At 38.5% G+C, this 72,089-nt stretch overlaps 5 protein-coding genes across 9 annotated transcripts; 3 read left to right on the top strand and 2 right to left on the bottom strand.

Moving 5' to 3' along the window:
• Positions 1 to 41,745: 41,745 nt before the first annotated feature.
• LOC107788376 (wall-associated receptor kinase-like 1) lies at positions 41,746 to 45,903 on the top strand. Of its 3 annotated transcripts, none has more exons than XM_075250082.1 (4): positions 41,746 to 42,049; positions 43,077 to 43,853; positions 44,358 to 44,432; positions 44,654 to 45,903. In XM_075250082.1, the coding sequence occupies exons 2-4, from the start codon at positions 43,409 to 43,411 to the stop codon at positions 45,829 to 45,831; spliced, it is 1,698 nt and encodes a 565-aa protein (XP_075106183.1). In that variant the 5' UTR covers positions 41,746 to 42,049; positions 43,077 to 43,408; the 3' UTR covers positions 45,832 to 45,903. The 3 variants fall into 3 exon arrangements, with proteins under 3 accessions (XP_075106183.1, XP_075106184.1, XP_016465540.1); XM_075250083.1 differs by having other exon boundaries at positions 43,074 to 43,853; XM_016610054.2 differs by lacking the exon at positions 41,746 to 42,049 and having other exon boundaries at positions 42,056 to 43,853.
• Positions 45,904 to 49,006: 3,103 nt separating this feature from the next.
• Positions 49,007 to 50,921, top strand: LOC107788378 (tRNA (guanine-N(7)-)-methyltransferase). Of its 3 annotated transcripts, XR_001648605.2 has the most exons (3): positions 49,007 to 49,158; positions 49,622 to 50,633; positions 50,749 to 50,921. XR_001648605.2 is itself a non-coding variant. In XM_016610056.2 (2 exons), the coding sequence occupies exon 2, from the start codon at positions 49,660 to 49,662 to the stop codon at positions 50,404 to 50,406; it is 747 nt and encodes a 248-aa protein (XP_016465542.1). In that variant the 5' UTR covers positions 49,007 to 49,158; positions 49,622 to 49,659; the 3' UTR covers positions 50,407 to 50,921. The 3 variants fall into 3 exon arrangements, 2 of the variants coding, with proteins under 2 accessions (XP_016465542.1, XP_016465543.1); XM_016610056.2 differs by having other exon boundaries at positions 49,622 to 50,921; XM_016610057.2 differs by having other exon boundaries at positions 49,036 to 49,158; positions 49,603 to 50,921.
• Positions 50,922 to 51,347: 426 nt separating this feature from the next.
• LOC107788377 (pyrroline-5-carboxylate reductase-like) lies at positions 51,348 to 59,619 on the bottom strand. Its single transcript, XM_016610055.2, has 8 exons — positions 59,272 to 59,619; positions 58,837 to 59,066; positions 57,203 to 57,251; positions 55,323 to 55,414; positions 53,637 to 53,709; positions 52,853 to 52,973; positions 52,539 to 52,644; positions 51,348 to 51,842 (listed from the first exon to the last, which is right to left on the bottom strand). The coding sequence occupies exons 2-8, from the start codon at positions 59,038 to 59,040 to the stop codon at positions 51,654 to 51,656; spliced, it is 834 nt and encodes a 277-aa protein (XP_016465541.2). The 5' UTR covers positions 59,041 to 59,066; positions 59,272 to 59,619; the 3' UTR covers positions 51,348 to 51,653.
• A 1,938-nt stretch (positions 59,620 to 61,557) lies between these two features.
• Positions 61,558 to 64,463, bottom strand: LOC107788375 (putative pentatricopeptide repeat-containing protein At3g47840). The gene has a single exon (XM_016610053.2). It carries the CDS (start codon positions 64,037 to 64,039, stop codon positions 61,922 to 61,924), a length of 2,118 nt encoding a protein of 705 aa, XP_016465539.2. The 5' UTR covers positions 64,040 to 64,463; the 3' UTR covers positions 61,558 to 61,921.
• Positions 64,464 to 65,288: 825 nt separating this feature from the next.
• On the top strand, positions 65,289 to 65,693 carry LOC142177554 (uncharacterized). The gene has a single exon (XM_075246656.1). The coding sequence runs from the start codon at positions 65,289 to 65,291 to the stop codon at positions 65,691 to 65,693; it is 405 nt and encodes a 134-aa protein (XP_075102757.1).
• Positions 65,694 to 72,089: the final 6,396 nt, after the last annotated feature.

The following is a 72,089-nucleotide window of genomic DNA, read 5'->3' as shown; positions in this document are numbered from 1 at the left end:
TGCTGCATCAGCACACAATCCAATCCTACGCCTGAAGCGTTATAATAGATACCATAAGTCCCTTTTGGAAGCGTTAGGACCGGTGCTGAAGTTAATCTGTCCTTTAAGGCCTGGAAAACTCTGTTCGCAAGAGTCGATCCATTGAAACCTAGTTCCCTTCTGAGTTAACTTACATGGTTATCCTAATCTTGTACAATTCAGGAAATTCCCCTCTTCGGAGGCCCAAACTCCATCTTTTATCCCTTACAATTGCGCCATTATCCCACTATTAGGGCAACATTTCATCTATTCTAAACGTTACTAGTCTTAGACTTCTTTAAGTTCTTTCAGGCCATACTGAGCCTTCTATAACTTAGAGAAATCATCAGCTCTTTTACAAACTTATTCCCAAGGACTTATCCATTCTTGTTACATTTTTACTCATCTTTTCTTATCCTTTCTCATGTCTTCCTAGAATCTTATCGCTCTACCATACTTTAGCTTGCGACCTATACATATTTATTTACTCTTATTCGCAAACTTTCTTCAACCTACTTGCACCATAGATTTCCTTATGTTATTCCAGAAAATCAAGCAAGCACCACATACCACTTTCTGTCAAAGGTGCTTAGAAGAGAAGAAAATTTCATTACAAGTTTCTTGTAATAACCTGCCAAAAGAAGTTATGGACCTTCATCGATGTTGTGGGTCTAGGCAAAGTCTTCACTGCCTCAGTCTCTTGTGTATCCACTCGGGTGTCTTTACCCAAAATAATATGCCCAAGGAAAGCTACGGAATTCAACCAGAGTTCATAGTTAGAAAATTTTGCATACAACGTCCCTTTTTGTAGAACTCTGAGCACAGTACACAGATGATGTGCATGCTAAGCCTCTGAATGAGAATATACCAATATATCATCAATAAATATAACTATGAATTGATTTTAAAAAAAAAAAGCATGAACACGTTGTTTATTAAATCCATGAATACTGCTGGGGCATTGGTCATACCGAACGACATAACCCAAAACTCAAAGTGCCCATATCTAGTGCAGTCTTCAGAATATCTTCATCCTTAGCCCTTACCTGATGGTACCCAGACCTCAAGTCTATCTTTAAAAAACACTTGGCACCTTGTAACTGATCAAATAGATTATCAATTCTCAGGAGCATGTACTTGTTCTTGATCGTCACCTTATTTTATTGTCTATAATCAATACGTATTCGTAAGGAATCATCTTTCTTTCTTACAAACAACCCAGATGTTCCCCATGGTGACGTACTAGGCCAATAAGTACAAGTCCCTTAGCTGTTCCTTTAACTTTTTTCAACTCTGCACGGGCCATTCTATAGGGAGGAATAGATATTGGGTGAGTATCTGGTAGTAGGTCAATATAAAACTCAATTTCTCGCTCTGGCAGGAGACCCGGAAGCTCATCGGGAAACTCATTCACCACAGGGAAATGGTTGGTGACTCCATTTCCACATCCTGAACCCGAACTAAGTGATAAATACAGCCCTTTCTGATCATTTCCCTTGCCTTTAGATAGGAGATAAATTTACCTCTTGGTGATGCCATATTACCTTCCCATTCTAAAACAGGCTCTCCTGGGGACTGAAATTAAACATCTTTGATCTATAATTGATATTAGCATAACAAAAGCCAACCAATCTATACCTATTATAATATCAAGTTCTACCCAACGTAACACCACGTATCTTATCCTTGTTTATTATCAAATCTATCACGGGCCATTTTGGGCCACATTCATATATATAGGTAGCCATATTAAAACATAACTTGCATAACTAATTTAGAAAAAGGCTTATATACATAGGGGTTGACCAGGCCATAGTCATATCTTACCCAAAACTATATACAGGATAATGTCTCCAAAACCACTAAGTAAGCATAACCATAATATATACAAGTCGGGACGGGGCTCCCTACATCCTCATAAACAACCAAACACATTTAAAACCCTGACTTGGTAATATTCCAAGAAGAGGTGGAACTTACCAACCAAAAATTGACATTTAGAGAAAGTCTATAGTAGAGGGTCTTTGCCTCGTCCTATATAAGAACCTCGATCGGACACACTTCGAAGCGGAATCTTCATGTCCTTATCAGTTACCTTCCTCCTCTTGGCCCGACTACTATCTTCTTCTTCTGCGTATCCCATAACATATACCGACGAACCTTGATTGACGAACTCCCAAGACTGTGGACTATCCGGAACCTCAGAAAAGCTGGTGTCCTCAAATACCTCGACATAGTTTTGAGCTTGAGGGAATCCCAGCTGTGCCAGTCCATGCACTACTCCCCTCATACCCTGATCAACGGGCTGTGAAACTAAGGGCCTTGGTGAGGTTGGAACTCTTCTTACCCTATCTATTACCGGAGTGGTCGAAATAACTCAAACGAATGAGTCATATGGATCCTCGGATGGATCCTCCTCAATAGAACCTATGATCTCCGATGGGCCTGAATCCATAGTATAACTTATCTCTTTTTCTAACACCTTCATAGCCTTCTGACCCGTGCTAGCGGCTGTAATCTTCGGAGGCATCGCTGAAAAAATAACACATCGTTAGGAACATGAATGCTTATATCACACGATCTAAGATAAGAAGAGAGGATAACATCTTATATGTCATTTAGCCTCCTGTCTATAAGTGTGGTGCACGATACACCCATAAATAAGACTCTACTAGACATGGTCTGTAGACAACCCTAGGACAGAACTGCTCCGATACCACTTTTGTCACGACCCAAACCAATGGGTCGCGACGGGTGCTTGAGTTCTATCTGTCAAACACCCCTAAGCATGCGTCTAAGATATGAACCTGAATAACATCTGCTGCATTACGAAAATAACATACGTGAAAGAAACCTGCCATCAAGGCATATGTACGTATACAGGCAGAATACAGTGGGCGAGCCGGCAAGGCTGCTATAGACAACTATACATCCAAAACTGAAAGTCGTCAAGGTCACATACAACCCAACTAGACATACTATCTACAGACCTCTAATAGAAACATAACCGTACAAAGATGGGACTAAGCCACGTCATACCCATATACATATATATACATATATAAACGTATAGTACCAAAATAAAAAGCAGATCTGAATCAAGTGGAGCATGCCAACTCTCGCTGATCAAGAATCCTAAGAAGGGAGACCGTCAGCTTGCTTACCAGCACCTGCGGGCATGAAATGCAGGCCCTGTGAAATAGGGCGCCAATACAAAAAATATACTGAGTATGTAAGGCATGAAAATAAGTACGTAAAAGACAAATGAAACATGGAATACAGAAATACCTTTAAATCTGAATAACTCTGTTAATTTTGAAACATTTATAATATCATACACATGCGTATAAATGTTGTGCCATGCATAGGTATGGGTGTACATAATATCATCAAGCCACTAAGGGCATCCCATCATATCGTCTCGGCCACTGTGGGCACATCATCAACATATACCAGCTGATCCGGTGGTGGTGCGTATATAATGCCATAACCTCTTCCCATATCCCATATACATATACATACATATATATATGCATATATAATGTCGTTTGAATCATATTTTAGCCACTGTGGGCAATATCATCACCATATACCAGCTGATCAGGTAGTGGTGCGTATATAACGCCGTAACCTTTTCCCATATCCCATATACATATATTTACATATATACGCGTATATAACGCCATCTGGTCATGGGTCAATGCACATGTATAAATGAGTGAAATGCATGAAAAATACATAATAATCTCGATATTCCTTCCGGATAAACTTTTCCAACTGCGTATTATTCTGAGACCCATGAACAGAAGATAATAATAATTCTCACGGGGAATCAAGAATATAGACACCCCTACTATTTCTATGAATAGAGTAATTTATAGAAAACTGTGTATTTGCTCTTTTTTCAGTATAATTTGGACCATTCCAAAAGAAAGGAGGGAGGGTCTTAACATACCTGGAGTAGGAATAACTCCATATAATTATCCCATTAGAAACCTTCGTGGATTGAACTTAGACCCAAAAATCGGATTAAGCTTCGAAATTTGCTTCTGCTTCAACATTTCCTTTGAGCTAAATTTGAAACGAAATTGGATTCTGAACTTGGCGTTGAAATGCTTGAACCAAGAAACTGGACCTTTTCTTTGAAGTCATCTTGAATTATAAAGAATGGGTTATATCTTGGTTTTCAATCCTAACGTTTTTTCTTGTTTTTTTTGTCCAAAATAGAATGACAAGGTTTTATGTTAAACATTACTTGGATGTTTTAATTGTCCAAGATTAAGACACCTAGACATGGAATGACTTAAGAGTCATTCCTTTACTTGTGGCCTTCTGCCACGTTACTTTTCTTGGGGTGGGATTTTAATCTTATCCACTTATTAGTTAACCGGGTAATGTTTCGTTACTCCGTAATTAATCTATTATCCGCATAATTTAAAATTATCACAAATTACTTAAAATTCTATTTATTTTCAAAATATTTCATATATACTTTATATATTACACTACCATGGTCATATGGTACCTTGCATGATACTAATTTATAATTATCGGATATTATCGCTCGACCCGTGTTTTATTCCAAATTGGCCATTTCCAACGAAACTCATTTTCGTTAATCCATGTATCGCTTTATCCTTCATAACACTTATTCATCGCTTATTATAAATAGTGTAAGTACGTTAACGTCAAGATGATCTCGCCCCTGTGTTTACGTCGGTTAACTAAAAACGAAATTTTAACATACGAAAATTGCTAGATGTAACACTTTTTATACAGACCAAAAGTAAAAAGTACGAAAAGTGCAATAAAATGATAAAATTATGTACAACCCAAAGGTAAAAAAAGCATAAAGAAAAAGTAATGTCACATATACAGTCATCCAAATAAGGCTACCCCCTCAAATTAAAGATAGTATTGTCCTTAATGCTAACTAACCAAAATAAGCACAAGAAAAGAAAGAGAGGAAAAAGAAACTCCATATTGGCCCACCATCTGCATAGGATCCTGAGTCTGGGTCCCTGGGTCCTCGGTCTGCTTGGGAACCTGTGACTAGCTCCATGTAATCTGTATCTCTACTGGGACCTGGGCCTATACTGGAATCTGGAGTTGGCTAGATGAACCTCCCTGCGGGTCCTCTAACTCTATAACAGCATCGTCAGTATGGGTAATCACCCTCTTCCTCTTGGGTGGCCTCTCTATCTCCTGCTCTGGCTGGGGCTGGGCTGCTGAACCAAGTCATGCAATAATAGATCCAGAGGCAAGTGATCAGCCTTCAACCTCTCTACCTCCACCCATAACTCATTCATCGACTCCTTTGAAGCACGAGTCTTTCTCATTTTTTTTTGCCTTCTTAGAAAGCTCATTCAATGCCTTTCCATGAGAATCAACAACATCCATAATCAATTTTTGGTTATCTAGGATCTTCTTGAGAGTGTCCTCTACCGACTGTGGGACTTGTGGCGGAGGAGGTGCTGACTGGGCTACCACCGAAGTAGATAGTACAGACAGCTTAGAAGTGGCTGCCTGCATCCAGTTGTTGATACTGGCAAGGGTCTGTCTTAGGTAGTGGGCAGTCAAAGAATATACAAAGGATGAGGGGATATCTGGAGCTATAGAAGTGGAGGGTCCTGGGGCAATGTCTGCTATGACGGAAGGAGGCTGAGTAGGGCCTTTCGCTTCAAAGTTAATGGTCCTCTTCAGAATTTTTACCCCTGCTGTCAACCATGCTAGGGTGGTACATAGGATTGCCAAGTACTCAGCTAGCCATGGATGGGCATACTCCCCCAAAGCTACATTGTCTAAGTACAGGGTCTCATCCTCCTTCGGGAAGCTCAGGTAGTTATTTATAGTTTTGCCATCAAATTTCATTTTTAAGTTCCGCACTTTAGTCACTGTGGTACCCTTTTTGATGTGGGCAACATTGGTGTAGAATTCTTTGACTAAGTGCTTATTGGCATCCTCCACGTGGCCTATGAAGTAGTCCCTGCATGTTCTCTCTCTGAACTACCTCAACACATTGGGGTTGTGAGGCATAAGGTCCCGTGTGATGAATTTTCGCTCAGGTATTAACTTTATCTCGGGCTACCATTCTCTGAACTTGCGGTAGGCCACTTCACTCACGAACCTGTCCTGCCATGCCTCCGGGTTCCTGGTTCTCTCTACCCCTTCTACTTGGGGCTCACCCCCTCCTACTTCTTCTCCTTCTACTTCTACGGGCCCCTCCCCTGATAGTGAAGCTGTAAGTGAGGTGGAAATTCATTGTCACTGCCTGCAGCTGAGCCCTCAAATGACTTAGAAGATATGCGCACTGATGCTTGGGTAGTAGGAGACCCAGAGGTGTATCCCTCAATTTGTTCCTCTCTGGCCAGTTAGGAACATATTTTGGCACGGAGTCTGAGTTAGATGCCTCCCGGAAAGGCTCATATTCACTCCCGAATTAGTCAATAGCTCTATCAGCAACCTTTATGAGCCTTCTGGTGTTTTTGATGTTTTGCTGAGCTTTTAGGATCAATCTAATCATGCCTTGTCCCCTACCCCGAGAGGACTCTCCCTTCCCTTTCTGTTTATCACCTCTGCCTCGTGATTTCACCATGATCTGCAAAGAAAATTTAGTTGAGCTTTGTTAGTATCAGTAGAATCAGTGAAGCATTGCAGAAAACTATTGTAGACAGTCAGAATTGCAGACCACGAACCGCACAAAATGAAGTGCGGCCGCAAAGAAGCTATCGTGGACCGCACAAAATGCACTGCGATTCGCACTGAGGTGGGGATCAGACTACCCACTCTCTGACTCTAGGCACCGCTGACCGCACAAAATGTGTTGCGGTCCACATTGAGGCACTGCAGACCGCACAAAATCCATCGCGGTCGCGGTCCTCAATCATCAGCTTTCAGAACTTTCACCACCACAGTCCGCACAAAATAGCATTGCGGACCGCACAAAAGCACCACGGACCGTACAAAATCCACTACGGTCCGATGTGAACACCGAACGTCAATACCAACCTAGGGTTCAAATTTTTCACGTTTTTAGTTTAATATTTCACCTATTATTGATCCCCTAGGTGTTGAATCAGTGTTTTTAACTAACTAGTCCTAATTTAAACATGATTAAACAAACCTACTATACAGGATTGGATGAAAACGGGAAGAAAAAGAAGAAAAACTAAGAAAAATAAAAGTTAAAAGAAAATAGCAAAATTAAACAACTAAGAAAGAATTAAAGTTACCAGAAGTGAGATGCAATGTTGATTAATGAGACTTAGCAGTTGAATTCATGCAATTAGATAAGATGAACAGTGATTTTATAGCCTTTGAGTGCAAAGGGTCGAAAAGTTTAAACTGAGGGTCTCAGGTCCTATTTATAGAAAAAGGAACTGGGGCCCATCTCACCTACCCGCCGCGGCCGCACAAAATAGCACCGCGAAGAAACAAGTGGCACTGGGGAAATGAACACTGCGGACCGCAAGAAATGCAATACGGTCGTAGTGGTCCACCGCGGACCGCACAAAATGCAACGCGGCTGCGGTGGAAAAATTCAGAGACTCCTCATTTTGTACCAATCAACTCTGAGGTCCGCATTGAATTTCTGCCCCCGCACTAAGGCCACTACGGTCTGCATAAAATGCAATGCAACCGTAGTGCAAACTTCAGAGAGTGTGCATTTTTCCAACTTAGTCCTGCACTGCATCAAAACAATCCTACAGTAACTCACAACTAGTTAGTCCAAAAGCAAATCCTATACTACAAAGAAAATCAAAGAAAAACAAAAAGAAAGACACATGGGTTGCCTCCCAAGAAGCGCCTGATTTAACGTCACTGCATGACGCAGGTTACCATCAAATCACTTTAGATGGAGTAGTGCCACCACGTGGCTGTCATCAATCTTGCCCAGGTAGTTCTTGACCCTATGCCCATTAACTTTGAAAACCTCTCCATTTTTGTTCTTCAAGTCAAGTGCACCAAACGGAGTCATAAACACCACTTCAAAAGGTTCACTCCATTTCGACTTAAGCTTTCCCAGAAACAGATGTAACCGAGAGTTGAACAAGAGAACAAAATCACCCACTTTGAACTCCTTGCCACGAGCATATTTATCATGAAGGTACTTCATCTTGTCCTTCTACAAGGACGAAATGGAGTAGGCATGGAATTGGAATTCATCAAGTTCATTAAGCTGCTCCACACGAAGATTTGTTGCCATATCCCATTCAAGATTCAGCTTCCTCAAAGCCCACATGGCCTTATGCTCTAACTCAATCGGTAGATGGCAAGCTTTCCCAAACACCAACCGGTATGCAGACATACCAATCAGAGTCTTGTGAGCAGTCCTATAAGCCCATACAACACCATCCAACTTCTTTGACCAATCGGTCCTATTTGCATTTTCCGTTTTTGACAATATACTCTTGATTTCCCTGTTTGAGACTTCAATTTGGCCACTCGCCTGAGGATGATAAGGAGTAGAAACTTTGTGATTGACACCATACTTTGCAAGCAAAGTGTCAAAAGCTCTATTACAAAAATGAGACCACCCATCATTTATGATTGTACGAGGAGTGCCAAACCTTGTAAAAATGCTCTTCTTGAGAAACACAACAATACTCTAGGCCTCGTTGTTGGGTAAAGCCACGGCTTCAACCCACTTTGAAACATAGTCAACCGCCACAAGAATGTATGTGTTCCCACACGAGCTAACAAATGGGCCCATAAAATCAGTGCCTCATACATCAAAAATATCAACTTCAAGAATGGTATTGAGAGGCATCGTATCTTTCTTCAAAATTCCACCCACTCTTTGACATTCGTCACATCTCTTCACAAGTTCACTTGCATCTTTGTACAAAGTTGACCAATAAAACCTAGAACTAAGAACTTTGGAAGTCGTCCTCGCCCCACCATGATGGCCACCTTAAGGAGAGGAATGACAAGCCTCTAAAATACTCAATTGCTCCTCCTCCAGGACACACCTTCGGATCACACCGTCCGTGCAAATCTTGAACAAGTACGGCTCATCCCAATAGAAATACAAACTATCATGTTTGAGCTTCTTCCTTTGGTTAGAAGAGAGTTCACACGGGATTATCCCAGTCACAAGAAAATTAGCAACGTCCACAAACCATGGCATACCATTAAATAACACCAAAAGGAGTTGCTCATTGGGAAATGAATCATTGATCTCTAGGCCATCACGAGGCCTCCCCTCCTTCTCCAATCGGGACAAGTGGTCCGCCATTTGGTTTTCACTACCATTCCGGTCCATAATCTCCAAATCAAACTCTTGAAGTAACAAGACCCATCGTATCAGTCTAGCTTTGGAATGCTTCTTCGTCATCAATTACCGGAGTGTGGCATGATCGGTATGGACTATGACTTTGGCACCCATAAGATACGGCCGAATTTCTCCATTGCAAACACAATAGCCAAAAGCTCTTTCTCGCTCACCGTGTAGTTCACTTGAGCATCATTCATTGTCTTGCTCGCATAGTACACCAGTTGAAATATTTTGTTCACTCTTTGACCCAAAATCGCCCCAATTGCAACATCGCTCGCATCACACATGAGCTCAAAAGGCAAGCTCCAATTAGGTGTGGTAATAATAGGGGTGGTGGTCAACTTGTGCTTGAGAAGTTCAGAGGCTTGCATACATCTCTCATCGAACACAAACTTGGCATCTTTTTCCAATAACTTGCATAAAGGATTCACTACCTTCGAAAAGTCTTTGATAAATCTCCGGTAGAACCCCGTATGCCCAAGAAAACTTCTAACTCCCTTGACAGAGGTAGGGAGGGAGCCTTGAAATCACATCAATTCTTGTTTTGTCCACCTCTATATCATACTTTGAAATTTTATGCCCAAGAACTATGCCCTCCTCAATCATGAAGTGGCATTTCTCCCAATTAAGAACAAGATTGGTTTCTTTACAATGGGCCAACACTCTATCAAGATTTTTCAAACATTCATCAAACGAATCACCCACAACACTAAAGTCGTCCATGAACACTTCCAAAATATCTTCCACCATATCGATGAAAATGGCCATCATACACCGCTAAAATGTAATCGGTGCATTGCATAACCCAAAAGGCATCCTAGAAAAGGCAAAGGTGCCATATGGACAAGTGAATGTAGTCTTCTCCTGATCTTCCTAAGCAATCAAGATTTGGTTGTATCCAGAATACCCATCCAAGAAATAATAGAAGGCATGCCCAGCAAGTCGATCTAACATCTGATCTAGAAAAGGAAATGGAAAGTGATCCTTACGGGTCACTTTATTCAACTTACGGTAGTCCATGCATAACCTCCAACTGGTGACGGTCCTGGTAGGAATCAACTCATTTTGCGAATTTGCACCACGGTCATGCCACCCTTCTTCGGCACGCATTGCAACGGCGAACTTCAAGAACTATCAGAGATGGGGTACACAACGCTGGCATCCAACAACTTGATCATCTCCTTTTTCACAACTTATTACATTGCCTCGTTCAACCTCCTTTGATGTTCCAATGAGGGCTTTGCATCATCTTCCAGAATAATCTTGTGCATACAGAATGCGGGGCTTATTCCCGAATATCAGCTAAAGTCCATCCAATTGCCTTTTTCTGCTTTTGGAGCACCGCCAATGTGGCATCAACCTGCGTGTTAGTAAGACAAGAGGAAAGAATAACTGGCAAAATTGAACTAGGGCCTAAGAACTCATACCTGAGGTGTGGAGGCAACGACTTTAACTCCAACACCAGAGGTTCCTCGATTGAAGGTTTTGTTGGTGGAGTCTTCCTATTTTCAAGATCCAAAGAGCATTTCCTAAGCTCATAAGAGTAAGAGCCCATTCTATGTAAAGCATTCACGCACTCCACTCGTCCTTCATCCTCATTTACATCAAGATTCAACAATACCGCCTCTAGAGGGTCATCCACATTGATCATTGCACCGATATCATCAACTATCACTGCCATGACAAGGTCCACAAAGGAGCACACCTCAGAACTATTGGGCTGCTTCATTGACTTGCACACATGAAAGACCGCTTTCTCATCACCTATCCAGAAGGTGAGTTTCCCTGCTTTCACATCAACTAAGGCCTTTCCAGTAGCAAGGAAAGGTATTCCCAAAATGATTGGAACTTCATAATCTACCTCACAATCCAAGATCAAAAATCAGCTGGCAAAATAAATTTATCCACCCAGACAAGAACATCATCAATAATACCCAACGGTCTCTTCATAGTTATATCCACCATTTGTAATCTCATGGAAGTCGGCCTCGGTTGCCCAACACCCAAAATCTTGAAAACTGAGTAGGGCATCAAGTTGATACTTTCCCCCAAATCACATAGAGCTTTAGCAAAGTCCGCACTCCTAATGGTGCGAGCAATGGTGAAAGCACCGGGATATTCTAGCTTCGGGGCCATTGAGTGCACAATTGCACTAACTTGGTGGGTCATCTTAATAGTTTCGCAATCCATGGATCTTTTCTTTATCACCAAGTCCTTCATGAATTTAGCATAGCCCGACATATGTTTTAGAGCCTCCACCAAAGGCACATTAATAGATAAGTTCTTCATCATATCAATAAACTTTTTAAACTGATTCTCATTTTTCTGCTTGCGAGCCTTTGAGATAAGGTGGAGGTGGCCTTGGCAAAGGAGCCTTGGCTTTAGGCACACCCATTTTCGGTATGTCTATTACGTGTTCCCTAGACGGGTTCACGTCATTCTAAGTCTCCACCTCGGTATCTTGAATATCTATCCTCACTTCCTCATTCACATTCTCATCAATCACATTTTCAACCACCAAAAGAATCTTATCTTCTTGCAACTCAACTTCATTACTCAAAATTTCTTTTTGCTTGGAGGCATTCACATCACTGCCTCGTCCACTTCTTGTATTACCGCCATAACATGATTGTTCCCACCCTTTGGGTTAACTACCGTATCACTTGGTAGAGCACCCTTAGGGCGAGTATTCAAGAATTGTGAGATTTGGCCTAATTGAACCTCCAAGTTTCTGATTGAAGTATTGTGGGAAGCCAACTGAGCATCAGAATCCGCATTCTTTTTCATCATCTGTTCAAACATCATTTCAATTCTCCCCATTTCGTGGTTGGAAGAACTAGGACCTTGGGATGCAAATGGGGGTGGATTGTTCAGTTGTTGATACATTGGGGGCCTTTGAAAGCCTTGCCCCCGATTTCCCTGATTGCCATTGTTCCAACCTCCCTGATTGTTGTTACCACCCCAATTGTTTTTGTTACCATTCCAATTACCCTGGTTGTTCTGATTATTGTTCTGATTGACTTAATTGGAATTTTGGTTGTTGTTCCCCCAATTACTATTCTCTTATCGTTGTTGATTGCCCCAATTGCCTTGGGGTCTCCATTGTTGTTGGCTGGAAGAATTTCCCCTTTGGCCTTGATAGTTGTTCACGTATTGCACCTCTTTATTCTGCCCATCATAACCATCATCTTGGAATCCACCAAAATCATTGTCAAATTGATCTGAACTCCCTTGGTTCTGTTGACCTCTTTGTCTTCTTTTGTTCACTAGCATGTTGACACCCTCCATAGCATTTACTTGGCGCGGATTTTGAACCTGTTGTAACTGTGCCTTTGCTAGCTGGTTCATTGTAGTTGTCAGTTCTGCTATAGCTTGCCCATGGTCATGTAGCTCTTTGTGCAAGTGAGTGACCGTGGGGTCACCTTGTGGCACATTGGCTCTACTTTGCCAAGCAGAGGATGTGTCAGCCATCTCGTCAAGAATGTCACAAGCCTCATCATAAGACAGCTTCATAAAATTTCCCTCAGCAAGTTGGTTCACTATGCATTGGTTTGTTGTGTTAATGCCCCGGTAGAAGGTCTGTTGGATCATTGCCTCAGTCATACCATTGTTGGGACATTCCTTTACCATGGTTCTATATCACTCCCAAATCTCATGTAATGGTTCGGTGGGCTCCTGCTTGAAAGCTAAGATCTCATCTCTCAATGTCGCCATGTACCCCGGTGAGAAAAACTTTGCAATGAACTTATCCGCCAACTCATCCCAAGTAGTGATGGAATGGTCAGGAAGTCACTCAAGCCAATCCAATGCCTTCCCTCTAAGTGAGAAAGGGAATAGTCTCAATCGAAGTACATCCTTGGACACATTAGTTTTCTTGCTCCCCTAACAGGTATCCACGAAACCCTTGAGATGTTTGTAAGCATTCTGATTGGCAGCGCCCATGAAATACCCACGTTGCTCCAGTAATGTCAGCATCACATTTGTAATTTGAAAATTGCCCTCCCCGATCCGGGGTTGGATAATTGCACTAGCATATCCTTGGTTGGGAAGCACTCGAGGAGCCACTCATGGAGGTGGCGAGGGAGGGTCTGGAATATTATCATTGGCCTGGTAGCCTCTCGGCCGTCTTTTTGGGCTTGTCATGACCTGAACTCTGGGAGGTCTCAATTTGAATATGGGAGTAAAGGTTGGTATTGGGAAGAATATTCAAGATTAAGGGAATATGAGGAACGTCGTTATCTTCTGACAACGTTGGTGAATGATTGGTCTAAGAAGAGAGATGTGTGAGCACGTGATTTTTGCCTCACAAGAACTACTCCAAAAGAAATCACAAATAATTGTTTTCTTTGTGTGCAATTGTTGAATTTTCGGGGCATTTCGTATGTGCATGTTCATTTTTATTCTAATTAAGGAAAAATACAAAAAAAAATGGTAATGCAGATGCATATGCATTTAAGAGTTAATATCGCATTTTTTTAGAATTATTTAATCATGGGTTTTATAAAATGAAAAAAATACAAACAAAAATATATACATTTAGGAGTTGATTATAATATTCGGCATAAATGGGAAATCACAAAATGTGCATAGGTGTTTCTTGTCATTGTGTTGATTTTATTATTAAATAATATGTGGGTAATTTTTTATTGATTTTTACAATTCATTTAGAATTTTAGTTTAATTTTTGAAAAAATGGAAAATAAGTCATAAAGGTGAAAAATCGGACCTGGACCGAAATCCAGGCCCAAACAAAAATTGACCCCCCCCCCTACAGCCCAATCCAAATACCCCAGGTCCGGTCCAACTCAGGAATAAACCAAACAACGGCGTTTGGTCATCTTTCATCGAGGGCCGTTGGATTAAATCAATCCAACGGTTGAGATTCCATACCCTTACCCATAACTCCCTACCCGACCCATTGCCCGGGCCGACCCATTCCCCAACTAAACCAAAACGACACCGTTCCTTTAAGTGGATAGATCCTGGCCATCTATTCTGCCTGATCTAACGGCCTAGATCAATCCACCCCTCCCCTATATAAGCCTCAAGTTCATACCCCGGCCCCCTAACTAAGCACCCCCCCTCTCCTGTTCATCATCGTCTTCAAACGATACCCCCAAAACCCTAGCCGCCCTAACTCCCCCTCGCCTGAAACACGGCGGCAATGATGCCGCCGGTCACCACCTTAACACCCCTGAACCCCCTGACCATCCTCTATCCAAATCTGGTAACCACTGAGCTCGAATCTTCCTGGAGTTTCTCGAATCTTCATTCGAAGATTCGAGTCAAACTCAGATCCAAACCCAACCGTCTCCGATGGTTTCCAAATCAACACCATAGCTTCCCCTAACTACCCTCATTACGGATCTGTTGTTCGTTTGTCTCGAATCATTTCAAAGCTTCTCGAATCTTCATTTGAAGATTCGAGTCAAACATGAACTCACCCAGATCCGTCTCAAATTCACACCAAATGACCCCTAGGCCTCCCTCACCCCTAAGTCGTCTTTTGTTCCCTTCAAATCTGCCCAGAATTGGTCAAACCCTAAAACGGAAAAAAAATTGAAACCCTAAAATGCCATATCATGGAATTTGTCCGATTAATTGAGGGATTGAGGTCTAAGAGACTTTAATCGAGGTATTCTTAATTGAGAGTACTTCGAATAAAATTTGTTCAACCTCAAAAGGTCCGAATCCAAGTTGAGCCTGTGTCTGTGTAAGGTTGAAGATTCAGAGGTATATTTACTACTTCTTTTTTGTATCCTACGTGTATATTGTTGCCTATTTCAGTAGTCTGTGTAATTTTCCTATTTGTTTATTTGATTCTGTCTCATACCCTTTCATTTGATCAAATAATGGCATTTGTTTATGTTTGTTATGTTTGTTTACAATGTGTGTAATCGACTCGATTAAGTACGTCGATTAGTGGTTTTATAAATTCCTGTTTTTGTTAATGCTGATTGAAACAACCTGTTTATCTACTTATAGACTGTTTGTTGACAATCATTCTAGATAGTCAGTTGATTAGTACTCGTCAATTAAATCATGCTTGTTTGTAAATCATTAAGTTCATCAAATAGATGTTGTGTATGTTGGTTTCTGGGCAGTAAGTTTCACGTCATTGTCAATACACTAACAATGCCCCTGCATTCATGCTGATCTCAATTTCAATTTAAATTGTTCTGTTGAGTTCTGTGTATTGTTAATATGTTTGTATGCAAGTTCAGTGTTCAATCTGAATTTAGCCTTTGTCCATTAGCTATTAGACATTGGGTTTGTAGGATCAATTAGCTATTGCATTTCCCTGTTTGGCATAATCTGTGAGGATAGAATGTTTGTTTGATTTATTTTAGGAATTGGTTATTAGCTGTTAAACAGATTAGTTTAGGTAATTGTTAAAGATTGGGCAGTTTTTGGTCTGGGGCAGTAATTCTAAGGGATTTCAGGGGTGTTTGGGGAATAAAACAGTTAATACAACATTTTATTGATAGTGCTTTATCAATGAGGTATTAGTTAATCCTAATGGGGAACAAAAGGTAGTTGGGAGTGCTGAAAATAAGGAAAAAAGTATCTTTAGTGGCTGATTGATTAGAAAAGCAATTTTAGTGCTATTTGAGTGGATTTTTATTTCTGATTTTAAAAGGAAAAGGGGTCCGGACAGTAGGCTGCTAAAAAGGGGGCAGACTTGTATAAGAAGAGGGTTTAGGGACTGATTTCAGGGAGGACCCAGATAGGAAAAATAGAGAATAAGAATAAGAGAATAGACAGAAAGAAAAACTGGGAGTGAAAGGAAAAAATCTGGAAGAAAAAAAAAGGAGAGAGAAGAAGAATAACAAAAATCTGAGAAAAAGAGAGAGAGAACAGAAAGAAAGAAAGAAAAATTAGAAACAGTAAAAAATAGAATTCTACACTAGAAGCTAGTGTTAAGGTTGATTTTTTGAGTTTGAAGTTTTCAACTTGCCTTCTCCTAAGTCTTGAAAATCAGAAATACTGTTTTTCTTGAATCTGTCCGGATTTGTTTGATCCTATTGTTTGGTTTAAAATCTGAAATTTCTTAAAGAGTCCTGCTACGGTGCGTCTGGGTTTCACGGGTTCTGTTTGTTGCTCAAATCTGTTGAAACATTGGTATATTCTGTTGGTTTTGTTGTTGCTGCTACTGCTGAAATTTACCTCTTCTACCCTCATTTCCAGGTACATATCTGTAAACTCATGTCATGAAAAGCTTCAACATGGCAAGTAAATGAAGTTTGGAATTATAAGGATGTCTTCTACTCATTTAAATTTTATTAGTTTAAGTTTCAGTTTTGTTTTAGTTGGTTAATATAGTATTATACTTGACATGATAAACTGTTAACTAATTAACCTTATGGAGTAGTAAATTCCACGATAATCTTAGGTGTTTTGAGGATTAGTGATGACATTTACTGTTTGAATTGTTGAGATAGGGAACATGGCAGAAAGTTGGCCATTAATTACATTTTGTGATACTATTGGTTAAGCGTAGGATAGTATGGAAATACCAAGAAACTACATTACTAGCATATCTCGTCCAATATTTGATTTTGTTCAAAGCTAGATGATTGTTAGTTGTATTTTGATCATATATGGCGCAATAATGGTTATGTGTATAATCAATAGTTGAAAGGTGAATTGATATAATCCGTTACGATTACAATGTTGGAATATTGCGAACAGTTCATGATGTATGTTTGCGTTATATGTGATGTCGTCTTATTAAATCAATTGGTAGATTAGTTCTCTTTCTTAATAACAAATGGCCATAGTTATTTTGAGAGTGCGATCAACTCAATTTAAAAAAAACAAAGTATAAAAATAATGTCAATAATTTTTACAAAATATAGAGTTAGTGTTTGCAAATATTCGCATAGGCTGAGAATAAGAATTGGTTTGATTATATATATCCCAAACTCAATCTTCGTAAGCAAAATTAACCAAATAATTATAACTTTGGACTAAAAAAACAAGTAGATGAGAAGGAAGGGGGGATTTACAAATACGAATCGCCACATCTAAGTCAAAGATATACAAAAATAGAGTTCGCTTTAAATGTAAATTCTTCGAAAAATATTAGTTTGTTTATCCAATTAAATCTTTCCGAATTTTGCATGTAATTCGCTTTTAGTATATTAATACCGTATTAACTAATAAAATAGTAAATGTAGTTGCACGTTATTTTTTCATATCATTAATTCTTTGAAATTTGAATAGTCTTTGAGATATATAATCCATACGCGAAAAAATATAACTCGCGGTCAACATCTAAAAAATTTTGAATTTTTTTTTTTCAAGAAATTTAGAGGCGTCCCAAATAGTGACTTCTCATGACTTTCACATAAAAATAGATGGACATAATAAACATTTGTAGAGAATTTATAAAGAATATTTTGTGTAATTAGGGATGCATTCGCGTGACCTGATTATTCTTCTAAAGGCAATTCGGATTATGCGTTCGCGCAACTTCGATCAAACTTTTAATAAAAGAGGTTATTCGCAGGATGTTAAATTAAACCCGAGATGTGCAGTTCACTATTTAATCATACAAGAATGACAATGTTCTTAATTTTATTTTTTAAGCAATAATATTATCAATCTTATTGTGTACACGTATGCGTGACATGATTCTTCACGTTTATAAAAATATATAACACGAATATACATACGCGTGATTCGTTTCAAGAAAATCTTTAATTATAAACAATCTAAACAAGAAGCGGTAACAAAATCATGCAATAAAAAATGTATTTAGCAAATCGAGATAATTAAGCCAAGTATAATAACGGTTAAGCGACCGTGCTAGAACCACAGAATTCGGGAATGCCTAACACCTTCTCCCGAATTAACAGAATTCCTTACTCGGATTTCTGGTTCGCAAAATGACAAACAAAGTCATATTCTCCTCGATTCGGGATTAAAACCGGTGACTTGGGACGCCATAAAATTCTCAGGTGGCGACTCTGAAATAAGCAAACAAATCCCGTTTCGACTGTCCCTTTTAATTGGAGAAAACTCCTTCGCACCCCTCGCGGGGGCGAAAAAATAAGGTGTGACAGCTCTGGCGACTCCGCTGAGGATTTTTAGCCTTAACCCAAAACCACTGGTTCAGGGTTTAAGAATTCGAGCTTAAAATAACTGTTATAGTTGGCTTTATTTATTATCTGATTTTTACATGTTTATGCTTAATGTGCTAAATGTTGCTTTTTACCGCTTTAATATTATCTTAATTGTGTGTATAAAACTGCTACGAAACCCACCTTCCTTCTGAGTCTTCTGAATTTATGGTGCACACGTGCGCGTGGCCCACCTTTCTGTTAGAAGTCATACCAAATAAGACGAAGTTGGGACAAGTAACTAGGCCGGGTAGACTTTCGTGCTCCCGGTACGTTGTCCCCACTTCGGCTCAAACTGTCTGTTTGGGTAAGCCAGGTCTAGAACAATCTGCCTCAGGTTTTTCACTTAGAATAACTCAGCCATGTACCGGATCCCTAGTAGGAACGTCTATTTGCATCATGTACATTTGGCCTTGAAGACTCAACACAGGGGTTGGGTCTGTCTAGGATAGGTGAACCCGAAATGAAAAGACCATCCTGATGCATCCTACTTGCTACTTGTGCATTCATTTGCCTCGGATTGCTTGTTGACCAGCTTAATTGAAAAAAAAATCATTGTGAGAGCCGAGGAATAAAATGGTTTGTTTTAGAAAATTCCCAAAAATAGTTTTAAGTTTTGAAAAAAAAGAAGTGTTAAATAAATAAATAAATAAAAAATATAAAAAATGATTTTTTTTATTTATGAGTGTCTGTTTTCAAAATGAGTCTTGATTTTGTTAAAATTAATCGCAGATACAAAATGAGCACCACCCAAAACCCACCATCCGCAAATGCGGATGAGTTTCTATTTCGGCTTCAGATGTGGTGGCATGAGTTAGGAGAAGATGGTCAAAAATGGGTCATTAAGCATTTGGGAACTCTCGCAGATATTATGAAAGTTAAACCACGTGATGACTTGATTGCGGCATTAGTAACTTTTTGGGACCCTGTTCACAATGTCTTTTGCTTCTCTGATTTCGAGCTTACCCCTACATTAGAAGAGATAGCTGGATATGCCGGTTTTGACAGAGATTTAAGAAACCAAAGTCTTATTTTCCCAAAATCCCCCTCACTGCATCGATTCTTTGGGCTCCTTAACATCAGTAATCAAATCAGAAAAAGCAACATTATCAACGGGTGTTGTTCTTTCAACTTCCTATATTCCAGGTTCGGAAAGCCAGATGGATTTGAAATTCATGAGAAGGGCCTTACTAACAAGCAGAACAAAGACACCTGGCAGATTCACCGTCGCTTCGCTTTCATGGTGGCTTTTCTAGGAATCATGGTATTCCCAAACAAAGAACGAACAATTGATATTCGCACAGCGAAAGTCGTACAGGTCCTCACTACCAAGGAAAATCACACCCTTGCCCCGATCATTCTCTCCGACATTTATCGGGCGTTGACTTTATGTAAATCAGGGGCAAAGGTCTTCGAAGGGTGCAAAATTTTGTTGCAAATGTGGATGATTGAACATCTCCAACATCACCCCAAGTTCATACAGTATGGTCCAAGCCATGATAATTTCATCGAGAGTTATGAAGAAAGAATAAAAGATTATAAGTCACTAGAAGGGGTCGAAGTCTGGGTATCTCATCTAAGATCTTTAACGGCAAGTCAAATTGAGTGGACTTTGGGATGGCTCCCGGTAAGGGAAGTGATACACATGTCAACCTCGAATAGTTATTTGCTACTATTAGGATTGAGAAGCATCCAGTCATATGCGCCACAGAGAGTTCTAAGACAACTAGGGAGATACCAAGTGGTTCCTGATGATGAAGATTTAAGTATGCAAGTAATCGAGTTACACCCTGAAACCACTCTTCCCGAGGCTTTAATTCAGCAGATGTGGAATGGATGTCGATACTTGAAAGATGATACTCAAGTTCCAGACACTACAAAGGGCGAGATAAATCCAAGATATGCAAGGTGGTTTGAGAAACGGTCCCGCGTGGATGATGCACCAGAACCCGATCTAAGAAGGCCAACAAAAAGACCCCATGTTCAAACCTTTAACGATAAAATCCAAGAGCGACTGATTTGGGGAGAAAAGGAAAAGGGGTACAAAGTAACTATCCATGCCCTAAAGGAAAATCTGAGGAGCCTCAGTTTGGAGAAAGATTTGCAAGCACAAGAAGCAGAAGGCGAGAAGAAGAGTCTAGCTTGTGAGAATAAAAATCTTCATGCTCAATTTCAAAAAATGAAGAAAGCTTCTAAAACACCAATGAGGAGTTGGAAGGATCAAAAAATCATCGCCAATCTTTTGGAAAAAATGCAAGATTATGATTCCATTTTGGCAAAAACCGAAAAGGCGTTGAACAAAGCTGAAGAAAGAATCCAACAATTAAACGAAGAGGCCAGATCTAATAAGGAACGCCAAGTAAGGCAATCCGAAGAAGACAGGGCACAATTCAAGAAGGAGAAAGACCGTTGGATACATTCAGAAGCCCGACTTCATGCACAACTGGAAGAAGCAAGAAGATACAATAGAGAATATCAGCACGCAGACATCGACAGAGAAAGAGCACAGGCAAGACTCAATCAGGCCAGACTCCGAGATCAATTAGAGTCAGCTTTAGATCGTGAAGACCGTATCAGAGATATAGCCACCACTCGCCAATAGCAACTGCAAAACCAAGACCAACGTCTCCAAGATTTCAGGGCACAAATCCACGATTTAGCGGTTTACACCTCTCAAAGTTATGTAAACTGCCAAGGGATGGATTATGAAAGGTTTATAGAGCATGCACCTATTTTTGCCCGTCATCTGGCAATGGAGTTAGAAAGAATGTATCGTACGCTAGGAGGTCATCCGGGTCAAGCCCCACCATGAGCAGATGATCCAATGATTGAAAACAAAAGTGGGGAGTGGAGCATGTTCACAACTATTGATAGTTATGTCTTTTGTTTGATTTGGGTTTGTGTCGAGTTTAAAACCATTTTTATAATGTTTTTCAAATGTAATGTCTGTTCCATCTTTGTAAAATAAATTAAAGTGTTGACAATTGCTTTACGAACTACACAAGGTCTGATTCATGCGGGGGCATGATACGTAGGCAATCTCTATAAGATTCGACCACAATCATAAAAGAATAAAATAAAGAGTGAGTGACAATAAAAAGAGAGGCCAAGAAAAGCTGGGATGACACAAGCAGTCGAGCAAATGCATGATAGAAAAGGGTTATTTGTCTAGGAACATTGCATCTCAAAGTGCAATTATATATGTGTTAAAACTCTCAAAACTAACAAGTTTGCTCATTTCCAGAATTCAAGCAGTTAGTTTCTCTAAGAGTATACTGGCATATTATCATTATCACACGAGATCAAAAGGACCAATACCCGAAAGTATGTCTATCCCGGATGTCGACACAGGTATTGAGATAGAGGAGATAGACGTTAGTAAAATGAAAGAAGAGATGCTTAAACTCAAGCAACAAATGGCTGAGATGTACCGGGCTTGGTCTACAGGGCAATCACCCCCATCTTACCCAGCTAATCCTGCCTCCACCCCATCACTAGCCCAAACTCAGGATAATCCTATCACTAAACTATCCCCAAATTTCCCCATCTACCAACACTACCGAGGCACCACCTCTCAAACACCGCAGTCTCCACCTCCTAAACCAGTTCCATACCTTCCTCCACCATTAACTCCTGTTTTCGTAGCACCTCCCCCGGCTACATTCCACAAATCTCCTAGTGAGCCTATATTCCAGGCCCAGGACAACCAATACTACCCCCCGGAGCCCACCTTCAAAGCCTCCGAAATCCATTCATCTACTCCTCGTTTTGACCTCCCAACCGAAATTGACAAGCCAGTCAAAACTACTGAACAAGAAGAGATGTTCAGGAAGGTCAAAAGCGTAGAACAATCGTTCCGAGACATGCGAGGGCTAGGAGGGCAGGTCATAGTGGCCTACAAGGATTTATGCTTGTTCCCAAATGTGCAATTGCCAGTTGGTTTCAAGATGCCCAAATTTGACCTATACAATGGGCATGGCGATCCAGTAGCCCACTTAAGGGGTTTCTGCAGCAAGATGCGAGGAGCCGGGGGAAGAGACGAATTATTGATGGCTTACTTCAGTCAAAGTTTGAGCGGATCAGCTTTGGAGTGGTATACACGCCAGGACCATGGGAGATGGTACACCTGGGATGACCTGGCACAGGCATTTGCTTACCACTTCCAATACAATCTGGAAATCATCCCAGATCGACTATCTTTGACAAAATTTGAGAAAAAGCACAATGAAAGTTTTAGAGAATATGGTTTCCGGTGGAGGGAACAGGCAGCAAGGGTGGATCCTCCTATGAAAGAAAGTGAAATGGTAGACTACTTCCTACAAGCCCTGGAGCCAAACTTACTATGCCTATTTGGTTTCAGCGGTAGGAAAATCATTCAACGAAGTAGTGAAGATGGGAGGTATGGTGGAGGAAGGCCTCAAAACAAATAAAATCATGAGTTATTCGGCTATTAAGGCGACTACTCAAGCTATTCAAGGCGGAGTAGGAGGGATTGGAAAAAAGAAAAGGGAGGAAGCGGCGGTGGTTGATTCAGGAACTTGGTTGGGATCTGGAGGTTCACCTCATTACTACAATCAACATTGATCCCACCAATCAACTTACCACCACAATTCACCCCAACACTACTATCACCCGTCGGAACCTCATTTTTCCGTCAATTATGCACAAGCATACAATCAACCACCTGCCCACGCTCATTGGTGTGCCCCTGTCATACCAAGTACTTACCCACGAACCTACCCCGGACCAGGTTTCAGGCCTAGTCAAGCATTCAGGGGTGAAAGGGGACAGAAAAGAAAACCTTCACTCCATTGGGTGAATCCTACACTAGTCTGTTCCACAGGTTGAGACAGCTAGACATGCTAAGGCCAATACAATCCAAGCTGCCCAATCCTCCTCCAAAGAATTTGGACTACACCGTAAGCTATGAGTATTACAAGCTATGGCTGTCATGTCTGAAGTACATTCGGGAGTTTGCGGACCCCACATGAGCGGATATGTGTTGGCAAAGAAAATTCTTCGAGCTGGTTACTATTGGCTTACCATGGAGCGAGATTGTATCAGTTTTGTGCGCAAATTTCATCAATGCCAGATACACGGGGATTTGATTCACTCTCCACCATCTGAGTTACACACAATGTCGGCACCATGGCCCTTCGTCGCTTGGGGCATGGATGTCATTGGATCGATTGAGCCAGCAGCATCCAATGGGCACAGGTTTATTCTGGTAGCCATTGATTATTTCACCAAGTGGGTTGAGGCCAAAACATTCAAATCGGTGACCAAGAAAGCTGTGGTAGATTTTGTTCACTCAAATATCATATGTCGATTCGGAATCCCAAAGGTGATCATCACAGATAACGGTGCTAATCTTAACAGTAACTTAATGAGAGAAGTATGTCAACAGTTTAAGATTATACATCGCAATTCTACCCCATATCGGCCCAAGGCGAATGGAGCAGTCGAGGCAGCCAACAAAAACATAAAGAAGATACTTCGGAAAATGGTAGAAGGTTCAAGACAATGGCACAAAAAATTACCATTTGCGTTGTTGGGATATCGCACTACTGTTCGCACTTCAGTAGGAGAAAATCCTTATTTGTTAGTATATGGCACTGAAGCGGTAATTCCTGCAGAAGTTGAAATTCCTTCCCTTTGGATCATCGCCGAAGCTAAGATTGATGATGATGAATGGGTCAAAACCCGTCTGGAGCAGTTAAACTTGATTGATGAAAAACGATTGGCAGCAGTATGTCATGGCCAATTATATCAAAGAAGAATAGCAAGGGCATACAACAAAAAGGTGCGTCCCTGAAAGTTTGAAGTGGGTCAACATGTGCTGAAACGTATTCTTCCACATCAGGTTGAAGCAAAGGGAAAATTTGCCCCGAATTGGCAAGGACCATTCATTTTGACCAGAGTATTGTCCAATGGTGCATTATGTTTAACAGATATTGAAGGAAAATGCATAGACATGGCTATCAATTCTGATGCGGTAAAGAGATATTATGCATGATTTTTTGGTATAGTTATTAAATGTTTGTATTCGGCATTATTTCGAAGATTGGAATGACAAAGGCAATTTATTCTGCTATCCAAACACTGTACCCTTTGCTTCCCCTTTGAGCCACATTCGTTTCTTTCTTACCCTCTCTTGGAATCAATGAAAATCAAATAAAAAAATAGAAAATCACTATTATTGAAGTGAACTACGTTTGACCTGATTCCTCAAAGAGGATATGTAGGTGCCTCACGGCTCGGTCATAGGGTGCGTAATATGCATAATGTGCATAAAAGGAAACATCAAGAGAGCCCAATCAAGAAACTGGGGCAGGAATTGTATTGGTAATAAGAAAAAAGATTCCAAGAGTTGTAATTTTAAACCCATATCAAAATTGTTTAACTTTTGATACCTTTCCATTCCAACCACATACCAAAAGACCTTTCAACCAATCTTAGAAATAATGCCGAGTCCAGCAAATGAAGATGATTCATAACACTCTGGTCCAAACAAGAAGAAGTAATGAAAATGAGAGAGTCTTATAGGTGAAAACCCTCACGGGCACCATGAGACGACGAAAGCTGAGAGAAAGTAAAATGAGAGAGTCTTATTGGTGAAAATCTTTGCAGACACCATAAGGCGAAAAGGAATTAAGAAATGAACAAATAAGGAAGGTTTGTCGGTGAAAACTCTTTTAGATGCTGCAAGTCGAACAAGGTCTGTAAATTGGCAAAAGTAAAATTGGGTTGTGACAATTTTGGGAAAGCAAAATGAAACAATTGAAAAAGAGATTGGTGAAAAAGACTGGGTTGATTAATCCAAAATGCATACCTGATCATTGGTGCCAGTAACTCCAATCAGATAAGTTCCTTATTCCTTCTCCAACAGTCATCCAAATTTGGATTTTTCTTTTCATTCTATATTGTCGAAATCGTCATGTTTCGTCACTAATAATCTTACTCTTCTAAAGCTTTTGAGGTAAGTTTTTTTCCAAATAATTAAAAAGGAATGTCAATGCATGCTACCAAGATTCAAGATTGCATAATGCAAAATACGGCCATGAAAGGCGGGAAGTAATAGGATGAAAATAAGATATGGGTGTGAGAAAGTTGAATCAGAAAAGTGGTTCAGTAATGTCAGGAGAGACATATGATTACAATTGAAAGGGTTTGAAGTAAAAACAACAGTTGGGGATCCTACGGTTAAGGACCAATTACAAGGACAAAATAGTCTTTTCAACCACTCCAAGGCAGTAAAACAGGACAAAGAGAAACCCCACCCTCAGTAAGAACGCCACAACTAACCACCCGGCTTTAAACTAACAAAATTTTCGTTGATTTGAAACAGGGGCAAAAAAAAACATTTGTTTCAGGAAACACCCGGTGAGGGAAGTATTAGCAATCAGGCGTCCGCCTGGAGAATAAGGAAGAGCAGTTGAAGTATTAGAAATCAGGCGTCCACCTAGAGAACAAGGAAGAGCAGCTGAAGTATCAAAAGTCAGGCGTCCACCTGGAGAACAAGGAAGAGCAGTTGAAGTATTAGAAGTCAGGCATCCACCTGGAGAACAAGGAAGAGCAATGGAAGTATCAGAAGTCAGGCGTCCACCTGGAGAACAAGGAAGAGCAGTTGAAGTATCAGAAGTCAGGCGTCCACCTGGAGAACAAGGAAGAGCAGTTGAAGTATTAGCAATCAGGCGTCCACCTGGAGAACAAGGAAGATCAGTTGAAATATTAAAAGTCAGGCGTCCACCTGGAGAACAAGGAAGAGCAACATGAAATATTAGCAATCAGGCATCCACCTGGAGAACAAGGAAGAGCAGTTGAAGTATCAGAAGTCAGGCGTCCACCTGGAGAACAAGGAAGAGCAGTTGAAGTGTTAGAAATCAGGCGTCCACCTGGAGAACAAGGAAGAACAGCTGAAGTACCAGAAGTCAGGCGTCCACCTGGAGAACAAGGAAGAGCAACTGAAGTATTAGCAATCAGGCGTCCACCTGGAGAACAAGGAAGAGTAGTTGAAGTATTAGAAGTCAGGAGTCCACCTGGAGAACAAGGAAGAGCAACGTGAAATATTAGCAATCAGGTGTCCACCTGGAGAATAAGGAAGAGCAATGGAAATATTAGCAGTTAGGCGTCCACCTGGAGAACAAGGAAAAGGAATGGAAGTATCATAAGTCAGGCGTCCACCTGGAGAACAAGGAAGAGCAATGGAAGTATTAGAAGTCAGGCGTCCACCTGGAGAACAAGGAAGAGCAGTTGAAGTATTAGAAGTCAGGCGTCCACCTGGAGAACAAGGAAGAGCAGTTGAAGTATTAGCAATCAGGCGTCCACCTGGAGAACAAGGAAGAGCAGTTGAAGTATTAGAAGTCAGGCGTCCACCTGGAGAACAAGGAAGAGCAACATGAAATATTAGCAATCAGGCGTCCATCTGGAGAACAAGGAAGAGCAGTTGAAGTGTTAAAAATCAGGCATCCACCTGGAGAACAAGGAAGAACAGCTGAAGTACCAGAAGTCAGGCGTCCACCTGGAGAACAAGGAAGAGCAACTGAAGTATTAGCAATCAGGCGTCCACCTGGAGAACAAGGAAGAGTAGTTGAAGTATTAGAAGTCAGGAGTCCACCTGGAGAACAAGGACTAGCAACGTGAAATATTAGCAATCAGGCGTCCACCTGGAGAACAAGGAAGAGCAATGGAAGTATTAGCAGTCAGGCGTCCGCCTGGAGAACAAGGAAGAGGAATGGAAGTATCTGAAGTCAGGCGTCCACCTGGAGAACAAGGAAGAGCAATGGAAGTATTAGAAGTCAGGCGTCCACCTGGAGAACAAGGAAGAGCAATGTAAGTATCATAAGTCAGGTGTCCACCTGGAGAACAAGGAAGAGCAGTTGAAGTATCAGAAGTCAGGCGTCCACCTGGAGAACAAGGAAGAGCAGTTGAAGTATTAGAAGTCAGGCGTCCACCTGGAGAACAAGGAAGAACAGTTGAAGTATCAGAAGCCAAGCGTCCACCTGGAGAACAAGGAAGAGCAGTTGAAGTATTAGAAGTCAGGCGTCCACCTGGAGAACAAGGAAGAGCAATGGAAGTATTATTAGTCAGGCGTCCACCTGGAGAACAAGGAAGAGCAATGGAAGTATTAGTAGTCAGGCATCCACCTGGAGAACAAGGAAGAGCAATGGAAGTATTAGTAGTCAGTCGTCCACCTGGAGAACAAGGAAGAGCAATGAAAGTATTATAAGTCAGGCGTCCACCTGGAGAACAAGGAAGAACATTTGAAGTAATCAAGGTCAGGAGCCCCCCTGAAAAACAGAATGGCAATTTATTTTGACATTGCGGGTTGAAGTCAAAAGCCCGCCCATATAAGAAAGGAGCACACTTAGAGTCAATAAAGCAGAAGAGTCCAACCAAATCCCCAGCGGAAAACAACAAGAGTCCCAAACAGAGAAAGGAAATATGAGACACAATGAAAGGGAATACGGAACAAGTCAGAAGCAAAAGGATGCCCAAGAGTCACCAAGACATCAAAGCAACAAGAAACGCAAGGGCATGATCTAGATAAGATTTTGTAATTCATATACCATAGTCTAGTTTAGCTTTTTGTTTTTCCTTTAAAGCAGGGTGTAATAAGGAGGTCAGCAAGCAGTAAAAGCAGCACGCAACAGCAGTAACATCACAGTCCCATGGTAGTCCCAGCTACCAAAACTTCCCGAACTACATTGACCTGATTCCTTTATAGCCAAGGATATGTAGGAAACCTTTGAAGCGGAGGTTCGGTCAAATCTTTCAAAAAATTCTTCCCACGGAGTATTCAAACAGGCAAAAATCGCTCGTATCCGCTCACTTTTATCTTTGCACGAAAACTCTTCGAGTTTCCGCACAAAGAGGGGCAGCTGTGAGCACGTGATTTTTGCCTCACAAGAACTACTCCAAAAGAAATCACAAATAATTGTTTTCTTTGTGTGCAATTGTTGAATTTTCGGGGCATTTCATCTGTGCATGTTCATTTTTATTCTAATTAAGGAAAATACAAAAAAATGGTAATGCAGATGCATAAGCATTTAGGAGTTAATATCGCATTTTTTTTTAGAATTATTTAATCATGGGTTTTATAAAATGAAAAATACAAACAAAAATATATACATTTAGGAGTTGATTATAATATTCGGCATAAATGGGAAATCACAAAATGTGCATAGGTGTTTCTTGTCATTGTGTTGATTTTATTATTAAATAATATGTCTGTAATTTTTTATTAATTTTTACAATTCATTTAGAATTTTTGTTTAATTTTTGAAAAAATGGAAAATAAGTCATAAAGGTGAAAAATCGGACCTGGACCGAAATCCAGGCCCAAACAAAAATTGACCCCCCCCCCTACAGCCCAATCCAAATACCCCAGGTCCGGTCCAACTCAGGAATAAACCAAACGGCGGCGTTTGGTCATCTTTCATCAAGGGCCGTTGGATTAAATCAATCCAACAGTTGAGATTCCATACCCTTACCCATAACTCCCTACCCGACCCATTGCCCGGGCCGACCCATTCCCCAACTAAACCAAAACGACATCGTTCCTTTAAGTGGATAGATCCTGGCCATCTATTCTGCCTGATCTAACGGCCTAGATCAATCCACCCCTCCCCTATATAAGCCTCAAATTCATACCCCGACCCCCTAACTAAGAACCCCCCCTCTCCTGTTCATCATCGTCTTCAGACGATACCCCCAAAACCCTAGCCGCCCTAACTCCCCCTCGCCTGAAACCCAGAGGCAACGACGCCGCCGGTCACCACCGTAACACCCCTGAACCCCCTGACCATCCTCTATCCAAATCTGGTAACCACTAAGCTCGAATCTTCCTGGAGTTTCTCGAATCTTCATTTGAAGATTCGAGTCAAACTCAGATCCAAACCCAACCGTCTCTGATGGTTTCCAAATCAACACCATAGCTTCCCCTAACTACCCTCATAACGGATCTGTTGTTCGTTTGTCTCGAATCATTTCAGAGCTTCTCGAATCTTCATTTGAAGATTCGAGTCAAACATGAACTCACCCAGATCCGTCTCAAATTCACACGAAATGACCCCAGGCCTCCCTCACCCCTAAGTCGTCTTTTGTTCCCTTCAAATCTGCCCAGAATTGGTCAAACCCTAAAACGAAAAAAAATTGAAACCCTAAAATGCCAAATCATGGAATTTGTCCGATTAATTGAGGGATTGAGGTCTAAGAGACTTTAATCGAGGTATTCTCAATTGAGAATACTTCGAATAAAGTCTGTTCAACCTCAAAAGGTCCGAATCCAAGTTGAGCCTGTGTCTGTGTAAGGTTGAAGATTCAGAGGTATTTTTTCTACTTCTTTTTGTATCCTACGTGTATATTGTTGCCTATTTCAGTAGTCTGTAAAATTTTCCTATTTGTTTATTTGATTCTGTCTCATACCCGTTCATTTGATCAAATAATGGCATTTGTTTCTGTTTGTTATGTTTGTTTACAATGTGTGTAATCGACTCGATTAAGTACGTCGATTAGTGGTTTTATAAATTGTTGTTTCTGTTAATGCTGATTGAAACAACCTGTTTATCTACTTATAGACTGTTTGTTGACAATAATTATAGATAGTCAGTTGATTAGTACTCGTCAATTAAATCATGCTTGTTTGTAAATCATTAAGTTCATCAAATGGATGTTGTGTATGTTGGTTTCTGGGCAGTAAGTTTCAGGGCATTGTCAATACACTGACAATGCCCCTGCATTCATGTTGATCTCAATTTCAATTTAAATTGTTCTGTTGAGTTCTGTGTATTGTTAATATGTTTGTATGCAAGTTCAGTGTTCAATCTGAATTTAGCCTTTGTCCATTAGCTATTAGACATTGGGTTTGTTGGATCAATTAGCTATTGCATTTCCCTGTTTGGCATAATCTGTGAGGATAGAATGTTTGTTTGATTTATTTTAGGAATTGGTTATTAGCTGTTAAACAGATTAGTTTAGGTAATTGTTAAAGATTGGGCAGTTTTTGGTCTGGGGCAGTAATTCTAAGGGATTTCAGGGGTGTTTGGGGAATAAAACAGTTAATACAACATTTTATTGATAGTGCTTTATCAATGAGGTATTAGTTAATCCTAATGGGGAACAAAAGGTAGTTGGGAGTGCTGAAAATAAGGAAAAAAGTATCTTTAGTGGCTGATTGATTAGAAAAGCAATTTTAGTGCTATTTGAGTGGATTTTTATTTCTGATTTTAAAAGGAAAAGGGGTCCGGACAGTAGGCTGCTAAAAAGGGGGGCAGACTTGTATAAGAAGAGGGTTTAGGGACTGATTTCAGGGAGGACCCAGATAGGAAAAATAGAGAATAAGAATAAGAGAATAGACAGAAAGAAAAACTGGGAGTGAAAGGAAAAAATCTGGAAGAAAAAAAAAGGAGAGAGAAGAAGAATAACAAAAATCTGAGAAAAAGAGAGAGAGAACAGAAAGAAAGAAAGAAAAATTAGAAACAGTAAAAAACAGAATTCCACACTAGAAGTTAGTGTTAAGGTTGATTTTTTGAGTTTGAAGTTTTCAACTTGCCTTCTCCTAAGTCTTGAAAATCAGAAATACTGTTTTTCTTGAATCTGTCCGGATTTGTTTGATCCTATTGTTTGGTTTAAAATCTGAAATTTCTTAAAGAGTCCTGCTACGGTGCGTCTGGGTTTCACGGGTTCTGTTTGTTGCTCAAATCTGTTGAAACATTGGTATATTCTGCTGGTTTTCTTGCTGCTGCTACTGCTGAAATTTACCTCTTCTACCCTCATTTCCAGGTACATATCTGTAAACTCATGTCATGAAAAGCTTCAACATGGCAAGTAAATGAAGTTTGGAATTATAAGGATGTCTTCTACTCATTTAAATTTTATTAGTTTAAGTTTCAGTTTTGTTTTAGTTGGTTAATATAGTATTATACTTGACATGATAAACTGTTAACTAATTAACCTTATGGAGTATTAAATTCCACGATAATCTTATGTGTTTTGAGGACTAGTGATGACATTTACTGTTTGAATTGTTGAGATAGGGAACATGGCAGAAAGTTGGCCATTAATTACATTTTGTGATACTGTTGGTTAAGCGTAGGATAGTATGGAAATACCAAGAAACTACATTACTAGCATATCTCGTCCAATATTTGATTTTGTTCAAAGCTAGATGATTGTTAGTTGTATTTTGATCGTATATGGCGCAATAATGGTTATGTGTATAATCAATAGTTGAAAGGTGAATTGATATAATCCGTTACGATTATAATGTTGGAATATTGCGAACAGTTCATGATGTATGTTTGCGTTATATGTGATGTCGTCTTATTAAATCAATTGGTAGATTAGTTCTCTTTCTTAATAACAAATGGCCATAGTTATTTTGGGAGTGCGATCAACTCAATTTAAAAAAAAACAAAGTATAAAAATAATGTCAATAATTTTTACAAAATATAGAGTTAGTGTTTGCAAATATTCGCATAGGCCGAGAATAAGAATTGGTTTGATTATATCTATCCCAAACTCAATCTTCGTAAGCAAAATTAACCAAATAATTATAACTTTGGACTAAAAAAAACAAGTAGATGAGAAGGAAGGGGGGATTTACAAATACGAATCGCCACATCTAAGTCAAAGATATACAAAAATAGAGTTCGCTTTAAATGTAAATTCTTCGAAAAATATTAGTTTGTTTATCCAACTAAATCTTTCCGAATTTTGCATGTAATTCGATTTTAGTATATTAATACCGTATTAACTAATAAAATGGTAAATGTAGTTGCACGTTATTTTTTCATATCATTAATTCTTTGAAATTTGAATAGTCTTTGAGATATATAATCCATACGCGAAAAAATATAACTCGCGGTCAACATCTAATAAATTTTGAAATTTTTTGTTTTTAAGAAATTTAGAGGCGTCCCAAATAGTGACTTCTCATGACTTTCACATAAAAATAGATGGACATAATAAACATTTGTAGAGAATTTATAAAGAATATTTTGTGTAATTAGGGATGTGTTCGCGTTACCTGATTATTCTTCTAAAGGCAATTCGGATTATGCGTTCGCGCAACTTCGAGCAAACTTTTAATAAAAGAGGTTCTTCGGAGGATGTTAAATTAAACCCGAGATGTGCAGTTCACTATTTAATCATATAAGAGCGACGATGTTCTTAATTTTATTTTTTAAGCAATAATATTATCAATCTTATTGTGTACACGTATGCGTGACACGATTCTTCACGTTTATAAAAATATATAACACGAATATATGTACGCGTGATTCGTTTCAAGAAAATCTTTAATTATAAACAATCTAAACAAGAAGCGGTAACAAAATCATGCAATAAAAAATGTATTCAGCAAATTGAGATAATTAAGCCAAGTATAATAACGGTTAAGCGACCGTGCTAGAACCACGGAATTCGGGAATGCCTAACACCTTCTCCCGAATTAACAGAATTCCTTACTCGGATTTCTGGTTCGCAGAAATGACAAATAGAGTCATATTCTCCTCGATTCGGGATTAAAACCGGTGACTTGGGACGCCATAAAATTCATAGGTGGCGACTCTGAAATAAGCAAACAAATCCCATTTCGACTGTCCCTTTTAATTGGAGAAAACTCCTTCGCACCCCTCGCGGGGGCGGAAAAAGAAGGTGTGACAAGATGAACTTGCACATAAAATTGATAATTTTGGTTTGGTTGTACGTAACTTAGATGCAGATTTGAGTGCAAAGGTTGATACGTGTAACGCCCAACAATTTAATGATGAGTTGTGTGAAGCTGAAAAAAATATTCTAGATCAAATTGAAGAGCTAAAATGAGAATACCAATCATTATACCATATTTTTCTTGAGGATGTCAATGTTGGGAAGAGTGTTCTAGAGTCATATGAGGGAGTATATAATGTTACATTTGAATACTCTAGTGCATGTAAATATGAAGATATATATAGTAATACAATTTCAAAGTTAGGGCGTGTTGGTCCTCATTCTAAACATTTTTCGACATTGTGTTTGGATGATGACACGGAAATTGAGTCATCTGAGCCTTTGGAGGAGTCAATGGAAGAGGAACAAGCTGCTTACTTTCATAGATTTGTCGTGCCAGAGAGAAAAAATTACATTCCTCATATAAAGGCCGATATAATAGGAACTTCATCATCAACATTGTCATTTACCTCCTCCCCCGGCGGAAGATCTCCAAGAGGTGCGTTGTTTGCTACTATTTTGTACCTGAAGTTGTGATGCACACAAATTAGTAACACAGAAGGAAAGAAGAAAAATACACAAAACTATTTAGATAGATAGCCAAAACTGTTAGCTCCCCGGCAACGATGCCAACAAGTGATCGGTGCCAACCCTGCACTACTACAAAGTAGCGAGAGTGGTCGAAGCAGCTTTTACCCGAGATGGTCAGGATCGATTTCCACAGGGAGCTAGAAATGGGAATTGGATTCCTATCTAAACTAGAGATGCGTAATTGCACTTCTAATTTTGGTCTTTTTATTACTCCATTATGCTAATAAGATGCTAAATTAAGCTAAGAGTAAGATACTTGAAAGGTTGTCTAAATAGTTAAGAAGGCACTAGGGACGTGACTTTCTCATAGGTGGATACTTGACGGGTTCTCGAGTCTAAGGCTAGGTTGTCATGTTGGAGATTACGATATAACCAATGCACTAAACTTCTCACTCTATACCTCTCGGTAGTTTGAGTGATTTTGCCTTAATTGACTTTCTCAAGACCAATTGGGTATGATAATTTGTGCAAGCAATTTAGGTTCAAGTCGGGTATTACTATCTCTAGGTTTAACCCTTTAATTGGGGCTATCAATCTCTTGAATACACCCCAATTCCTTGTTGGACTAATTTTCCTAGACTCAAGTTCTCTTTCTCAAAAAGAACCCAAGTCAAAAAGGCACAAATTAGTGTTTGCAACCACTAATTCAACATGAAAAATACAAATTAGTCCAAATATCAAACACCCATAGACATTCAAGCCTTAAAACTCAAGACCCATCAAATACCCACACTAGGGTCGAGCCACAACCCTAGCTAATGGGTCTAGCTACTCATGATAATAGAAGAAAACAAAGAAATAGATGAAGAAAAACCCATAATAGTTAATTACAAGCTAATATTTGAAGATTCAATGATAAAACTACTCTAAAATTACTCAAAATGGTTAAGAAACCCTGTTCACGAGCACAGCTCCAAGTCAGAATACAACTGATGACCTAAAAATTGAAAAAGAAATTATTTATACTAGGCTGAATTTTCTGGAACAAAATACCCCTGCGGGGGTAGTGCGGTTCGCACAAAATTGAGTGCGGCCACAGTGAGGCTTCTTAGCTTTAAACTCTAATCTCCGAACTTGGCCACCACGGGCCGCATGAAATGCACCGCGACCGTGGTAGCTTCTATTGCGGTCGGCACAAAAAGGATCGCAGACTGCATTGGTAATGAATCTCCAAACTCTAACTCTCTGAACTCCATCATTGCGGACAACACAATATCGAGTGTGGCCGTGGTGAGTCCATTGCGGTCTGCATAAAATGCTTTGCGGCCTCAATGCTTGAGTCTCCGAAATAGCACCTCTCTGAACCTCTTCACTGCAGACCGCACTAAATGGAGTGCGGCTGCAGTGGACCTGTTGCACTGTGCCTGGACTTGTTCTTGGTACTTGTGCATGTTTCACTCTTTTTTGAGATGGTTTTAATTAATTATCACCTTTTTGACCAAACCCTACAAACAAGTACAACATGTAAGCCTTTGAGACTATTTTGTACACATTTTAAATCAAAACTCAAGTAAGAAAGAGTGTAAAATGAACCATAATCCCTAGTTATCACTAATTCTTCCAAAATAGTGATTGAGTTAATGGGGAGTGAATTAAGCCAAATTTAAGCCTCTATGGTCACTAAAAACGAAAATAATAACTGTTTGATTGTTTATGGTGTCACATTCGGCTACCTTTGAGTGACATAAATTGACAGAAAATTTTTCAAGTGTTGTTGTGGATCTTCAATGTAAGACCCAAAGAACAATCCCTTGTTATGAACTAGATGTAGCATGTTGTTTGTGATTTGAAATGACTTTGCTTGTATCTGAGGGACTGCAATTGCGGTTGCCACATTTTCAGCAGTGGGGTGTGTCCAATCATACAAGGTTGCTTATGGCACAAGAAGTGCCACACCCTGATTGTTCGATTCATTCACATTGTTTCGATTGTTTTGATTGTCCAAAACTTCACCTATGTCTCATTCAATTTGTTCTCTTGGGTGTTGTTGTCATTTGTCCTTCCTGTTTGCATGAATTAATACCTTGAACTCTTTTTCAGGATCCAGTAATGCTTCAAACAATTCATCAATTCTTGAGGATTTTCTAGACATTCACTTGTAACACACAAGACTACAAACATTAAAGTTTCAATATAATCAATTTCAAGTCACGAAAGGTGACTAAACTACGAATTCTAACAATTCTTTTAGCCATAATTAATAACACTGTTAATTCTCTGGTAACGGCGCCAAAATTTGATCACACCCAACTATGTCTCCTAAGAGGTCTACCGATCATTGCAAATATAATCTGGTTTACAAGTCCGGAGTCGAATCCCACAGGGAATTAACCTACCAATCACAACTACTAGCTTCGCAAGAATTCAAGTAATCAACCTTCAAAAGTATTGAATAATGAGTTGATTGTTTACTGACTTAAAGCAAGATAATTAAAAAGTTATAATTTTATTACTAACAAAGCAAGTGTTGTAGACAAGATTAGAAAGATCTAGGATTACGATTTTCCCTCTCATCGGAATCCTCCCTGCCACGTCTCCTATAAATTCGCCTAGATATCCTTTACCGATCGTTAGCACTTTAGGTGTCGTAATTCTCTTCCGAGCAAGTACAATAATTTACTAGTCGTATTCTTCCGAAAAACGATAGCTGGTACTGCTTTACCGCTCACTAAGATCGCACCAAGATTTTGTTATTCCTAATTCCACCTTTAAACTCTCCGTATTGATTACTCAAATACGTTAAGAGTGGTGTTATTCAACAACTACTTAAATGCGTACCCTCTTTCGAGCAATACACACTAAATACGTACAGTTAATTAAGGGCCCTTCAACCAACAATAGTAATAATATAGTTGAATAAGTAGAGAAAAGTAAAGACAAATTTATATTAGACGCAGTGAAAAAATTATCTTTTAATAGTAGGTTCCATCAAACCCTAGGTGGGAATTTAGCTACTCATAATTGTTTGCACAAATTCAAGATTAGAATTTATAACAATGGAAAATAGGAAGAAAGAGGAAAAAACATGAAGTTGAATCCTCTCCTTGCTCCAAGTGTGTTCTTGTCTCTCCAAAGTCTTCTCCCCCTTCAAAAAGTGGCTAACTCTCATATTTATATGGTTTAGGGTTGAGTTGGGCCGGATTTTTCTTCTCCTAATTTGGATTGGAAAAGTTGAATTTTTCTGCTCTGGTCCTCGTCTGGCGAAGTGACCCTCGCTTTGATGTCTGGGAATTTCCTGATTTCTTCTGCTCCGGTCCCGGTCTGGCAAAGTGAACCTAATTTCGATGTCCGTGACTTTTCTCTTCAACTCTTTTTTCACTAATTTTTCTCCTATTTGATCCTTTTCCGCGCAAGTTTGTTCCTACACATAAAAAACACGTAATGAACATATTTTCACTTCAAAAGTGATGCGAACTCCCGCAACTCACACACAAAATAATACAAACACATTCAAAACATGCACTTTTTACCCTTCGTCAGTACATCCAAAGAAGAAAGTTACATGTGATCATTACTCAATCATCTAATAATCACAACGCTACATCTAATATTTCTAAATATTTCATTCTATACAACAACAACAACAACCCAGTGTAATCCCACAAGTGGGGTCTGGGGAGGGTAATATGTACGCAGACCTTACCTCTACCCCGAGGGGCAGAGAGGCTGTTTTCAGGAGACCCTCGGCTCAAAGAGGCAACAAGAGACACTATATTAGTACTATCAATAGACTCATAATAAAACAACATAAAGTACCATAAAATCCATAACATAACATAAATACCATAAAAAATAAAGTAACAGCAATATAAGAGATATAGGAAATACGAGAAAGATGTAAGGTATTAATACACAGAAGATAAAGCCCATCATCAGTAGTTGATCAATAGCATTCTAAGACTAATTCCTAACTGGCTAGTCTCACTCTAGTGCGCTGTAAAAAAGACATCACAATTTTCCCTAACCTACAACCTTAATGCTCGATCTCCACCATTCTCTGTTTAGGGCCATGTCCTCAGTAACCCTAAGTCACGCCATATCCTGCCTGATCACCTCTCCCCCAATACTTCTTAGGTCTCCCTCTACCTCTCCTCGTACCCACCACCGCCAGTCGTTCACACCTTCTCACCGGTGCATCAGTGTTCCTCCTCTGAATGTGCTCGAACCATCTGAGTCTTGCTTCCCGCATCTTGTCCTCCATGGGGGCCACACCCACCTTCTCTCGAATATCTTCATTTCTAATCTTATCCTTCCTTGTATGCCCGCACATCCACCTCAACATCCTCATCTCTGCAACTTTCATCCTCTGGATGTGTGAGATCTTCACCGGCCAACACTCGGTCCCATACAACATAGCAGGCCTAACCACTGCCCTATAAAATTTACCTTTCAGTAACAGTGGCACTTTCTTGTCACACAGGACTCCCGTCGCTAACCTCCATTTCATCCACCCCACCCTTATACGGTGTGTGACATCCTCGTCGATCTCCCCGGACCCCTGAATAAACGACCCCAGGTACTTGAAACTACCTCTCTTAGGGATGACTTGAGAATCAAGCCTCACTTCCACTCCCGCTTCCGTCGTCTCTGCCCCAAATTTGCACTCAAGGTATTCCGTCTTCGTCCTGCTCAACCTGAAACCTTTGGACTCAAGGGTATGTCTCCAAACCTCTAACCTCTCGCTGACGCCGCGTCGTGTCTCGTCGATTAGGACTATGTCATCAGCAAATAGCATGCACCATGGCACCTCCCCTTGAATATGATGCGTTATAGCATCCATCACCAGGGCAAATAGGAAAGGGCTGAACGCAGACCCTTGGTGCAACCCCGTAATAACCGGAAAATAATCTGAATCGCCTCCTGCTGTCCTAACCCGAGTCTTAGCTCCATCATACATGCCCTTAATCGCCCTAATGTAGGCAACCGGGACCCCTTTAGCCTCTAAGCATCTCCATAAGACCTCCCTAAGAACCCTGTCGTACGCTTTCTCTAGATCGATAAACACCATGTGGAGATCCTTCTTCTTATCCCTGTATTGTTCCACCATCCTCCTAATAAGGTGGATAGCTTCTGTGGTAGATCGCCCCGGCATGAACCCGAACTAGTTGTCTGAAATAGACACCGTCCTTCGCACTCTCATTTCTACCTCTCTCTCCCAGACTTTCATGGTATGACTTAGTAATTTAATACCCCTATAGTTGTTACAGATCTGGATATCGCCTTTGTTTTTATACAACGGGACCATTGTACTACACCTCCACTCTTCGGGCATCCTATTAGTCTTGGATATAACATTAAGCAACTTAGTAAGCCATTCCAAGCCTGCTCTACCCACACACCTCCAAAGCTCAACCGGAATTTCATCTGGTCCGGTAGCTCTGCCCCTTCTCATCTTACGCATTGCCTCCATGACCTCATCGACCTCAATGTCCCGACAATCACTTAGTATATGGGGGCTTTCGGCGTTCCTCAATTCATCTAGTACAATATCCTGATCCCCTTCCTCATTTAGAAGTTTATGAAAGTAGGTCTTCCATCTCCTCTTTATCTGGTCATCCCCCAACAAAACTTTGTCGTCCTCATCTTTTATGCACCTCACTTGGTCCAAATCCCGAGCCGTCCTCTCTCTCACCTTAGCGAGTCGGAGTAACTTCTTCTCCCCGCCTTTGTTCCCGAGTTCCTCATACAAATGAGCAAAAGTTGCCGTCTTTGCCTCCGTCACTGCCATCTTTGCCTCCTTCCTAGCTACCTTATATCTCACAATGTTCGCTCTCTTCTCCTCCTCTCCAGTGCTCCCCACTAACCGCAGGTAAGCCACCTTCTTCGCTTCCACTTTACCTTGTACAATTGCATTCCACCACCAGTCTCCTTTGTGGCCATCGGTGCGGCCTGAAGATACCCCTAACACCTCTCTCGCCGCCTTCCTTATATAGTCCACCGTTGTCGACCACATAGTGTTTGTGTCCCCACTACTTCTCCAAGCTCCCATTGCCGACAACCTTCCTTCCAACTCCTGGGCTTTAACCTTAGTCAAGGCGCCCCACCTAATCCTCGGGCAGCCTTGTACTGACCTCTGTTTACTTCTTATCATAATACTAACGTCCATCACCAAGAGCCTATGTTGCGTTGCAAGGGTCTCACCTGGGATAACTTTGCAATCCTCACACAACCTTCTGTCGCATCTCCTGAGGAGGAGATAGTCAATTTGAGTCTTCGCCACCGAACTTTGGTAAGTAACCAAATGCTCCTCTCGCTTCGGAAAACTCGAGTTTGCAATCACTAGATCGAATGTCTTGGCAAAATCCAGCAGTGAGATGCCCCCTCCGTTCCGTTCCCCGAAACCAAAGCCACCATGCACCTCAGTATAACCACCTGCAGACGACCCAATATGGCCATTGAAATCCCCTCCTATGAATAACCTCTCGGAAGGTGGAATACTACGAACAATGTCATCCAACCCTTCCCAAAAACGCCTTTTAATCTCCTCATCACAACCTAGTTGCGGTGCGTACGCGCTAACGACGTTTAAAGTACACTCACCCACCACCAATTTAATAGTCATTAGTCTATCATTCACACGTCTGACCTCTACCACCGACTCCCTAAGATGGCTATCTACTAGGATACCAACTCCATTCTTACCCCTCACGACTCCAGAGTACCACAACTTATACCCATCTGCGTTTCTCGCTCTCGATCCGACCCACCTAGTCTCCTGGACACAAGCTATATTAATCTTCCTCTTCTGAAGGATCTTCGCCAACTCTATAGACTTACTCGTTAGCGATCCTATGTTCCATGACCCGATTCTCAATCTATAGGCTCCCTTGCCCCCTCTACCTCCCCTGCCTCCCGACCCACCCCTGACCCCGGGCCCACTCTTTGCCCCACACTCTGCCCCACCTGAGGACATGCCTTTAATCTATCATCCCAGACTGCCGCCACTACACCTACGACAGATCTACAAAAGACTCGCTAGTGCACAACGGACAACGAATCAAACTAGAAGGAAACAAGTGACTACTTGTACACCTATTGAATGATTTAACTATTGTGAACTAAAGTAACATCAATTTAGCTAACACCAAAAGGAAAACAGTAGAACGGGAGGTACCAATTCCCGAGAACCAAACCTGTGTTGATTTGCAGCCCTCGATATACTTGCAAGCTCTCGCACCGCTTCCCACCGCCCTTTGTTGACGCTCGTCCAGGTTGCTCTCCTTTGCTAGTGCTCGTGCGCCCAACTTGTCTCCAACCACTTTGAGAATTTCCCTGAAAACACAGAAAATACCACGACCCAAAGACCAAAAAGGGCTATCACCGCTACCACTGGTGTAGCACTGAAAGTAACTAGCAGCCGAAATTAACTGAAGAAAAATCATACAAAGTACAGAAACAAAAAAGAGCTTCAAATGAAAAACAAAATGGCTATTTGCTGTAAGAGACAGTACAAGGCAACATTTCAGTAAATATATCAAGTCGGAATACAAGTACAACCATGTAAACAAAAGGAATGGGGATCTAAACTTAACTAAGCCCTTACAAGGATTAAAACCGCTATGCAATGACAGGAAATGAGAAAATTCTCACCTTAATTTCAAATTAAACAAATTGTCAACCTTCTAAACCTCCCAGCAATTTCAAGGGAAATCCGGTGACCGGAATTCAATACTAATAATTTTTAAAATGAAATTCTTGTAATCTAAACAAACAATTCAACTATAATTAACAGCAGAATTCACCAGTTAAATTCTTTAACAAAGAGAAGTCAGAAAAACAATGAAAGAACTTAGTAATTTTTTAAAAGAAATCCAAAACTAAAATTGATTTTCGTTTAAACCCTAGTTAAAACCACGAACTTGGAGAAAAGTAATTATAGTAAGTGTTTAGTTAATTCACGAAAAAGAATGAAGGAGAAAATAATAAATGAAAGAAAAGGAAAACGACTAAAACCAAAATAAGAAAGATTAAGAGAAGACGCAAACCAATTTCAGACGGAAATTCAGTTCATTTTAATAGTAGTATTTTTATTGTTAACTATTGATTACTTTCATCTGCAGTTGACGTGGCATAGTTCTCAACCAACCGCCTGAGTACTGGAAATCATTACGGTGAATTTGACTACTCATAGCTACTTTAGCTAGGTCAACTTTGAAATTTGTACTACCACATTTCTTTGGCACGTCTAGTGATATTTTTCTCTGTTGATAACGATTTCAATTGGCACATGAATCTCAATGTGGAAAAAGTCTTGATGATCGGTTAGAAGATCCAATCAGTGGGTAAAGCTAAAATAAATGAAGATTATTGAGGAAGGATGCAAAAGGTATCTCAAAAGCTATGAGATTTTTAATTCCCCTTCATTTTTTTTTCCAAACAGTACTTTCTCCGTTTCGTATTATATGAGTTGGTTTGGCTCGGAGTTAAAAAAAAAAAGACTTTTGAAATTTATGATCTTAAAAGCTTAAGGGGTAAAAAGTTTGTGGGGCCATGACATTTGTGTGAGTATAAAAATTTCTCATTAAGAGTAAATGAATAAAATAAAAGAGTTTAAAGTTGAATTATTTTCAAATTTAGAAATGTGTCATTTATTTTGGAACAGACTAAAAAAGAAAGTATTTCATTTAATATGAAACGGAGGGAATAGTTGATAATCATAGAGAATTGCACTTGTAAGAATTATTGGTTGAATATGACAACTGCACAAGTAGAGGCAGATCCAGTATTTAGATTTTATCAGTTTAGTTTTTAAGATTTTTAGCATTGAACCCATTGTATTTTTAAAGTTATGGGTTCAGACATAATATTTGTTGTAATTTTAATAAATTTTTACATAAATTTATGCTACGCGTTAAAAGTATTGGGTTCAGATGAACCAGACGGTCAGAGCAGCCCCTTTGCACAAGTGCAAGGACAAAAATTGAACTTAAGCTAGCAAATGAGATCTGGCCTACAACAATTTAAAATAAATTTTCTTGTAAAGACCAAGTCTTGGTGCAATATTGAACCCTACCAAAATTCAAATATTTGTTCAACAAGTTCTTTTCTCAATTTATTATACACCTACAGATGGGAGTACTCTTATTCATATTCTTTGACCTGCTCCAAGAAGACAACTGAGATATATAGTAATTAGTATTCTCCAAGTGAATTTCAATTCCAGAATTGACATATTACCTGTCAGGAGAAGAATATGCCTGCATAAAGCCTGATCTTTTACAAGTACAAAGTTCAAGACTTTAATCCAATTCTAACTCTCTAGAGCCAGAGAAAAAAAATTAAAATGAGTCTTAAATTTTTATTTCTGTTATTGCTTCTCCCTTTGCTTATGGTTTTAGATCAATCCATAGCAGCTTCATCTCTTGCAAAGCGTGGCTGTGAAGAGAGTTGTGGCAAACTTACCATTCCTTTTCCATTTGGATTAAGTGCCAGTTGTTCCCTTAATTCTTGGTACTTAATCAAGTGTGATCGAAGTTATAATCCTCCTAAACCTTTCTTGAATTCATTTCTGCAAGTTGAACTCCAAAGTGAAGTGATATCTGTGTCACTGGAAAACCAAACTATTACTACCTTAATTTCAATAATAAATTTTTGCAACGGTTCGAGTCAAGGCAGTAGAATCATCACAACGGGGACAGATTTGTCTGGAAGTCCTTTTTATTATTCGAAAGACAGGAACAAGTTGATGCTTGTTGGTTGTGGTAATGGTCTTGTGACACAGAAACAAAATGTGCTTTCGGGATGTACATCTATCTGTAGCGAAGGTGCAACGTTGACAGGATGCTATGGCATCAACTGTTGCCAATCTCTTGTACCTTTTGATCTTAGCTTGTACACCGCAAACTTCACTAACTCGGGGATTCAAGAAGGACCTTACCCGAAATGTTCTGCTGCTTTCTTGGTAGACCAAACTTGGGTTCCTGATGAAGTTGCACAGCCTTTTACTTTTCTTGGTTATGCTCCTGTTGTTTGGCTCTGGACTGTCCAAGCCAAAGAGCTAGAAGCCGGGTTGCTTTGCAACAAATCTGGTGTTTCTGTTAAGTTGGAAAATGGTACTTCTGTGGCAAATTTGCAGTGTCACTGTGGACCTCGAACACAAGGGAATCCATACTTCTCTAGTGGATGCCAAGGTATGATTGGCTTAACACAATCATTTGATATTTATGTCGAGTTATGAGGTGTCTGTTGCATTGAACAATATCCTGCATATGCACATCAGATGAACCAGATTTCTAGGAAAAAAGACTGACTATACGATTAGGAGACTCGAGTGAACACAACTTTAGAGCAAACAACAGAAGGCATTTTAACATAGCTTGAGTTGTTCTTATTTCAAATTTATGTCTGGCCACTGGCAAGACACTGTAGGGTCAAGTTGAGGTAAACTATATTGATATGTTCTAAGCAGTAGCATGTGAATTTCAATGTGATTTGATAAAGTTAGTACAAAAATTAGGTTGACAGTAGGAGTTTTTTGTTATGGAGTTTGAAAACTAAGAATTGAAATTGGAAAAAGCTCATTCACATAACCTCTTCAAAATAGAGGAGAGTAAAAAATCAATAGGCCAGGGCACTAATATTTGGTGTATTTCCCTGATACATACCATTCTAATATTGTTTTGTATGCCAATCAGCCATTCAAGGATGCACCAACTGCACAGAGGTGGTATACTACTCAAAGAAGCCAGCTTCCACTATCATTCTCCTCAGTAAGTCACTTTCTGTTGTACTTCCTAGCCATTTGAAAACTCAACACTGTCCAAACTACATCCAGAAAATGGTAGACATCCTAATTTCGATACTTTACTGGTTGCAAATCAAGAAGAAAGAAAGCTCAGTCTATAGGAAACACCCCGAAATTCCCTTCAAAAAAGAGTAAATTGCTTAATTCTAGCTTATTGGCTAATTCTCCTCGCTCCTATCTCCACAGGTGTATTCTTAAGTATTGGAGTGCTGCTTATACTGTTTGTGAGCTATTTATTATACAAAACATTCAAGAAGAGAAGGAACAAACGACAGAAACAAATGTTTTTTAAGCGAAATGGTGGCCTCTTACTACAACAGCAGCTATCATCCAATGAAGGAATTATTGACAAAGCAAAACTTTTCACAGCTAAAGAGCTGGAGAAGGCAACAGACCACTTCAATGAAAATCGCATACTTGGTCGTGGAGGTCAAGGCACGGTATACAAAGGCATGCTACCCGATGGGAATATTGTAGCAGTGAAAAAGTCAAAGTTGGTTGATGAAAACCAGTTGGATCAGTTTATCAACGAGGTGGTTATACTTTCACAAATCAATCACAGGAATGTGGTGAAGCTACTCGGCTGTTGTTTGGAAACAGAAGTTCCACTACTTGTATATGAGTTTATAATTAATGGCACGCTTTACAGCTTCATACACAATGAGAATAATGAGCTTCCCTTTCCCTGGAGCACGCGTTTGAGAATCGCCACAGAGGTTGCTGGAGCATTAGCTTATCTACATTCTGCAACTTCTGTTCCAATATATCATAGGGACATTAAATCTAGCAATATACTTTTAGATGAGAAATATCGCGCCAAGGTGTCAGATTTTGGAACTTCAAGGTCTATAGCAATTGATCAAACACACCTAACAACCAGAGTCCAAGGGACATTTGGTTATTTAGATCCTGAGTATTTCCAATCCAGCCAATTTACAGAAAAGAGCGATGTATATAGCTTTGGAGTTGTTCTTGCTGAACTATTAACAGGAAAGAAAGCAATTTCAACTACAACGAACGAAGGCAGAAGTTTAGCAACAAATTTCCTTTTGGCAATGAATGAAAATTGCCTCGATACAATTCTCCATACAGAAGTTACACAAGAAGGTAGAAAGGAGGATATAATGGCAGCTGCTAATATAGCATATCGTTGCTTGAACTTGAACGGTAGGAAGAGGCCAACTATGAAGGAAGTAAGCATAGCATTGGAAGCCATAAGATCACAAGTGCCTTCTGCAGCAGTAACAAATATTCAGGGTAATACAGAAGAAAGAAGTGTGATATCAGAAGTTTACACATGGACTAGCACAAATACTACCACCTTATCATCAGATGTTCATCCATTGTTGGTTGAAACTAGTTGATTATTAGAGCTTGTCACCAAGTATAGTTTTTGTAACCAGGGAGCAAAGATATTATTTTATTTTTCAGATTTTGTCTACTTTTATCATAGTGTTGCTGAAGATAGTCTGACTATACATACATGAAGGATATATGTAGGTCTAAGTGAATATTTATTTTTCACCTAATACATTTACTCATTCTTGATAAACATTGTCTAAAAGCCTAAGTTGTTAGAATTTTGACACTTCGTAACATCTTTAACATTGTCTCAACCAATTACAACTTTTTTCTAACTATCGAAGCGATTAGACTCAAACTCAGGACACTATATATGATATCATAGAATTTTTTATACAAACATACACTTAATGCTCGAATGAAGTATTGGTTACTTTTTTATAACATTTCAATAGCCGTTAATTCACGTAAGCAGATCCCGTTTCACATAATGAAAATGGAACTGCAGAAGATCACTTTTCCTTTTAACGGATGCGCACTTGTTACACAAATAGCTGACTATATTTACTGTTTACTTTTTCTAGCCGGTATACATGGATTATACATAGTTATACACATATTTTGCACGAGTTATATAATTTATATGGGAGGCTATATATTTTTAATTGAGAAATTTTCATAAAGCACTATCTTTTAGTAGTAATTAGTCATTTATAGATACCATTTGCTATATTACGGATTATAGATACCTATTTGGGAAGAAATTCAAAAATAGCCAGATTTACAACTGGTCGTTCAAAAATATCTCAGTTTCAAAAGTAATCGAATTTTAGCCACTTTTCAGGTAAAGATAAATCTAAGCGAAAACATTGTTCAAAACCCAGAAAATACGTCAGCATATTATACTGGAGTTCCAGCATAAGTATGCTTGAACTCCAACATATTATACTGCAGTTCCAGGATAAGTATGCTGGAACTCCAGAATAATATGATGGAGTTCCAGCATAAGTACACTAGAACTCCAGCATAATATACTGGAGTTCCAGCAAGTATAATTGTCCAGTATAATATACTGGAGTTTGGAGCACCGGTGCTCCAGTCTCCAGTATATTATACTGGAGTCAGCAAAGTATACCGGTCCAGCATAATATGCTGGAGTTCATACACAGGTGCACCGAACTCCAGTATATTATGCTGGACCGGTCTCTGTTGCAGCAAAATAGTGGCTATTTTTCATTGACTTCGTAAACGCTGGCTATTTTTGAATGACCAGCCCGAAAACTGGCTATACCGTGCTATTTTTACATCTATTTGTGGTTATAAGATGTATTTGATATATTTAAGCTATTGTATTCATGAATACAGTAACAAAAATAGGCTTCGACTGTACTCATGGAGTGAAACATGGGATTACAGCTGGACAGATTATTGTATTCGACTGTATTTACGGCGTGAAATAGGGGATTACACTGTTTTTAAAACGGAAAGTGAATCAATTAACATAATAGACTCCTAATATAACTCAACAAACTCAATTATAACACACAAATTTTATATTTTCAATTATAAAAAAGATTCTCAACCGAAAAATACCCCAAAAATATAGCAATCTTCAGATAAATTATATAATACATCTGAATACATAAATTATATTAATTAAAAAAATATATAAATACATATAGCGAGACAGTGAATATAATGAAATATATATAATACAACGGGATACATTGAAATACAATGGAAAAAAAGACAGTGAATACAATGAAATATATGGAATACAACAAGATACATTGAATTACAATGGAAAAAAGGAGACAATGAATATAATGAAATACATGAAAATACATTGAAATATATTAACAGAAAATCAATTAAATACCGAGCAACGTACATTGATCTTCCTCAATTTGAATGAGTACTCAGGAAAAAGATGGGATCTTGGACTTGGTATACCGTCTTTACTTTCTGCAGAAAAAGGATAATCTTGAACTGAGGACAGGAAATCAGGAAATCTCCTCTCTTTGACATTCAATTGAAAGCTAAAATCTCTAAATTCTCTAAGAGGAGGAACCCCGAAAACATCATGAGTTTTCTGTTTCTTGAATGTAATAAACCAATTTCCCTATCAATTTCTTCGTCGATCTCTTTCTTGTTTATTTTCCATTTCACGGTCATCTTCTTTCTCTTCTTCATGCACATCGAATTGTATGTGACAATTTATACTCCCAAAACCCTTAAATCATATTAATAGCAACTTCAGAAAAGTATCATACGCACTAAACAATTCGAAATCAGCATCTCTGAAGTGGGCTTTGCACAAATCCGGTGGAAGAAAGAGGAGATCGGAAATTTTAATGGGATGAGGGAAGAGAATGAGATGTATCAAAGTAGAGAGAGAAAGAAAATAGTGTAACTGCTTAGCGTATTTAGTGGCTTAGGGATAGGAGGTAACCAAAATTAAATATTTTGCTATAAACTTTAAAAGGTATCTATAGAATATAATTTTTTTAAATGGTATTTATTTAAAATAACGAAGGTGTTAACCTTTACTATAGGAGGTAAAAATTCCTTAATTCTTCATCTCCGTTTCCCACTTCTTTTAAGGAAAAAAAGAGAGAAATTCAAAAATAGCCAGATTTACAACTGGTCGTTCAAAAATAGCCCAGTTTCAAAAGTAATCGAAATTTAGTCATTTTTCATGTAAAATCTAAGCGCTGTTCAAAACCCGGAAAATACGCCAGTATATTATACTGGATTTCCAGCATAAGTATGCTTGAACTCCAACATATTATACTGGAGTTCCGGGATAAGTATGCTGGAACTCCAGAATAATATGATGGAGTTCCAGCATAAGTACAGTAGAACTCCAGCATAATATATTGGAGTTCCAGCAAATATAATTGTCCAGTATAATATACTAGAGTTTGGAGCACCGGTGCTCCTGTCTCCAGTATATTATACTGGAGTCAGCAAAGTATACCGGTCCAGCATAATATGTTGGAGTTCATACACAGGTGCACCGAACTCCAGTATATTATGCTGGACCGGTTTCTGTTGCAGCAAAATAGTGACTATTTTTTATTGACTTCATAAATGCTGACTATTTTTGAATGACCAATCCAAAAACTGGCTATACCGTGCTATTTTTACAACAAAAAAAAAACAAGGAAGAGAAAGAAAAGAGATTATTTGGTGGACTGGGCCGAGCATTCATTGATGGGTAAGTGGCTGACAAGGGCCAAAATAAGTTGGATACGTAAAGCCCAACCAGCAGAAAAATACTAGGGCACACTACTCCCCTACCCTCTCTGATCTCTCTCACTCCGTGAAGCTAAATTCTGTTCTTCTCCGGAAATCTCAAGCTTTGGATCATCGAACTTCAGAAACAGGTATGTAAAAGTAGAACTTTTGAAAATCGGTAAAGGAACATATTCATTCACACTGCCTCTCTCTTTTACTTCCTGCTGTGATTTTTTTTAATTGTCTTTTAAGTTTAAATTCTTGAATTTTTGCCAGGATTCAAAAAATATAAGCTTCTAATTCTATAAAGTTCGAATTTTTAGTTCATTCTGTGAACCCCATTTACCAAATAGTTAAGAGAAAAAGGTGGGTATATAGTGTGTCTATGCAGTTTATGTGTTGTATTTAGCACAATAAGAATAGTCAAACCCCAGCAAGTTAATGATGATTACTCTTGAATTAGAGACAACTATGGTTTTTGAAATTGCATTACTATGTGCTGTTTTGGACTAATTGCAAATCAAGATGGATCAAAAATGAATTTTTTTTAATTAAGATTCTTGGAATTTTAGTGCTCAAGTTCTTGTTTTTAGTAATTGCTATGTTATGCAGTTGGAAGAGGAGGAAAAAAGAAGGGAAAAACTAAAAAGATGTTGGAGCATGAGGTTTCAAATCCTACACACAACAAGAAAACTGGTCTGCCCCGTAAACGTTTTTATAGAGCTCGTGCTCATAGTAATCCGTTAAGTGACTCGCATTTTCCAATTCCTATTTCCCCCGCTGAGGTTGATTATTCCCTACATTACCCTGAAATGGTTAAAGTAGATGGTTCTAAAAAGATCCAGTTTGCTGATGTTGGTTGTGGATTTGGAGGTCTTTTAATCGCCCTTGCACCCCTTTTCCCTGATACCCTTATGGTTGGGATGGAGCTGCGGGACAAGGTGACAGAGTATGTGAAGGAGCGAATTTTGGGGTTGAGGACAACCAATCCTGGTCAATACCAGAATGTTTCGGTGGTACGGACTAATTCAATGAAGTACATTCCAAATTACTTTGGGAAAGGACAGCTGAAAAAGATGTTTTTCTTGTTTCCGGATCCCCATTTCAAAGAGAAGAATCATCGTCGACGTGTTATTAGTCCATTCTTGCTTGACGAGTATGCTTATGTGCTTGCAGTAGGTGGAATTATATACACAATAACAGATGTTGAGGAGCTTGGTGAGTGGATGAAATCGTGTTTGGAAGAACATCCACTGTTTGAGGCACTAACAACTGAAGAACTTGAAACTGATCAGGTTGTAAAGCTCCTCAGTACTGCAACAGAAGAAGGACAAAAGGTAGCACGAAACGATGGGCAAACATTCCGAGCTGTTTATAGGCGGATTGCAACTCACTGAATTATCATGGTGAAGTTCTAGGAATTTTTGTAACTTTATTTACTGCTTTGAGTCTTCATACATGCTTGATGGTAAGAGATAAAATATTCTCTGTCTTCCGCTGTTGAGCCAATACAAATGTGGTCTGCGCACTACTTATAGATACTTCTTGTGACGGATTATGGAGATTAATCACCATTTGGCCTTTTCATCCTTCAATTTTGGTTGTCCCATTCTTGAGAATGCAGGTAGTTTTTATTTATTTAAGTACCTTATCATTTCTGAAGGCTGCTCTGCTCATCTACTCTTGTAAGCCTCTAGCTAATCGCTTAAAATGGACTTTTTGTTGCTGGATATGCTTAGCGGATAGCTGCAGAAGAATGTTTTGCTGTTAGTGCATTGTCATCAAGAATGTTGATAGGATAAGATAATATTTGAGTTAGCAGAGGAGGCTGTACTAATATTTGATAAAATATTAGCTGTACTAGAACAGGTACCACCTCTATTTAGATTCAAATGCTTATATTCTGCTTATATCATGCTCTTTGCTTATTCATGGTATATCCAGATTCCAGTGGGCAGTGACAAGTATCATTCTCGTTTGAACTTGACTTGCTACTTGTTCAACACATGATGAACCTTTTTATCAATCTGAGTGAGGCAAAATACATAAGTTACCCCCGAACTATGACCCAAATCCCTGTTACACATATATCATATACATATTTATTTGTTTTTTCTTTCAATATGCGTGTTGCTTTTTAATTATCACCGTTTGCTTGCTCTCAAGGTTGATGGGGCATAAAGCTTCTGGCAAGTCTTTTGCTATAAAAACTCTGTTTTGCACAACGAAGCAAGAATGATATGTTACAGCATGACCTAGTACTAATAAAGCAGAATTAGGACAATCCAAGAATGCCTCAATTCAGTTTGCACCACTCTAGAAGATATGAATACGAAGCTTTTCTCGAGTTTTCTTCTGCTCTTAAATAATTACTGACTAATAACTGATGTTTACATATAATAATCTGCTATTAACTGTAAATAATGTTTATTTATAGTGATTGTGCCACGCTCTTTAATAAGTAGGGGCAGTTTGGTCCAAAAGGTAAAAAGATACAGTGCTTTATTTTGGTAAAAAATGAACTGCACAGCCTCATTTTTCTCATTACATCAACAAGCTCTGCAGCTTTAACTTTAGTAGCAATTCACAACTCTGATACACACAGCTTCCGGCTGGTCCACCACTAGCCTAAGTGATAATTAAATTAATTTTGAGAGAGCTCTCGACTGCGCTTAGCTGCAGCTACAACTGCATTCATCAAGATACCACGAAATCCAGCCTTCTCCAACTCGTGAATTCCAGCTATGGTTGTCCCCCCAGGTGATGCAACATCATCCTTAAGTTGACCAGGATGCTTGGCCATACCCTTGACCATTGATGCTGCTCCTAGTACCTGCAGCAGAGAATCAGTGGGTCAGTCAACCAGCAGCACGTTCGAGGGCATGCGTGTAACTCTCTCTCTTGAAGAAGAAAAGGAATCCTCTAAACACATTAGATAAATGTGCAACTCATTTAAATTATAGTTCTAGTAAATCTTTCACAGAGAACAAGAGAAGTTCAATGTAGAGAAGTTGAAAAGCTGCCTTTCCCCTGTCATAATAACAAAGGAGAGAGCACTCAAAAGATGATCCCCAACTTATTCTACTTATTGTGGGTTAGAACACTGCTTAACTGTAGTTTTACTACTACTACTACTATGTCAGTTAAATAAGCTACAAAATAAACAACTGTTAACAGTTTTTGAGGCATTGAAAGGACTAATTGATGCAAGTAGAAAGATGAAAACAAATTAGTACATCTCTTAAGAAAAAGATTGTACTTGTACATCTAAAAAAGTTGCAAGGTAAGTAAGATAATATAATATACTTTAGCCTTAAAAATGCATATAACCGTAAGCAAACCACTGTCTTCGCGAACAACCACCTCACCCCTATAGAACAAATGAACCTTGACATCTAAATGGAACTCAGGCTGAATCAGGGAGAGAAAAAGCACAATTTCGCTGCTTCTCGCTATTCCAAAGAACACAACCATACTAACATATTGAACGACAGCGTATGAACAAATTGGTGAGTAACTGTTAACTTACAGTTTGAGAAGCTAGTCCAAGTGCAAGCTCCCTAGGTAAACCAGCAGCCACCCCTCCATCAGCCAACGCCTCTATTGCTAGAAAAATATAGGCTGGTCCACTACCACTGACATTTCAAGGAGAAAGAATAGACTCTGTTAACAATGGTACTGGATTCCCAACTTTGCATGAACTCTGCTTGTATAGGCAAAAGCAGTTCGGAAGAACTAAGATCCCCAAGCGGGCTCAACAAACAGCTAGTCACAAGAGCAGACATTGGCATCAAATTAAGTGATAATAAATCTGGTTTTAGAAACATTAAAGAAAGAACATGCCTTAAGCCTGTAACTGCATCAAACAGCTTCTCATCAGCTCTCCACACCTTACCAATTGCTCCAAATAACTGGGAAATAAGTTCTCCATCTTCTGTTGTTGCCTTTTCCCCCAAAGTAAAGACTATATAAAGACACTTAAATTAGAAGGATACATAGATAGCAATAACTGAGAACAACTCACACATAGTTATATTAGAATCAACCAAAAAATTAGAATTACTAGTGTCTCAGTAACCTACACTAGAGAAAATATTTCAAGGTAAAAGATCAACCAAGAGAATATATTCACGTCACAAACATGCAAAGTTCATGTGTGCTACAGACGATAGAATTACTTCAATACATATGGGACAGAATTTGACAAAAGTCTGATTATGGATATTGTAAGAAAGTATTACTTCTGAATTCTATTTCCTAACATCTCAATTTTTTATTTAATTATCAAAGGCTCCAAACAAAATTCTCAACAACAAACCATGTTACATAAATCCTTTGGTGTAGAACGGAATATGTATGATATGGGGTGTGCACTTAGTGTGGATTCTTCAAAAACTGCATGCACCTTTACAGGAAACTAATTCACCCCTATAGGGTTCTTATCCATAGCCAAATCAATGTAGCATAGACAACAAACATTTGGTAGATCCATGTCCAAAGTTAATGCTTAGATACAACTAGAGATTCAAGTATAGGGAGAGGACTTGTCTCGGGAATATTTTATTTGAAGGAACAATCAAGGATAACCGTAACATGATTCAAATATCAGTATCTATTTCTCATTTACCAGTGGCGGCTTCACCAACAGCAGAGGGAGTGTTTGGCATCACCCTAATAAATCGTCCTTGACCTGCCCATTCCTTGAGAAAAGGATTAAAATAGGAGATGCTTCAGCGAAATGGGTAAAAAAATAGAAAATTGAATCAACAAAGTGAATCATTAACTGAGAAGATATGCATGCTTTCGTGCATCTAGTTGTCATTCTACTCTTTACTCAGAGCAAATATACAGGTAGCATCTGTAGACACTAAAAGGCATGGCTAGCTTAGGCATTTGAGCTAATTGTCAGTAAATTGAGTCGTTGGTTTCACCTTCATTTCTAGAAAATATGATTAAGCAAATAAAAGTTTTCTACTGGGCCAATTTTAAATTTCCCACCATCAGAAGGTCTGTACCTTTGGAACCACAAGAAGAATGTCATTGATTTGAAGAAAGCAGGGATGTTAGGTTGTAAGGAAGCAATAAGCCCAATAGAAGAAAATCATAAGCTTAAAGAAAAGAGAAATGATCCATCTTTCAACTATGTACACTTTAGGTGATTGTTAATCATCACCTACATATATTGCAAAACAACAGAAGCTTGACACTGGGCGTCTAGTGTCAAGTTGCTCTTTACTGGTGTTGTATGTAAGCAGAATATTACTTCAGCGACAGGTAACTTGTAAAGAAAGAGGAAGTAAGTGACTAAACAGAAGGAACACCCCCATACATATATCATGCACACAATAACATAAAAGAAATCACACAGAAAAAATCCTGAATGCTCATGATACAGGACTGAGGGAACAGAATTAAATTTTCACACTAATTTTAATTATTCTCTAGTTAATCCAGAAGCCTTGTTCTATAGTTATTTTCCTGTGTTACATGACCCTTAATATGCCTTGATCTAGCCATGTCAAATGTATGTACATTGGGTATGGGCACTTGGATGCTTCAAGATATGCTAAAAATTAGCAAAAACCACATGTACCCTGTTATATTGTACCATATTGTTTATGAAAATGGAATGTGGTCTCCTTATATGATTTTCGGCAATCCTCACATCATGCACTATCTTTTAGGGTTGAGTTAGGCCCAACGTTCATATTCTTCACATGGTACCCGAGTCAGGTCATTCCTATTCTTGGTTTACACAATGTTGAATCCCCATGTTATGTTATTCACGCTCAAGTTAACCAGGCCAAGGTGGGGGCTGTTTGATTTTCCCACAGCGGTTGAGGAAGTGTGTTGTTGTTCCTTATATGGTTTTGGACAATCCTCGTCTAATGAGCTAGACCCAAGCATTTTCGTCACATACCCATATTAGATATTTACTCATCAGTATTTTAAGAACTATTATTTATTTTATTTTCAATAGTTTCTTGGTTGTGACGGATTAATAGTCCTATTAAGTTTAGTTTAGAGTTTTCCATTATTTAAACTTTCCTACTTGTTATTTGATGATGAAATTGTGTGATTCTCAGCAAAGTTTCGTGATTTTCATAATTTAAGAAAACTGTACTTGCCACTTCCATGGTGTTAGATTAAACTACCAATAAATTGTAGAACAAATTTGGTAATCAAGTCACAAAGTCCTTATAATGTCAAAGCCAGCTCCCGAAACTATAGCATCTAAAATAAAAAGCTTGTTTCAACGATTTAGCTTGTTAAGGAATTTTATGTGAAGCTCCAACACCATTTGCAGACAAACCTGCAAATCCTTTAACTTAACACCTGCAGCAACCGACACCAGAAGCTGCTTCTCTGAAAGAATTGGCCTCAACTGTGACACCACATTTTTAACTGCATTCAAAAAAGTGAGTAGAACAGCAAAATCACCACCAATTTTCAATATATCCAATAAAAGTGAAAATGCAATCAATCTGGAAACTGCAGCTTCTTTAGCACCTAAAATATTCCACAGGAGCAAGCAAAATAAAATAAAATATGTCAATCACTCAATTTAACTGTTCCTGAGTTCCTCAATATCGAAATAGTAAGGTTGGCAATATGAATCCTCTATATACTTATATTCCGGTCTTTTTTTATAAGTACTATTCTTTTTTGGTTTTTCAGAAGTGCAAAAGAGAACGAATAGTACTTATCTGAAAAAACCAAGGACTCTCTAAAACTAGAGATTCTCTAAATCTCACACTTATTCCTTAGGCATAACCTAATGTAACTGTGACAACAACTAAACTTTAACACCAACTAGTTGATATTGCCTTTGCTTCCATTGTGTTTAATTTTTTCTTAATCCGCAACGACTCCGAGATATTGTAGTTGCACCTAAGGATTGGTGCATTTTGAGTTTAAGTAGTCAAATCATCTCAAGTGATCTTTTCCTATCTTATCCTCTATGTAGAATCAAATGTTGCATTACTGATGCATAGTTGTATACCATGAATCATAACGTTGTATTAGTTATGCAGAAATTACATTAGTAACACAGAGTAGTATGCTGAAAGCGAAAAGTTGTACTTCCTCTGTTTCAATTCAGATGATGTAGTTTGACTTGGCACAAAGTTTAAGGAAAAAAAAAGACTTTTGAAACATGTGCTGTTAAAAGCTTAAGGAGCAAAATCTTAGTGGGGCCATAATATTTGTGTGACTATAAGAGCTTCTCATTAAGGGTAAAGTGGGTAGAATAAAAAGTCTAAAGTGAAATTATTTTTAAATATAGAAATGTGTCATTCCTTTTCGAACGGGCTAATAAGGAATATGTGTCATTAGGGTTGTTCATTCGGATCGGATATCCGAAATCCGAACCAATCCATTCAATTTCGGATTTTGGATTTTGGATTGGATCGGATTTCGGATTGTGTTTTTTAAAATTTCGGATTTTGCATCGAATTCGGATTGGTATATTTTATTCCGATCCGATCCGAAATCCGAAATTATTAGGGAATGTATAAATAGTACACTTTAATTTCGGATAGTCAATACTTCCTTTACTGACACCATAGCAATTACCTTTACAATTGCTAGATTTAGCAATATTGGCACCATAGTACTCTCATAATTGCATAAACATGAATTTTTCTTAATGTATTGCTTCTTTTACAAAGAAAATATACATATTAGTTTAACTTTGACGCATACTAATCCGATCCGAAATCCGATCCGATCCAAACTTTAAAATCCGATCCAATCCGATATAATTCGGATCGAATTCCGATTGCATTTTCTAGAATCCAAAATCCGAAATTCGAATCCGAAATGTGCTAAATCCGATCCGTGCACAGCCCTATGTGTCATCTAAATTGAAACAGAGGGAGTATTAGTTATGCGGAATGTTATTGCTATGATCATTTTTTTCCTTATGCATCCAACCAAATGATCCCTCTTTACAATAGGTTGTTTTACAACTTTATCTTACGGTTGCTTAGTTCTAACATTTCATTGAGGAAATATTATCTTTCACTTATTTTCCCTGTTTCCTCAAAATGGAAACTTTGCGACTATCGAAACAGGAAACAAAATTATGATGGAAAAATGGACCTCAAATTCTCCCCAATTGTTGAAAGGAAAAACATAAGATTTTTTTTTAAAGGAGACAAAGAGGGAGAAAGGAAAAGAGATGCACCATACCTACTTGAGGCTTCACAGAGAATATAATCACATCACTGTCTTCAACCACCTGCTCGGACAAAAACAAGAAACATGCAAAATAAGAATCTTCAAAGAACCATTAAAAAGTTATAAGACAGATAAAGTGAGAAAACTAGAATCAGTTACTAGATCTCAGATTTGTCCTATTTCTAGAAACAACAAAAGAAGAAACAAAAGATATTTTTTTTTAGAGAAAACCGAAAATGCAGGCTGCAAATGTTCTAAAATAAGATCTTCAGAAAAACAAAAAACAAAAACAAAAAGATCATGTAAGCGAATAGAGAAAGAAGATAGTGTACATTTTTGCTATTCCTACGATGAGATGACCTTGAGGTGATACTGACATAGCAATTGCTAAGTATTTGTGAACTCAGGTTTTAAATGATGAGTCTCTTTGCTTGAACAAGATTTTTGAGGTCAATCTGAATCCAAGAACTTTGCTTCGCACTATTGTCAGGGGCAGAGCAAGGTTGTTCCAAGCGGTGTCAAGCGACACCCCTTTGCCGGAAAATTATACTGTGTAGATAGGTCAAATTTCTTTTTTATACTGATATAATATACATTTTGACACCCCTTGACACAAGTTGGGGCTTCAGCTCAGTGGTTAAGGGCAAAAATCCCCAAAGGTCGTAGGTTCTATTCCTGTTTGCAACATGACTTAATTTTTCTACTTCATTTGTTTCTTTTGAAGAGTGTTTGTGCTCACCAGTTGCCTTTCCCAATGATTATTCCACCAATGACGATGAAATATGAGATTATACATTGCTGGAGGAAAACTATCTTTGGAAGAATGTTAAACTTGAACATATAAGTATAAAGGGAACCAATAGAATGACAAAAACACACAATTAGTCACAGAAAAGTAACACAAATATAGGTAATTTATCTGTCAAAACTTGACGACAAACAAGTTATTGACACAAAGATATGAGACCACAAAAGCAGCAACTCTTTTTTGTCCAAGACTCTTTTTAAGCTTAATAAAAATATCATCTTAACCACCCGCAAGACAAAGCACCGTCTAACTAAATTGATTAAGTGCGGAGTCAGATGAATGATGAATTTTTGATTGGTTGCGTGGTGCTTTATATAAAAGAAGATGTATTTAGTATATTCTTAATGATACTATTGTAAAATCATTTCAAGAAATGAAACCTTGTCGAGTACAATTGTGACAATGTAATCGCGTTGTGTTTTCATTAGTAAAACTGCGTTTCATTTATTTTTTCATTTCTTTACTTCTTTATATTTTGACACCCCTTAGTTAAAATCCTAGTTCCGCCACTGATTATAGTTATTATTTTATCTGGAAAAGGGTCTTCTTGCTGATGTATTCAAGGTCACTTGTCTTGCATCAATACAAGCAATAAGTAAGTCAGTCGCAGCAATAATTATATCTTTTACCTATATTCTAACTTTTCAAAATCAATAACTTTGATTGTTGCTATTAATAGCCTGTAAGGAGAGCGTGAAAACATCAAAAATTTGAAGCATTTATATTACCAATTTTGTTGTCTGAACATATGATCAAATGAATTCGGGAAGGAAAAAACAAATGATCGACAAGATTGTCCTGTTACTTTCGCATTTTTTTTTATCAGCAAAGAAATTACCTGAGTATTATTGTCAAAAACAGTAACTCCAAAAGACTCAAAAGCAGTACGACGAGTAGATCCTGTGTGGGCAGTTCGAATACGAGAAGCGGGCAATATCCCAGATTTAACCACGCCTCTAGCTATGCTTTCAGCCATTTTTCCAGCTCCTATGAACCCCACCTTGTATGAATCGCTTGGAATCGGAGGACAAATATTCTCCATCGCAAAACAATGATATTACGTATATTCTGAAAGCGATTAAAAAGAGGAAACCAAGAGTCAGAACTTCTCAGAAGCATTTCATCGAACATCTTGAATGCAAAACAGATTTCCCAAATCCACAGCAATGCAATGTAGAAACATAAGATGGTCCAAACTAAAACCCAGAATTAGAAACAAGAAAGATAAGAGAAAAAGATTCAGATATCAGGAGAAAAAGCGAAGGTAACGAACCTGAAGTCAGTGAAGAAGGCAAGGCAAGGCAAGGAGTAGCCGATATTGTGGTTTATAATGAACACTCTTTCTCCTATTTGAACTAAACTACTTTGCTATAAGTGACTGTTTAGTCCTTATACCCTGCACATATTTGCAGTTCCAAGTCTAATACTCGATTATTCACTGCTATTTTAGATACACATGTTCTCCCTCTTTTTCCATCCATGTGGTACTAGCATCCATTATTTCTTGCTTTCAGATATACATATATTTTTTGTTATATTACAGCCTTAGGTAAGCTTACATAAAATAGACGTGATTTATCAACTGACGGCCGTAAAATTTAGAATTGTAATCTTTTCCATCAGAAGTAATGGGATGAATTTTGCAATGCACTGCTGAATTTTTTGTACGCTCCATTTTGCGTTAAAAATCAATTACGCTTAAAGCGTTTCAAACTAATATTTGTCATTAAATTATTTTGGTCATACATAAAGTTGTTAACATTTAATCTTTTTACATCAGTTTTTTAATTCGTTTATATCCTCGAAAGAGTGAAGAAGTACTTTAAACCCCCCAAAAAAGGGACAATTAAGCCTTGAGGTTTCAACTTAGCATTTTACACTAGAATGTATCTATTTATGACAGAATGAGCTTTCATCATCCTTAGCATGGGCCAACAATATAGAATCTCAGGCAGCTCCTTTTAGTTTTGTGTCTGAATAGTCATGCTGACATGATATACATTTAATTCACAAAGTCTGCTAATTCCAATCTTCCCTTCAGTCTTTGAACAACAGTCCGCAAATTTTTATGAGGAGCAAGACATTATTGGACTGTAGATACAATAGATGATGCGCATAATGCCTTTGTAACAAGGTGTTGAGTTTTTAAATAAAAATAAAACAAATCTGGTTTCTGAGACATTGAATTTGTCCTTATTTTTTGCTATAAACAGCCTGTAGTCATTTGAATAAAAGGGGAAGTAGGAATAATTTTGGACACTCAGTTTTCCACAGCCATATCTGGAGTGCAGGATAAGAAAGAAGTAACAGGGAACAATCAGTATGTAGAGAGAGCAACGGAATCTTTTCTCCACCAGTATAAAAAGCTAGATACTCATCTGGTTTCTTCAAGTAATTAAGAGTTCATATAGAAAGAATACTTGCAACGCTTTGCACTCTAATTTGGAAAAGAAAAACCAACAGCACAAGACATTATGTGCAATAAAAAATTATTCACAAGGCCTAAGTGGTGGCACGGCCTTAATAAACATGACCATCACAGAGATTGAACGAAAGGTTCCCTGTCATTACAAAAGAAGATTGAATGAAAGGTACCCCGTCCATATCTGACCCTGAAAATCCTCCAACTCTCTTGGGACTCTAGTTCACTACCTTCATCCCCATTTGAGCACCTTTTCTTTGTCACAGCTTTCCAACTCAACTCTAGATTTATAGAAGTTGCAACTTCCAAACCGATAGTGCTAAGCATGCTTCCAGATATGGATCCTATCCCATCAACTAAAGATCTTCCTCCACATGTTTTGCAGGATGCCTTATCTACTGAATCAACATCCATGTTGACTCAAAGCTCACAGGGCAAGTACACAAGCGACTCTGCTTGATGAAGCTGTTGGAAAAATTGAATGATTATGAAGAATAAAAAGTTTAGCTTGGGCGTGTCAAGGACAATGTCCTTAAGGGTATTTCGCCCACACCGTGATAAATATTATTAGGCGTATCCCCAGGATTCAACAAGCTCTTCTAGTATAATTAGGAACAGAAACAATAAAGACTTATGAGAAGAAAACCCAGTACAAAAGAAAAGGAAAGAAAACAAATGGCCTATCTTTCAGATAACGTCCAAGCCATAATGGCTTTTTCAAAATGGAATGACTGCTACAAACAAATGTTTTCATTAGAAAATTAAAACGTTTTGAAACATAAATACAATTAAGACTAAATTGTCAGTTTGCTTTTGACTGAGCAACGTCCAAAATGAAAAGCCATTAAGGCTTTAATAAACAAAACGTAAAACCATTTAAGGCTACAAAATGTCTTCAAATCGCATATATACATAAATATATAGGTATTCAAAATCAAATTTATTATTTCAAAATTGTATTGTACAATCTGTTACAAACAATAAGAGTAATTTGTATAATAAAGAGCAATTAATATTATATCAAGGAGGGAACATAGACATTAATTTGAATATTTCTTTTTGAGATATTAAAAATATTATTTTTTCTATCAGAAGCTACTCTGCTTAGCATCATCAAGTTATCTGACACATCTGTGACTGCAATATTTTCATGTGTACACTATAACACAAACCCATAGCATCGCTCTACACCAGCTTTACCACTCAAAATCAAAATTACATCTCATGACAACACCATAAATGGACGATGCTACAAAAGAGCACATCAAGATCATTTCCGAAGGAAATGGCCAAACTATTTGGGGAAAAATACTAAACAAAGCTGCTTGTAGTACTAAGCACGAGCTATGCCAATCAAATCACTTTGAGCTGTTAGGATATTGCTATGAATCTTTTAGCATAATATGATCGTGATTATAAAATGAAAGAATAAATTTCTCTCTTTTGTTCTCTGAAGGATGCTCATGCTTCGAGAAGCTTCAACCAGTGTCTCAAGCTTTGGCTACTCTAAAATAGAAGCAATATTCTGAAGAGAAAATTCCATTTTTGAGGATATAAGATCCAAAATATCATAAATATCTTCATTCTGTGGATGTCTTTTGTCTCCAGCTACAAATGCAGAGACTTGATCCTTGACCTTAATCCAAGACCAGCCAGGCTCCTTCATGACGCCTTTCAATCTCATCAATTTCCTCAGTTCTGCTACTTCACCCCACTTTCCTTTTGATGCATAAATGTTTGACAGAGTAGTGTGAGTCACAGCACAATTTGGAGCAAGTTTAAGAATTTGCTCAGCCGCACGCCTTCCACATTCAACATCACCATGTAGCCTACAGCCTCTAAGCAAGGTTGACCAAACAACATCATCCTTTTCAAATGGCATATTCTTGATCATGTTCTCAGCATCAATTATTCGTCCAGCGCGACAGAGAAGATCAATCATACAACCATAATGTTCCTTTGACAAACTTATTTTGTACTCCTCTTTCATCAATTTGAAATAGTGAAAACCTAGATCAACAAGGCCAGCATGACTACAAGCGCTTAGAACACCAATGAAGGTCACAGAATCTGGTCTTAGACCAGCAAAAAGAACTTGTTCAAATAAACTTATAGCATCTCGGCTGTATCCATGTTCAGCATACCCATTAATCATGGCTGTCCAAGATACAACGTCAATATCTTGTGATGAATTTAATATCTTTGAGGCTTCTGCTATACTTCCACATTTTGAATACATGTTGATCAAAGCACTCAGTACTAAAGGTGTATGATCTAATCCAATGATAAGAACATGAGCATGAAGTTGCTTACCCTGGTCAAGGATTGCCATACTACCACATGCACTAAGTACACTAGCAAGAGCAAATTCTGTTGGCTTTGGTCCTTCCTTTCTCATCCATGATAATAGCTTGAAAGCTTCCTCACCGCAACCACCCTGAGCATATCCAGCAATAATAGTGCTCCAAGAAACAATGTCCTTTCTACTCATTTCATGAAATATAAGTGACGCCGAACCCAACTGTCCACATTTGGAATACATTGTGACAATTGAATTCGACACAGACAGAGAATCAAGAAAACCTACACGCACAACATTTGCATGCAGTTGTACGCCCCAGTCTAGTCTTGCAAGATTTGCACAAGCAGCAACAACTGCTGCAAATGTATACGCATTAGGAGTCACACTCGATTCTTTCATTCTCAAGAATGCTTGTATGCCATACTGGTCTTGACCTATTTGAACATATGTAGTGATTACTGTAGTCCACGAGACAACATCTCGCAACTTCATTCTTTCAAACAAGCACATACCGTAATTTAGTTTCCCACATTTATTGTACATTGTAGCAAGACTATTAGCCACATAAGAGCTAATATCCAGGCCTTTCTTCACTATCCTAGTATGCATTTCCATCCCGTAATTCAGACACCCAATATCAGCACACGCTTTTAACACAATAGCATAAGCATACGAATCGCACTCTACGCCGTCCCTCCACATTTCAGAAAAGTACACCAACCCTTCCTCATTGTAACCTGCACGTACAAGCCCAGTTATAACAGCAGTCCAAGAAACTACATTCCTAAGAGGCATTTCATTGAAAACTCTGCAACCCTCCAACACTTTACCAGCTTTCATGTACATGTCAACAAGTGAACTGCCCACAAAAACAGAACTAACAAAATCAGCTTTAATCGAATACCCATGTAATAACTCACCACACCTCAAATGCATACTAAGCCCGCATGCCTTCACGGTGAGGCTAAGAGCAAAAGGGTCCATTTTGAGAATAGGATCCCGCCGCATTTCTGAGAATAATGACAACGCCTGTAATGAACTAGAGTCATTGACATAGCCAGAAATCATGTTGGTCCATGAGACCTCATCCCTTTGAGTCATTTTGTCAAACATCTGGCGTGCATTTTCCAACTGACCATTCTTTACCAACTCCTTCAATTGGGAGTTGATTTCGAGCATATTTTGCAGGGGAAAATGTTGGGATTCCTGCATTAAATGATAGTTTCTTTTCGCCACATCCAAAAAGTATCCCCATTCAGCATAGGTAAATTTTGGTGTTGCATAAAGTCTTCTGTGACAAAACCTGAGCGATATCATTCCAGTTCAGTACTAGCTATGTACCTCTACATGCATCACCCAACTTTGGGACGAGGAACAAGTTTCAAGTTTAGAGGCCACTATTCCAGTTACCCTTCTACCCAACTTAAGGTCTAATGGCAGCAGCTTTGATACTGTCAACATCGCGGGATGAAATTGAGGCGGGTTTACTAAAGGTAAATTTACGAGGTCTGTGTATTACGACATTCAGCTCAGTCATTAGTTTATCTAAATTCATCTCAAGGTTGGAGTATGTACTCTATTATCCTTCAGACCGGCATAATCTAGACTAGAGTTCATCGGAATATTAGTTTTTCCGTCATTGGACAAATGAGGACCGGTTGTACCATATTTGAAGTTTGAAAAAATAGTAATTAATTACTCTAAACCCTCTTATAATGTGATTGATAGTAGATCCAGGTATGTACAAATTGAACCGGAAAACCCTCAAGTTGAAAAGCCAAATCAAACCAATTAAAAAGTCAATTGAGGTTTGGTTTGATTTGATTTGGTATTGGGTAAAAAAATTTGAACCAAACCGACATATAAATATATAATTTTTATATATAATTTTAAGACTTTATATAGAATTTTCTTTAAAAATTATCTAAAAATATGTGGGATGTAGAAATATTAGTAGTTGTGACATTCTAACTAATGCTTTGGGGAAACAACTGCACAGTGAAATGTTATGCAAGTTAGGGATGATCAATGTATTTCATCACCCAACTTGAGGGGAGTGTAGAAATATTAGTAGTTGTGACAGTTGTACTTAATGGATATAGAGTAGTACTTAGTTGCACAATTAGTTAGCTAAGGACTATATTAGAAGATAGTTAAGTTAGTTAGTTAGTGAGTTGTATAAATAGGCGTGTACATATACATTGTAATTAAGATTGAAGAAATACAATTGAGATTTTCTCTCCTTCGCTCTTTAGTCGACTCAAGCTCTCACTCTCTAACCCAACTCCATTTCTCTTTTAAGATGGTATCATAGCAAATCGATCGGTGGAATTTTGAGCTGAAAAATGAGCAATTGAGAACAATCGATGAGCAGAGAATGATTTTCGGGGCATAGCAAACCCTAATTTCTGCCATTGTTGTATTGTTCAAAGCTTCTTCTTTCTTCACAGTCTTTTTGTATTGTTTTCCCTTTTTTTGACCTAAAAGTTAGTTCAATTTCTGGAATCTTAAGCTCCTTATAGCTACAATTTCAAATCGCTTCAAACATTTCTAGTAATTTTGCACAATGTCGATTGACGATGAAGATCCAGCACATACAACTGGAGATCTGGTCGAACGATTCACCAATATTCACCCAAGGAATCCTCTGTATCTACATCCATCTGATACTCCAGGTTGTATCCTAATCCCTCAACAGTTAACTGGTACAGAAAATTACACTGCATGGAGTAATTCTATGAAAGTTGCATTGTTAACAAAAAATAAACTAGGGTTTATTAATGGTAGTTGTCGAAAGGAACATTATAAAGAAGACCTAGTACATGAATGTGATAGGTGCAATGTTTTTGTCCTGTCATGGATCACAAATTCAGTATCATGGGAACTAGGAAATGGATTGATGTATTCATCTAATGCTCATAAAGTTGGGGTGGACTTGAAAGAGCATTTTGATAAAAGAAATCTTACATGAATCTATCAGTTACATGGGAAAATCTACACAATGACATAAGGGACTTCTACTATATCTAAATACTTCTCTAAGTTGTGTAATGTTTGGGGTGAATACCTTTCATTAGTTCCACTACCTGGGAGTGTCAGGGCTTATGTAGATCATATAGAACAACAGAAACTAATGCAATTTTTGATGGGTTTAAATGAGACTTATGCACAATAACGCAGCCAAATTTTGATGATAGTTCAGAGTGCATCACTGAACCAAGCCTACAATATGCTCATGCAAGATGAAAGCCAACGAATGCAGTCAAGTATGATAACACAATATGCTCAACCATTATAAAATCTGAATTTAAATGATCCTACAGCTCTTGCTGCTATGCAGAACAATAGGTTTAAGAAACCAAATGGATTATACTGTGATTATTGCAATATCAAACACAAAAGGGAGAATTACTACAAATTGGTTGGGCATCCACATGTAACGACCCGGCCGGTCATTTTGAGAGTTAGAGCCCCGATCCCCTATTAACTGTTTTCCCCGTATCTATTTCTGCTATTGTGACTTTTGTTTTTTTGGAAGTGTTTGGGACACTTAGTCCTAAAATGGAGGTTTAAAACTTAGAATTTGGACCAAAGTCGAAACTTTGTGAAGATGAATCTAGAATGGAGTTCCGTCGATTTCATTAGCTCCGTTGGGTGATTTTGGGCTTAGGGGCGTATCTGCATCGTGTTCTTGAGGTCCGTAGCTCATTTAGGCTTGAAATGGCAAAAGTAAAATTTTTGAAATTTTGAGCTAGCAGTGGAATTTTTGATATCGGGTGTCGGAATCTGGTTCTAGAAGTTCGAGTAGGTCCGTAGGGTTGAATATGAATTGTGTATAAAATTTGAGGTTAATCAGACGTAGTTTAATATGTTTCGGCATCGGTTGTAGAATTTTAAAGTTTCAAGTTTTTTAAGTTTGAATTGGAGGGTGATTTGTGATTTTAGCATTGTTTGATGTAATTTGAGGGCTCAACTAAGTTCGATGGTATTTTAGGACTTGTTGGTATGGTTGGATGAGGTCCCCGGGGCCTCGTGTGTGTTTCGGATGCTCAAAGGGTTAAAAATTGGACTTAGGCCATTGCTGAAGATTTTCTGGTGCTAGTGTAATCACACCTGCGGAGAGGTTACCGCAGGTGCGAGCCTATAGAAGCGGGACTTGGAGCGCAGAAGCGGAATTGGGCAGCCCATGCTGGGATCGCAGGTGCGAGGTTATTTCCGCATTTGCGATGCTCGCAGATGCGAAGAAGGAACCGCAGAAGCGGCCTAGGACCGCAGAAGCGGGAGACTTTCCGCAGGTGCTCACACGCAGGTGCGGCCTCCTTATCCCAGATACGACTGTGAGGACTTAAGTGATTTTTCGCACCTGTGATGGATTTTTCACAGGTGCGGTACTGCAGGTGCGGTGAATAGACCGCAGGTGAGGTTTAACTGGCAGAAAAGGGGGCCAAATCGAGGGTTTATGTCATTCTTCACCATTTGACTTTGAGAGCTCAAATTTAGGCGATACTTTGGAAGATTTTTGGAGGAAGCTTGTAGGTAACGATTCCTTACTCATTTTGGCTATCTTTCATTAATCGATTGTTGTTTTCTTCATTTGATCAAAAATTTTGAGTGAGAAAGTTGGAAAAATGGGGGAAAAGTTCCCCAATCGAATATCTGAGTTTTGAGTGGGATTTAGACATCGGATTTGAATACTTTTGGTATGAGTGAACTCGTAAGTGAATGGGTGTTCATAATTTGTGACTTTTACCCGATTTCGAGACGTGGGCCCGAGGAGGCTTTTTGGGCATTTTTCTAATTTCTTGCCTTAGCTTTGATTTCGTTAACCAAATTAGTTTTTTGTAACTATATTTATGTTATGTAATTGGTTTTGGCTAGATTTGGGCCATCTAGAGCCGGATATTCGTGGAAAGAGCATTATTACAGATTCATTAAGCTTGGTTTGAGGTAAGCGGCTTGCCTAATTTTGTGTGGGGGAACTCCCCTCAGGATTTAGTACTGTTTGATATATGAGCGTCGTGTACGTACACAGGCTATTTGTTTTAAAACTCTATTTTTCACTAAGTCATAACCTGTTTTCTCCTTGTTTGAATACATTAGCATATGTACTATTCTGTTTAGATTAGAAAAGCATGCCTACGTATTTTTAACTGCCTATTTGAACTTTGTGCAGCATGTTTAGCGAAATTACCTGGTTTTCTTGATTTGAACTTAATCCAAACTGTATATTTTCTTGTTGTGACTATTATTTATATTGGTTGAGTTACATGTTTACTTTGGGACTACAGAACGATATTCTGGGAGATCCCCCAGCACTGCATATTTACTTTGGAACTATGGAACGGTATTCCGAAAGACTCCCTGTACATTTACGTTTGGGACTACGGGACGGTATCCTGAGAGATCCCCTATTGCTATTACTGTGTTCTGAGTTGTTGGCTTTCATTGAATTCTATTCCTGTTAGATTTTCGTATTTATTTTGTTGTAATATTTTTTTCTGTCTTATTCCATTATATTTATACCAGTAGGGTTCTGACCTGATCTCGTCACTACTCGACCGAGGTTAGGCTTGACACTTACTGGGTACTGTTATTGTGTACTCATGCCCTTCCCTGTACATGTTTTTCGTGTGCAGATCCAGGTACCGCTTATCAGCCGCATTGCTAGTGAGGCGAGCCAGCTTTAGAGGCTTCAAGGTATATCTGCCGTGTCCGCAGACCATGGAGTCCCTATCTATTCCTCCCCATGTCAAACACTTATTGTATTTTCTTCTTTTATTAAACTCTGGAGTATGGGAGTACTGTTTCTTTCTTTAGCTTGTGACTTATGACATTCCAGGTTTTGGAAGAGTTTATGTACTTTTCGAAAGTGATTATTTTATATTCCGAATGGCATCTCATTTCCTTATTTAAATTTACCTGTTAGTTGATAGCTTTTCATGTTTTCGTTCCTTTTCCACAAATGTTAGGCCTACCTAGTAGTAGAGACTAGGTGTCGTCACGAGAGTTCACGGAGGAAGAACTTGCATTGTGACAAGTTGGTATTAGAGCTCTAGGTTTATAGGAGTCGTAAGTCACAAGCCGGTTTATTAGAGTGTCGCGGATCGATATAGAGACATCTGTACTTATCTTCGGGAGGTTGTGAAACTATTGTAAGCACGTGATTTTTGCCCAATATGAGAATTACTCCCAAAAAAATTCAAAAATAAAATAATTTTCCTTGGTATGCAATTTTTGTGATATTTTTGTAACTATTTGTATGTTTGTCTGTGCATGTTTATTTGTTAAATAATTAAATTACAAAAATATGTCGCATTTTGCATGTAGGATTTAATTATACAATTGTTAGTAATTAAATTTGTTTTACAAATAAATTAAAAATTACAAAAATAGGCATCGTTTGCATTTTTAGCATTTAATGTCCAAATATACAATTTTATGTTTAATTATTACTTAATTGTGCGTTAATTGTTATTGGGAGTTAATTTGTGCTTTTATAACTTAATTTAGTTCTTAATAATAAGTTAAGTATTTTTATAATTTAGTTTTAGAGAAATAAAGAAGAAAAGAGAGCGAAAATATAAAGAAAGTCGGAATTGAGCCTCTTCTTCGATTTCAAGCCACAGGCCCAAAAAATGGCTCAATCTTCCCAAACGACCCAGTCCATTTCGAACTGGGTCGACCCAGTCCATAACCCAACATCCTATTATCTTACATTTTACAAAACAAAACAAAAAAAAGAAAAGAAAAGAAGAAAAACCCTAAAAACTAAAAACCCATCCGCCCCCCCATTCCTCATCTTCTTCTTCTCCAAAAACACCCCTAGCTCCCCTCCCATGGCAGCCATGGCTGTTGCCATTCCACCCGTCCCTCACACCTCCAACACACTCGCACACGCACAACTCCTTCAGCTTCTTTCTTCAATAAAAAACGCAGCCAACCCTCCGTCGAACCCCGTCGCGCTGCTGCATCGTCTACTTCTTCATAGTTGCTGCTGCATCGTCTGCTTCTTCTACTGTTGCTGCCCGCTGCTGCATTGTCTGATTCTTCTACTACTGCTGCCCGTCGAGCAGCTGATTCGAAACCACCTCGTCGCCGCTGGACAGAAAACCAACGAGCAACATGAGGTGGAGAAGAAGAAGCAACAGTCTTGGAGATGTTGTTGTCCGCCACTGCTGTGTTTTGCTGCTGCCCACTACTGCGTTTTGCTGCTGCCCACTGCTTCTCCGTCATGCTACTGCTTTCTTTTGCTACGACCAGCTATGGACGAGCTTCATCGAGCTCGAACTCGAGCTCCCATGGCTGTCGCTGCGTCTTCATCTCCATTCGCGCTGCTGCTACTATGTCGCGCTGCTGCCTGCTCCGACGTGTTGCTGCTGTTCCATCGTGTTGAGCTGCTGCTCCTGGAACTGCTACTGTAGCTTCTGCGTCGTCTTCAAACGACGCCAAACGACCATCTTCTTCGATCGTCGTTTCGATCCGGTTAGTGGGTTTAAGATTTGGGTTTAACATTCTTGTTTTGTTCATCGTTGAATTAATTTTTTTAGTTTGTTCATGTGTTTTGTTGGTTTAATTTTCAGATTCAAATGAAAATTTAATTAATTGTTTTTCAGTTTGTTTCATGTTAATTTTATTTATTTTTGTAAAAAGGAATTGTTAGTTTAGTTTTAATATAGAAAGGTATTAGTTTAAATCGTTCAAATCCGTTGTTTGTTGTTAATATAGATTTAGTTCGTGTTCATCTTGTTTGAAGTTCGTTTTTAATTTAGTAATTTAATGTGAAGTTATGTTTTGGTTTTAATTTTTGGATCATGCATCTTTGTTATAAGTTTTGTTGGATTTAATTTAAGAAAGATTAGTTGATTATTTGAAGATTAGTGATTTGAATATGTTTATTTGTTTTGTTTAAGTTTAATTCGAAGTTTTAACAAAGTTTGTTTGTTATTGTTATTGAATATTTTCATTCATGTTCATACTTTGTTTGGTTGATCTTGAATCCGAAATTTGTATAGTTTGATTTCTTGTTTATCATTTATGATTATTTCTTGAATTTGTCTCGTAATCTTGTTTAAGTTTAATATAGGAATTGTTGGTTGTAATGTTGTTAGAGTTGATTTTAAGTTCAATATTATTGAATTTAGAAATTTGAATATACTTGTTTGTTGTTGTTGTTGTTGTTGTTGAATCTGAAAATAGGTTTGTTTGTTGCTAAAAATATTGTTCAATCAAATTTTAGTTGTTCTTTGTTGTTCAATCATGTTCATGTGATTTGTTGTTGAAATGTTGAAGAAATCATGTTCATGAGATTTGTTGTTTGAATTTATGTAGAAATTGGTCATATTGACTATATTTTGGTTGAGTTTGATTAATTGATTTGTTATAGCTGATGGGGTAATTTGGTAAATCGCAGTACGTTTGGGGGTAAAATAGTAATTGCAATAAGGTCGGAGGGGTAGTTTAGGAATTGTACATTTTGTAATTTTTTATATGAAGCATGGGGGACAAAATGTAATAGGGTGGGTTGTGATATAGTTGTTTAATATAAAGGGGGGACAAGACAAAATTTAGTGGGGAGGAATCTTATATTTGTTTAGTGAAGCATGGGGACAATATATAATGGGGTGGTGATGATATATTTATTTAATGTAATGGGGATGAGTGGGAAGATAATGGATTTGATAGGGGAAAGGGATTGATTTTAGTTAATTAAAGGGGTTGGGAATGTGTTATAAATAGGTAGAAGTCTTGAATCAGATTTTGGGGGGAGAAAAAAAAACGGACAGAGAATAAGTGGAAAAAAAAAGAGCTGAATATTTAAGAGAGAAAAATTCCGAAAAATATTCAAACTTTCAAATAAAAAAAAACTAAAAAATCTTCTGCTTTCTTTCATTGTTTGAAATTAGCATTAATTGTTGTTGTGTCATCAAAGCTTGAAGCTTTGTTTTGGGATTAATACTCCACCGGTTTGCAAACTCTGTTCCTGGGTTGTTACTGTTGCTGGATTGTTGTTGCTGTGTTGTACTGTTATTACTGCTGCTGATTCTCATCTTCATTTTCTTTTGCTTCCAATATCAGGTACACAACTGAAAAGCTGGTTATTGTAATCCGAATATGAAGCATGAATACGAAAAATGAAGAGTTGAAATTCTGAATTAGCTTTAATTATATTCTGATTTTTATTTGTATGTACAAATTATTTAGTTTGCAAAAAATCAGAATCATGTAGCTATTTAATACACATAGTGGAACATTCGACGATAGCTTAACAGTTGAACTATCTGCATATATTGCCTAAATAAATAAATGGTGTAGTAACTTCGTCGAGTCAAAAATCAAACGAATAGGCCATCTAGTAGGAACTTGGTAG

Source organism: Nicotiana tabacum, chromosome 3 (genome assembly GCF_000715075.1).
Source record: "Nicotiana tabacum cultivar K326 chromosome 3, ASM71507v2, whole genome shotgun sequence".
NCBI classification, from domain to species: domain Eukaryota; kingdom Viridiplantae; phylum Streptophyta; class Magnoliopsida; order Solanales; family Solanaceae; genus Nicotiana; species Nicotiana tabacum.
This window is presented reverse-complemented; position numbering and strand designations above follow the sequence as displayed.

Coding starts and splice junctions, on each gene's coding strand:
- LOC107788378 (XM_016610056.2), top strand. CDS start 49,660: ATGTTGGAGCATGAGGTTTCAAATCCTACACACAACAAGAAAACTGGT.
- LOC107788375 (XM_016610053.2), bottom strand. CDS start 64,039: ATGATATCGCTCAGGTTTTGTCACAGAAGACTTTATGCAACACCAAAA.
- LOC107788376 (XM_016610054.2), top strand. CDS start 43,007: ATGAGTCTTAAATTTTTATTTCTGTTATTGCTTCTCCCTTTGCTTATG. Junction 43,854..44,357: donor CTTCTCTAGTGGATGCCAAG/GTATGATTGGCT, acceptor TATGCCAATCAG/CCATTCAAGGATGCACCAAC. Junction 44,433..44,653: donor TTCCACTATCATTCTCCTCA/GTAAGTCACTTT, acceptor CTATCTCCACAG/GTGTATTCTTAAGTATTGGA.
- LOC107788377 (XM_016610055.2), bottom strand. CDS start 59,040: ATGGAGAATATTTGTCCTCCGATTCCAAGCGATTCATACAAGGTGGGG. Junction 55,415..57,202: donor CTCTGTGAAGCCTCAAGTAG/GTATGGTGCATC, acceptor TTTTGAATGCAG/TTAAAAATGTGGTGTCACAG. Junction 53,710..55,322: donor TTAAGTTAAAGGATTTGCAG/GTTTGTCTGCAA, acceptor CCTTTTCTCAAG/GAATGGGCAGGTCAAGGACG.
- LOC142177554 (XM_075246656.1), top strand. CDS start 65,289: ATGTCGATTGACGATGAAGATCCAGCACATACAACTGGAGATCTGGTC.